Source organism: Neomonachus schauinslandi, chromosome 10, assembly GCF_002201575.2.
Source record: "Neomonachus schauinslandi chromosome 10, ASM220157v2, whole genome shotgun sequence".
In the NCBI taxonomy this organism is placed as follows: Eukaryota; Metazoa; Chordata; class Mammalia; order Carnivora; family Phocidae; genus Neomonachus; species Neomonachus schauinslandi.
In genome coordinates, this window is record NC_058412.1 from 6883058 (window position 1) to 6950679 (window position 67622).

Below are 67622 nucleotides of genomic sequence, written 5' to 3' on the forward strand. Positions count from 1 at the left end.
GAGAGAGCACATGAGCAGGAGGAGGGGCAGAGGGAAAGGGAGAGAGAATCTCCAGCAGACTTTCCGCTGAGCACGGAGCCTGACATGGGATGGGCCCAATCTCATGACCCTAAGATCATGACCTGAGCCAAAATCAAGTGCCAGACACTCAGCTGACTGAGCCACCCAGGCGCCCCCAAACTTTCAGTTTTAAAATGAGTAAGTTCTGGGGATCTAATGTACAGTATGGTGACTATAGTTAATAATACTGTATTCTATACTTGAAATTTGCTGAGAGTACATGTTCTCACTACACACACACACAAATACTAACTATGTGAGGTAGCAAATGTGTTAATTAACTTGATTGTGGAAATCATCTCACAATGTATAGGTATTTCAAATCATCATGTGGTACATCTTAAATATACACAATTTTTATTTGTCAATTATACCTCAGTAAAGCTGGGGGGAAAATGATACCAAAGAGACCCACATCTTACATTTCCCTCAAAGGACTTATATTTCAGAAGATGAAAGGTACATAGAAACAAAAACACACACAATGTGATATCGGGCTAAAAAACACTGGACGCATGCATTTTTTTCATATTTTTTAAAATAGAATTTTCATTTTGGAATAATTTTAGACTTACAGAAAAGTTGCAAAGTTCATACACAGTTCCCACACACTCTTCACCCAGCTTCCCCTAATGTTCAATCTAACATAATCATGGTATTTGTCAAAACTAAAAAGTTAACGTCAGATTTCACAAATTTTAAGATAATGTGTCTTTTTATGGCCTTTCAAAATAGTGATAAAAACACCTAACATAAAATTTACCATTAGTGACATTCAGTACATTCACAGTGTTTGTACAACCATCACTACTATCTGGTTCCAGAACATTTTAATCAGCCCAAAGAGAAATTCCATACCCAGGTCACTCTCCATTACCCACTCCCCGGCCCTAGCAAGTCTAATTGGATCACACAGTTTGGCCACTAATATTCTTTTTCTGTTCCCCAGTCCAATTCAGGATACCACACTGCATTTAGCTACATTAACTTTTTTTTTTTTTTTTTTTAAATAATCTTGAACTCAAGAGTTGCATGCTCTTCTGACTGAGCCAGCCAGGTGCCCCAGGTGCCCTAGTTACATTAACTTTTTTACTCTTTAGGTTTCATAAACTGTTTCTAAATATTTCATTCTGTAGAGAAGCACTAATTTGCTTAATTGGTGTTCAAGGGAATTGTCCAGTGTGATTCCTCACTACCTCCCCTCTGCACTGGTCTAATAGCTTCTGAAGTGACTTTCTTGCCTCTGCTTGCTCTCTACCAATACCTCTATTTATCTAGCTAGGGCTGGCTAAATGTCTTCCCCTCATGACATGTTTCTTGCTTCTTTCATCATCCATTTGTTTTTTCTTTTTTTTTTAAGTAGGTTCCATGTCCAGCAATTGCCCAACATGGGGCTTGAACTCACGACCTTGAGATCAAAACCTGAGCTGACATCAAGAGTTGGAGGTTCAACCAACTGAGCCACCCAGGTGTCCTTATCGTGTTTGTTTTAACCGCCTTGTTGTCTACTGACGGTATCTTACTTTTCTCCACCAGAGCAAAAGTTCCAAAGGCAAGGACCCTGCTGCCTTCCACAGCAAATAATGGTGCTGTGCATAAGGAAGTCAACAGTATTTATTAAATAAATATGAGTAAGTTATCTGACATACAGCCAGATGTCTCACAATTTCCCCATTTTAATCAAACAAATTAGATAATTTAATGCTTGTAGTGGGTAGAACTGTGTCCTCCCAAAAAGATATGTGCAAGTCCTAACCCCCAGTATTTACAAATGTGACCTTATTTGAAAATAACAGCTTTGCAGATGTAATCAAGTTGAGATGAGATCATGCTGATTAGGGTGGGCCCTAAATCCAATGACTAGTGTTCACGTGAAAGAGAAGCTACTCATGCGCGCGCGCACACACACACACACACACACACACACACACACACACACACACACCATGTAATGAGACAAAAATTGGAGTAGGGGCACCTGGCTGGCTCAGCCAGTGAGCATGTGGCTCTTGATCTTAGGGTCATGAGTTTGAGCCCCGTGTTGGGCACAGAGCTCACTTAAAAAAAAAAGAGTTGGAGTAATGCAGCCACAAGCCAAGAACATCAAGAGTTGCCCACAACTCCCAGAAGCCAGGAAGAGGCAGGGAAGGATTCTCTTCTAGAGATTTCAGGGGGAAAATGGCTCTGCCAACACCTTGATTTTGGACTTCGGGCCTACAGGACTGTGAAAGAATAAATTTCTGTTGTTTTGAGCCACCCAGTTTGTGATAATTTGTTACACAGACCTCAGAGAGTAACACATGGAACACCGGGGGGGGGGGGGGGTCTCCTCCCCTTTTGCCTTTTCTTCTGATATTCCTCTTGCCCAGAACATATTTCTAGCCATCAAAAACCTAACCACCCTTCAGTGGCCTACTTAAGACACTGTTGTAGATTCTAGGTCTCCTTGACCATTTTTCAGTACTTTTCACTTTTTGAAGATTCCATGGTAACTGAAAAAGAGTAGGGAGAGAACAGTTAACCAGGGGAGTTTCGGAGACTTTTTATTGGACACAAAGCATCTACCAAGCCATGAGAATTAGTCAGACCCCTAATCCAAACCCAACTAAGTGAAGCTTTCATGTGGATTTAATAAATTTCAACATTATTCAATATTTCCCCGGGGTTCTTCTAAATACTATGTCATTTCCAACCATGGCAGCCGTCTTAGCAAAGGGGGGCAGAAGGACCAATGTTCTGGGGTCCAGGAGCTACGTCTCATCCTTTGTTATACCATAATTTATACTTTACCTCGAAGTTTCTGCTCTGTTCTTTGAAGATTTCATTATGGTTCAGAAAGGAGGGTACGGACTTTGCAGCCACACAGCCTGGGCTTGAACACTTGGCAATTACTTTGACAAGTCACCTCGTGTTTAAAACAGGGAGTTAAGGGGCACCTGGGTGGCTCAGTCGTTAAGCGTCTGCCTTTGGCTCAGGTCACGATCCCAGGGTCCTGGGACCGAACCCTACGTGAGGCTCCCTGCTTAGCGGGGAGTCTGCTTCTCTCTCTCTCTCCCTCACATGTGCACATGTACTCTCTCTCTCAAATAAATAAAAACCTAAAAAAATTAAAAAAATAAAACAGGGAGTTAAGAGAACCAGCCTCCATAGGGTTTAAATGAGAGGCTGGTGTTGTCTGGTAGAGATATGGGAAAATAACTGTAGCATTTGAAAGCAATTTGTGGTGCAGCTGCATGATCAAAGGGAAAACAAAAAAGCCATACATTATGCAAATATGTGGTCTTTCAAAGACATTCTGACAGAGGATGATGATGATGATGACAGGTAGCCACAGAGAAGAGAATAAATTTACATTTTCTTCTACTCCTGTCTTCTTCTAAATTTTATTTTTTTTTTAAAGATTTTATTTATTTATTTATTAGAGAGCGAGAGAGAGAGAAACAGCATGACAAGGGAGAGGGTCAGAGGGAGAAGCAGGCTGCCCGCTGAGCCAGGAGCCCGATGCAGGACTCGATCCCAGATCTCCGGGATCATGACCTGAGCTGAAGGCAGTTGCTTAACCAACTGAGCCACCCAGGCGTCCCTTCTTCTAAATTTTAATATGAGAGCTCTTGTGATTTAATGATTCCATTCTCTCTAAGAAGCCTTGAGCCCAGGTCACCTGGGAGATATGGACCCAACCTCTCTGCTTCTATTCCCAGTTCGGGGAAAGCTGTCCTTGTCCTTGTCCATACACTGTTCAGAGAAAACATGTTTATTGGGCATGGGGACTGACTCCATTTAAGGAAACTTATTTCATGAACCTGTTCCCAGAAAATAAAATAACTGGCTAACAGTCTTGAATGATTTGTTCTTTGCTTTTCGGCAAATTCCAGTTTATTCTTGCTTGAGGATGAACAATAAAATTCACAAGACATTCCCACATTTTTGACCTAGCCCAGCAATTTAACCTCCTCACCCACTGGCCAAAGCTCCTAACGAGTAGCTGTGTGCCTGGCCTCCTGACCCTTCCCTCCCCCTGGCTGGCCTGCTTGCAGAGAGCATCTCCAGTTGTAAGATAACCAAGACATCAGGCAGCGGGAGACTGAGAGGAAGGCAGCAAAGCTGGAGGTAAGTAGGCCCCGAACAAAAAGTGTCAGGATCTTAGGGGAGTACTTTTTACACCTTTAAAATAGCTCACTGATTTTCCATAAACATGTCGGCTGAGCGTCAGAGGAGTGGAGCCCGAGCCAGTCGGGGCTCAATAAAAGTTTATTGAAGAGGGGCGCCTGGGTGGCTCAGCCATTAAGCGTCTGCCTTCGGCTCAGGTCATGGTCCCGGCGTCCTGGGATCGAGCCCCACATCGGGCTCCCTGCTCAGCAGGAGGCCTGCTTCTCCCTCTCCCTCTCCCCCTGCTTGTGTTCCTTCTTTCGCTGTCTCTCTCTCTGTCAAATAAATAAATAAATAATTTTTTTTAAAAAAGTTTATTAAAGAAACAAATACATTTAGGTTTGGAGAGTCCTGGCTTATTAGGAATGAGTCTGTGCTTTTTATACAAAAGCAGATCTTTTACCCATAATGTGGTTTAGGAGAAAGGTCACAGAGCTGGGGGGTCTGTGCTGTTGACTCCTTGCTCTAAGGCGGTAGCTCTCCATGTTATGGCCGATGTGAATGGCATAATGAGTTGGGCAGTGGGCAGTGCACACAGCTGACCATGGCATCGCTGCAGGGAGCCAAGAGGTCAGGGTCTAGGATCTTGATCAGTGAGCTCTGCTTATAAAACGATCATAGAATCTAGACAACAGAAAGAAGCACTCTTGCTTCCATGCTGTTCAGCTTATACATGAAAACCAGTGAGAACTGTTGGTCTAGTGGTGCCTCTCTCCATTGTGGGAATTCCTTAATTTTGATCTACACACAGTCCTGTGCTTTGCTTCCAAGGGACGGATCACACTGAAGAGCCAGAACATAACAGACTTGCGGGGTGGGGTGGGGAACATTACCATTTATTTATTGGCTTACTCTGAAGCAGTGTAGACCAGGTAAGTAAACTGATGCTGTATTACAATACTGGCTTATTTTCAGGATCATGTATAGCCCTTCTAGTTATGTATTGACTTATTTACATTTTGCCTTGTTCTCAAAATAATTTCAAAGCAGACATCCATTAAAAATTCTAGGTAGGGGTGCCTGGGTGGCTCAGTCAGTCGAGTCTGACTCTTGATTTTGGCTCAGGTCATGGTCTTGGGGTCTTGGGATCCAGCCCCTTTTCGGGCTCCACGCTCAGAGTTTGCTTCAGGATTCTCTCTCTCCCTCTGCCCCGCCCTCTGCTCTCTTTCTCTCTCTCAAATAAATAAATCTTAAAAAAAAAAAAAAAAAAAATTTCCAGGTAGTGGGGCACCTGGCTGGCTCAGTTGGTATTGATTTCTTGGTCTCGGGGTTGTGAGTTCCAGCCCTATGTTGAGTGTGGAGATTACTTAAAAAAACAAGCAAACCAACCAACCCTCCAGTTAGTGACATAGATGTGATTTTTTTTTTTTTTTTTTAGATTTTATTTATTTATTTGAGAGAGAGAGAGAGAGAAACAGCATGAGAGGGGAGAGGGTCAGAGGGAGAAGCAGGCTCCTCGCTGAGCCGGGAGCCCAATGTGGGACTCAATCCCAGCACTCCAGGATCATGACCTCAAAGGCAGTCACTTAACGAACTGAACCACCCAGGCGCCCGTGCCCATAATTTTTAAATATACAAAAGGACTGTGGTTGTCATCTAGTCCAGTGATGTTTTCAAGCCCCCCTCCTTTTTTGGATTGTTGTTACTTTTAGCTATAGCACTCTATCCCCAAAAGGAATCTTTTGCAAAAACAATGCAACAATCTATTTTATATAGACCAAAGCAGAGCCTTTGGGTCTGAAATACTCCAGAACTATCTTCATAGAATCCCTAAGCCTTCCTGAAGTTTCCAGAAAGAGGTTCAGTGATTTTCTCCAAGTCCCCAGAAAGTTAATACCGGACCTTGAGAGCTTGTTTGGAGGTTCTAGCAGGGGAGCGCAGCTACTCGTATACCCTTGACCGAAGAACGGTCCTCCTCTATCGGGGAAGGTCGTCCTCTTCGACCGAGCGCGCAGCTTCGGGAGGGACGCACATGGAGCGGTGAGGGAGGAAGGGGACACCCGCCTAGCCAGCCAGATCAGCCGAATCAACCCTGGCGATCAATGGGGTGACAGATGTCGCAGCCAGATCGCCCTCACATCCCAGAAAGTTAATACCGGGAATGACAGCCCAGGCCTCTGATCTCCAGTCTAGGGCTCTGTCGCCTAAACAGTGCTTAACTCTTTAGACAACTCTTAAAACAGGGCCCCTGCTGAGACAGGCTAGTTTTTGATTGCCAACTGATGCATGACTGTGCAGTCCAACAGCTGGTAGTAACAGGAACATCCACACAGCAAAATATATGCAAAAAAGAATAGCTGGAAGACCAATTATTCACCAATTGTCACCTCTGATGCCTTAGTAACAGGGCAAAGTTGAGTGCTTAATGCAAAATTCAAATGAGTTTTGGGAGATGTGAGAGGGTACAATGTTCTCTTTACACCTGGAGAGGTAGGGAGATATTTGCCCTTGAGATTCTTCTTAAAAAGAGAAAGATAGGGAGGGCAGCATAATTTGGGTTTGTAATCTCTCTTAACTCTGGTTTAACCTATAAAGAATTGAGAAAGTGATTAGTATCCCATTTCTACCTAAGAAGTAACATCTCCCCAGAACCATCAGGAACCTTCTTCACTTTGAGTAAGTTAGCAATGGGTTTTCTCTAGCTTTACTTCAACAAAACAAGGTTTTGAAGGATGAATAGAAGTTTGCTAGGCAGAAAGGGAAAGGAAGGACATTCTAGACATGGGGAACAGTACTGATAAAGATCCACAAGCATGTGGCATCTCTTGATGTGCCACATTGAAGCACACAGTACAGCTGAAGATTCTTGCCAGAAAAGCTGAACTTGAATCTAATAAAAGCCTCTTGAGCTAACTTCCACTTATAGAAGATATGGATGGGGGATAAAGGAACTAGCTAAAGAAAACCACAAGGAAGCAAGAGACCAATCTAAAATGGGAGGCATTCTAAAGGAACCTACCCTGTTTCTGCAACAAGGCAATGCCCATACCCAAAAAAAGAGGCATCCTCTAGATTGAGATGAGAACACTGTAAACAAATGCAACATGTGGTCCAGATTCCAGCAAACCACTAGAAATGTATTTTTGAGACAACTGAGGAAGCATGACTACGGACTGACTAGATGATGCCAAAGAATGGATGTGATTTTATTAGGTGTGAAATGGCTGTTATAATGAAAGAAAATGCCATATTTCTTAAGAGATGTACACTGAATTATGTAGTAAAAATACAGAATGCCTGTTATTTGCTTTAAAACACTTCAGCAAAGAATAATAAATTATTTTATATAAAAAATTAACACAAAATGATATAGTGGCATGAAGCACCGTATGTTAGGGAGACATCTACCGGATTCCTACTATTGCCTGAACCAGGCCCTTGTTGTTTTATTCATCTGGCACATTTGTCTGGCATATCATAATCAAATATTTATTGCATGTAAGATACATAAATTACTGCATCTAATTCTCTAGCAACCCTTGGAAGCATTATCCCTATTTTACATATGAGGTGACTTGCCCAAGGTCACAAGATTCAAATCCAGAGCCACTTGACTTCACCTTCATAACAAACACCTGTAGAATTTGGCATAAGTTCAGGAACTGTATTAGCAGGTGGTAAAACAAATTCTAGCTAGCATCCTATAATATGGAGATCAGCCTCCTTTTCCACACTTCTGCAGGCTGCAACTCATGTCCCATGTCCAAACTCAAGCCGTTTCTGCTAGCATACTGCACACATTTCATTCACGGAGGAGATCTATTGAGTCACCACGTGGGACAGGCATTGTGTTTTGGGGTGTTTGCTGTCCCAGGTGTTCATTATGCACGTCCCCTCAGACCATACACTTGAGAGGTGAAGCCAGCCCTTCTAGATAGTCAAATCCTATTGCCAAAACAGCATGAATGGAAACATACTACTAGGTGAGCAACAGAGGCTTGAACATCACGTCTCTATCCTTCTCATTATTTGATCTATTAGAAACTTAAGCAAAACTTGCAGAGTTCACTCTGGGATATCTGTCCCCCCTACAGGAAACACTTGTGGTCCAGCCTGATATAGCTTTCTGATCTTTTTTTTTTTTTTTTTTAAGATTTTGTTTATTTGACAGGGAGAGACACAGCGAGAGAGGGAACACAAGCAGGGGGGTGGGAGAGGGAGAAGCAGGGTCCCCGCAGAGCAGGGAGCCCGATGCGGGGCCCGATCCCAGGACCCTGGGACCATGAACTGAGCCGAAGGCAGACACTTAACGACTGAGCCACCCAGGCGCCACCACTTTCTGATCCTTTTACTATAGCCCTGCACCTTAAAAGCAAATGAAATATGTGAACACAACACTAAATGCCTATTAGTTCTTCTATTAGAGCTTTTAAAAAGAGAGCAGCAGGAGGGATCGGTGAATAAAAATTAGAGGAACTCAAGTTCCTTCTAACAGGAATACTGGGCACCAGGGTGACCCTGATGACCCATAGAACCATTAAGTCAGCTCACACGATGCCCTAACAAGTTCCTAGGCCTCCTGCTCATTGCTGAGACACATCCCTGCTTCCTGCCTCAAGCTTGGGGCCAATCTCCCATCAACACCGATCTCCCACTAATACCAAACGCAGACCTCTGGCCTCATACCCGGCACCCAGATCCCTGGCTTCCTTAACTACAATCTTAAGGTTGAAATCTACTTACTTATTCCTCTCAGCATCTTGTCAAATCATGAAATCTTCTTGGTCAGGATAAGAGTAAAGCTGTATTTTATTTTTGCTTTTAATACAAAACTGTTGACATGGGCAGTGACTGAGGGCCAAGGCAGAGTTATCCAGAGTCTCCAGTGCTCTTCTGCATATACAACCCAATCAATTTCCGTTGCTGAAAGGAAGACCCTCTCATTCATTAGCTTCAGGGGAGCACAAATCTCAACAGTGTCCTGCTCCAGCCAGAATCTTTTAACTTTTTACTTCCCTGCTGTGAAACTCAGCCGGAGTTAAATAATTGTTCATGCTTCCTTGAAGCAGTGGTTCAGAATTACCAAGTCCTGACCAGTATCGGCACCACTTTGGAATTTGTTACAAATGCACATTATTTACGGGCGCTACGCCACACCTACTGAATCAAAAACTGTTTCGGCAGACCCTCCCGGTACTCCTGATGCTGGCTGAAGTTGATAATTACGGCCCGGAGGCACCATCAATCACTTATCAGTTAACTCTTAAGAAAGGAAGGCATTTCTTCTTGGCACTTATTCTCTGGGTCTCGATTTTTCTTATTTTAACATGATGACCTTTCCCCATTTTATTCCACCAGAGAATGCTAATTAGAAGCAAAGCTACTGCTTTATTTTTTTTTAAACTTTGCATTCCCAAGTTTACAGTCATTTTCTTTTTGTGTCTATGTCCTTGAAAACCTAGGGCAACAGGTCTGTTCAAAGAGTAGTTGATTTTCTGATCCACAAGACTGTTTTCACTTTATTAGATCTTTCCAGTTCTGAAATTAGGCTTCTTTCCCACGTAAGTGTTCCACATACATATATTCCACATTCCTTTACACTTGGAAATACACACATAGGCTCGGGCAGAACAGGTGTCTACCTTTCATAGGTAAGAAAACTGAAGCTAAGCGAGATTAAGCCTACAACCAGAGAGTGGCAGAGCTCCAAGCTCTAGTACCCAGTACAGTCCTTGGCTCATAGCAGGCACTCAATAGTGAATGAGTGAATGAATGAATGAATGAACGAACGAACATGTAAGTTAGACCTTTTTGACTTCCAGGCTGCTACTCTTTCCATTTAAGTCACACCGTCTCTCAAGAGATCTTTGCAGTGAATCCTCCAAGGTTCTTACCGAGTTCCAGGATAGCTGAAAGAACATCCATGTGTCAAGGACAATGGCTGAAATGCAGGGCCTTCTCTGAAGACCCTCAGGTCTAGGATGGAGAAAGAGAGCTAAATACTAAGTCCAGATGGGTAAAAAAAACAGGTGATGTTGGCTGAAAATGAGAAACAGGAGGTCTAGTCTCTGCCAGGCGCCTGAGTTCTTCGAGTCCGAAAGTATGGAATGAATGGCAGGTATTTTTATAATAAACGCCAACTTCCAGGATACACATCCACACATTCTCAGAAATGAGTTTAACCTGAGCCTCATTAAATGGGTTTAATTCCTCTACATCTGCGTCAAGGAAAGAAAATCAGGCTGCCCTCTAAGTTAAATTTCAGTTGGCTTCAAACAAACCTCTTCAGGTTTTCACCAATGACATCTAGGAAACAACGGCAGATTGTCACACAAAGAAAATTGATTTTTGTATATATAGTCAAGTATCTATTAATAACAACAGGGCAGGGTGCCTGAGTGGCTCAGTCAGTTAAGCGACTGCCTTCGGCTCAGGTCATGATCCTGGAGTCCCGGGATCGAGTCCCGCGTCGCTTCTCCCTCTGACCCTCTCCGCTCTCATGCTGTTTCTCGCTCTCTCTCAAATAAATAAATAAATAAATAAATAAATAAAATCTTAAAAAAAAAAAACAGGGCATTTCTGAATAGCCTAGGTGACAGTACGGCTATCCTCAAGTCAGTGGAACAGTATCACAAGCAAGAGCAAAGCAAATGCCCCAGCAGAGAACCAAGCCAGCCTCCCACAGCCCCGCATCTCAAACAAATGAGCCTATAGCATGTAATTTTATGTCTGAATTAACAAGGAAATTACTAAATCTTTAGTTCAAATGATAGTACTTAACCCTTTTGATAAGCATTTGAGTAAGAACCCCAGATATTCCTGAAACAGCTGTATTCCAGCTCACACAAAAGAATTTAAGGGCCTAGAGTTGTAAGGCCTATTGTAACTTTTTTTTTTTTTTACTCAGGGCTCAACCCTGAGTTTTGAACGGATTGTATTTAGTAATTCGTATCGCATGAAAGCCCTCAATAAGCCTCTTTGCTCGCTGAGTAAATCCTAACTCTGCCCTGCTTCCAGGATTTAAGTACTTCCTGGGCAGTCTTATGCCAAGGTCATGATATGTTGCAGAAATAGTGTCTGAGGACAAAGGAATGATAAAAGAATTAATCTGTACAGAATCCTTCAAGCAATGTGGAATAAAAGCATCACTTTCAAAACAGGGGGTCTCCCCTTTTTTCTAAAGGGCAGTAAGGGACTCACTGCTTGGCAGTGACCAAGTTCCCAAGATCCACTACATGGATATAACCTAAAACTTGAGAAGTAGCAATCTAGTATCATTGCTTTAATCTCCAAAAAAGGGGCAATGTAGTGCAGGAGCTGGGTACCAACTTGAAAGTAGGCTACTCAGTTTCAAATCCTGACACCCACTACCTGTCCTAGCTTCTGTGCTTGTTTTCTCCTCCATAAATCAGGAGAAAAATCTAACCCCCAAATTTCATGAAATGGAGTTGTATTTGTGAAAATGCTTTAGAAACAGAAGCTGTTGAGGTTGAGATGGGAAAGTCGGGCCTCAACATGCTGGTCCGAGACCACATGTAGCAGTGTGAGTGGAAGCCTGGGCTGTAACTGTGGCCCTCCTACTATAAGAAAGCACTGAGCATAATGAATACGGATTATTCAATGGCCTTCAGCGGAAAGCATACACAACAAACAACATATTTGAATCATAAATTTGACAAATAATGCTTGGCAATGAATGTTATTTCCTTACTTTCTGAAGATTGTCAAAGGGCTCACACCTTAAAAAAAAAAATCAGAGAAACATACATTAAAGCTTTCATTTTCTAAATCTGTGACCAGAAGAGAATAATTTTCATTGAAAATCCTCTTCAATTTAGCCAGTATAGAATTACTGAAAATTTGGTTATTTGCATCTAGTTCTTCTGTCTAGTTTCAGGCCAAGCATTAGCTAGTTGCTGGGCCCTCAGGTAAGTCAGTTGGTCTTTCTGGACTTGTTTCCATACCATGAGTTAGGTCCAACATATCCTACAATTTCTCGAGCTGCTTTTGAGGTTTTACTCAACAGGCAAAACTGACAGAATAAGGAGATTGGGGGGAGTTGAGGAAGAGGTAAAACAAAAACAAAAACCCCCCAAGCTTCCAAATAGAACAGAAAATAAATTACTAATTGTATTTATTCACTCTAGTAAGCAAACTGAAGCACCTACAGCAGGAACAGTGGCATAGAAATGAACTTGGTATGGCACTGGAGTTCACACTCTAGGTCTGCCACTTAATAAGACACATAACTTTGGACAAATAATTTCATTTTTTTCCTGATCAGATGTCCCATCAGTCAAGGGGAAATGTACTTGGCAGGGCAGCTGAGAGGATTAAATATGAACGTGCATAGCACTTGACCAGGCACCAGAATCTACTCAATCAATACTGGTTCCCTTAAGTAAAGCAAAAGGGCTGGAACATTTATGGACATGCTTAAGGTGTTATAATTTTAAACTGAAGATGAGGAATCCTCCAGCTTTTTTTCTCTGGGTATTTAGTACTTATTCCCTTTAAAACATCAGTTCTGAAGGCATATAGTCATTGGCAAGTAAAATGTGGATAAGCAGTAAATGGCAAGACTGCTTCAAACTGGATTTCATGATGATGATGATCTCCGTATCTTCAGGTACTATAGGTTCCCTAAGCTCTCGCTGAATGGATCAAAAAAAGTTCACTGTGGTTTATATTGGAACTTAATTGCAATGTCCTCAAAATTCAATAGTACTACACATGGTATACATACAGGGTAAGTGTCCTCTTGCAAAGCTCATTAAATACAAATTAGAGAAGGGAAGACAACAGATGTATATCAGAAGAAAACATACAGCGTAACTGCCTTCACCAGTTTAAAGCGAAAATCCTCCTAAACCATTTAAAGAATGATGAGGTTAAATGTTAGTTTTAATATATTCAGATGGCAATCACCTATAATCAGTCCAAGTAAATCAGGCTCACAATGTGACAGAAACAATCACATGTCCATGCCTGTCATAGGCCTCAAATGTTTTTCAATGTTTGGCTCAACTCCATAAAAATCAGTGCATTTAAAAATAAGTGACTACAATTCTGATTTTCTCCAATTATTTTACTCTTATACTAGAATCTTTATACCTTTCTAGTTGTTTTTCATGATTTTAAAAATACCAAAGTAACAGTCTCTACTGATAAATATTTAAAGTTATATACCTGACTGAGTATATTTTACCAATTCTGCCCCCCCCAACCAAAAAGTAGTTTTTCTTTTCCAATCTAAAATCAACAAATCAGGGGCGCCTGGGTTCGGCTCAGGTCATGATCTCAGGGTCCTGGGATCAAGCCCCGCATCGGGCTCCCTGCTCTGCAGGAGGCCTGCTTCTCCCTCTCCCTCTCCCACTCCCCCTGCTTGTGTTCCCCCTCTCACTGTGTCTCTCTCTGTCAAATAAATACATAAAATCTTTAAAAAATAAATAAAAAAAATAAAATCAACAAATCATAGCTCATTGTACTCTATGCTGGAACAGAAATCCCCAATGCTTCTATTTTGGATAGTCAATGTTAGAATGCAATACCCCCCCAAATTATTTTGTTATTAAAACCAAAAGGATATTAAAAAAAAAAAAACCACCCTGCCAATTAAGCTCGAACTACAAAATAGGTAGTTAACATTTAACACTTCTGATGTCTGAAAGTAATTTAAAAAGTTAAATACAAACACGTCTTTGAACTTTCCCTCCACCAGAAACTTTATTCACACATTCCTTTCCCCTGAGAAAAGGCGTTTTCTCTTCTACTACTAAGTTCTCAGCAGTGTTCTACAAATATCCTCTATATCTGTTGCAGGAAAGTCCCAGAATCAGAGGGTCAAAGGAGATACCACAAGGCTGGACTCCTTTTAAAGATGCCACTTTCTCCTAAAGCAAGGAGAGATTTACATGAAACTAAATGCTGAGAATAATCTGCTTTTTAAGAAGGAAGGCTACTTTGGGGGCGCCTGGGTGGCTCAGTTGGTTAAGGTCTGCCTTCAGCTCAGGTCACAATCCCAGGGTCCTGGGATGGAGTCCTGTGTCGGGCTCCCTGTTAAGTGGGGCGTCAGCTTCTCCCTCTTCCTCTGCCCCCCACTCCCTCTGCTCATGCTTGCTCTCTCTCCCTCTCAAATAAATAAATAAAATCTTAAAACAAAACAAAACAAAAAAAAAAGGAAGGAAGGCTACTTTGGTAACTCAGTGATTACACAGTACTTACCAGTACTTGTTAAGATGTGATAATTCTTTCTCCTAATTCACAATGTTCTTCCTATATTCACTGAAATTTTTATTTAAAAAGCAGTGTCATACTGATTTAGATTTTTGGGGACCAAAGTCCATATTTAAATGGATATTCTCCCAAGTCCCATTCAATTCTCTTTTCATCGTCACATTTTAGGAGATAAAGGCTAATCCTACACAGCTGAATTTTTCAGATTATCTTCTCACTTTAAAATAAATTCTCAGGTCAATACTTAAGACAGGTTAGTATAACAGCCCATGTGATATTATGAAACCAAAATTATTTGAAACTCACTAATGGTACAACTGAATGTTTACAAAAACTGAATTATTTGAAAACTAAGTAATATACTCTCAAACTTTGACATTCTGCTTAAATATCCACTGAAACATACTTCTAACACCAGCCAAAGCACTCATACTCACATAATTAACTTTTCTAATTTCAAAATGTCCACTTTATTCCATATAACACTTAACTAGGGATCATTTACATCTGAGGAAGAGGTGGCCCACACAACTGATCTATGGTTAAACACTAACTCTTAAACATATAGTCCAATTTTATACATTTCCAGGCATCCCTAGACAAGTGAATCACAATGCAGGCACAAATTATTACTACATTTTTCATAAGATAAAAGGGAAGTATCAATAAACTTCAGAAAGTAGTAAATTCATCTGTCCCTTAAAATGAGTGTGCAACTGTTACAAAGCCATAGTAAATGGTTTATAAAATGTAGTTTTATTTTATGTTACTCTGCTGTTACATAGGGCATAACATTTCCACAAGGCTTTTCGGGGACTACAGTCAATGATTAGCAACACACAATAGTGGTCCAACTCTCTACATGACAATCACTAGACAAACTGGACACCCTCTCATATGTGCACAAATCTGCATGGAAAAGTACTAACGTTTTAGACTTGGACTTGTGTACTTTATTTTCCCTTTCTAGTGTAGTAAGAAATGACATGCACCTTAATTTGCCAAAAGCAATGCTTGTGTTCTGGCAGCAACATGCTACTTCTATTTCATATTAAAGCGAATACCAGAACTACAAAGGCAGGAGGTGTAAGTGAAGTTTTATTGGGAAGGGAAGTTGTCAACTTAAACAGCAGCAATGAAGAATGAATAAGGAAACTTCCTGTTGTCACAGATATACAAGACCTCCATCACATATGATACAGGAGGCATTTCAATTTGTGACCCCCAGCGCAGAAATGCCAAATGCTTTTCCATTCAATCGAATACTTCTGGATTCCTACCAAAAAGGAATACATCAAGAGTAAGGAAAAGTTGCTTACTGAAAGGAAACCCCTGAAGAAGAGTAAGGGAAGGAAATGTAGAAATTAAGAAGTTATGTAGAACACTTTGTAAATTGTAATGACTACATTTTCATATCTTCATAGTAATACAAAACACAGTCACTTGCAGAACTGGTTCAGATTACTTCAACACCAGATACATTTTTAGTCCTCTACATAAGTGTTTGGAAGTTACTTATGTTTATATGAAATGAAGCTATTAATACTTTTCTACAGCAGTAACTGCACACCAGGAAGGCCAAGACAAACACAAATCAAGGAATGGAGTTTTCCCAAAGCTGCAGTGTGAAAAGACTATAAACAGTTGATTCCATACACAAGAATGGGTTTCTTTGCTATAGGAAATCCAAATAGAATAAGGAATGGAGATGAGTAAAAAGGTTTCTTGAGGGGAAGAAGGATGACCACCCTGTATGCATTTAGTTTTCTGCCCCTTCTGCCGCATCACATTCTTCTCCTGCACTGTCTGATGTCCATAACTAGGAAAAAAAAATCATAATAAGTTATCCAGACAATAGAGACTGTGACTAAGAATGGAAGATTTCTCAAAATCCCAAACACCACCAACTCCTCCTCCAAAGTGTATCTTTGTAAACCTTTCACTATGCATTTACAAATGACACACAAACATACGCTATTTGAATACATTTTTAAAGCTTTCTCTCTTTTTTAATAGTATAATTAAAAAACAAAACAAAACAAGGCAATATCCTCTTAGAATTTAACAGTATCTCCATTCACAGCAGCCCAATGCTCTTCTTGAAAGCCCTACTGAAATATAATTTATAAGCTGAATAAGGCAAAAAAAATTTTAAGGGGGGAAGCGAACCACAGTCATAATAACGGTTTCCAAATATTTGAGAGGCCTTTTCCATTATATGGAAAAAGGGGCAGACCCACTGTGCGTGTGGCCGAGGGTTAAATGGGAGCGGGTGATGGAAGTTAGAAGGAAGTAGCAGTGCGTGTGAAGGTACACGGAAAGCATTCCTGAATTAGCTAAGATGTTAAAACAGAACTGATCGCCAAGAACTCTCCAATTTCAGGATGGAACAATGAAGTGCAGAAGGGAATCATCAATAGTTACTGACTACAATCAACAGTTCAAAAAAATGAATTACTATTAGATCAACACCAAGAGACTAGTGGCATTTCTAGCATTCTAGAAAAGCTAGAATCTTATATAATCTTTAAGTTATTGTTAAAATACTAAAATAAGTAAAAACACAAAACATGTATCTTTAAAAAGCTGTCTCTGTAAGAGAAAAAATAAAACAAAACCAGTTAAAAAATACAGCAGCTCCATAGTATTCCTAAGAGGTGTATTGGCTCAGTTTGCTTTTCTTCTATGGAAGTGTTTTATGCCCATCATTCTACTGTTACCCCACAAGTACAGGGAATTCTAATGGCTTGGAATGAAGTGTCACAATTTCCTTGTTCAGCAAAGGTGAACAGATATGGTACTAACATAAAAAATAAATAAATAAATAAAAAACCCTTTCTAGCAAAAGATAAAGCTCCAAACTGAAGGCCTGGAGAACTACATTTATACTAAAAGGTATAGTCTCTTCTGCCACGTTTTGTCTAAAATTGTTGACATATCAAATTTACTGGAACCTATAAAAGCAGCTAAGTAAAGTTCAAATTTTATTTTTTTCTCCGTTACTTTTCCCTTCATTATCTGCCTATCCAAGAAGTAGGGAGAAAAACAAAAGAAAAACAAAGATAATTAAGTGGAACAGGTTTTGGCCTAGAGGCATAGGTGGAATAAATGGAAGTTAAGGTTTATTCCCCATCAAATGCCTGTAAGACATGTAGATTTCACAAAGTAAATTTTTATTAAAACAGGGCACTTCAACGTGATTTTAGGAAAGCTTATAGTCCCTAACTTGCTGTAGCTAATTTACCCAAAGGAAGAAAATAATGCAACCACGACAACTTTCTATATTAACATATTTTATCAACATCTTCATTCCAATGAAATAGTGATGTTAATATTAAGAGTTCCTACAATCTTAGTATCTTCTCAGGAAGGTCTAGGTCTGATAAAATGCCTATTCAACTTGAAAATCTGCCCACAAAAGAACAGTTGGCCAATACAAAATACTAAAACAAGCACTTAATAATTTTACTTACATATTTCTATATTCATTTTCTAAGAGAAAGTGTAGCTCTTACATTTAACGGCCCCAAAAGATAGGGAGACTGAAGTAAAACGGAAGTACCTTTCTTCTTAAAAAGAAAATAAAATTAAAAAGAATGAACAACTCACTGTTAGGTTGTCTCTAAGCAACTGCATGATGAGGGTGCTGTCTTTGTATGAATCTTCATTCAGTGTATCAAGTTCTGCAATGGCCTCATCAAAAGCCTGGTAAATATTAATAGCCATGGTAAATAATATTTGCATGAACACAAACTGATTACAATTACAAACCATTTTTATAAAATAGGTGAACATCCATTTTATGTTCTACTATCAATTAAAAATAAAACTCAGTGAGTCACTTCCACAGATTTCCAGTTTATGACAATGACCTTATCGGTAGGAGTAAGAACTTATGAGAATGATCTGAAACTTACTGTTTTGGCCAGTGTGCAGGCAAGCTCGGGGTTATTAAGGATCTCATAGTAAAATACAGAAAAGTTAAGAGCCAGTCCCAGGCGGATTGGGTGTGTGGGCTGCATCTCCTTCTTGCTTATATCAAAAGCTTCTTGGTAAGCTCCTTGGGAATTATCTATCGTTTCTGTGAAGGGGAAAAAAAAAAGGCACAATACTTTAACATATGCTACTACCTCATTTGGAGCTGGATTTTTCTCTGTGGCCTTCCTTTAAAACCATGGCAGCAAACCAAAAACATTACCTCGTACTGGGTTACTGAGAAACTAGTTTATAATGTTGCTTGCTTCAGCTTTAAAAAAAACCCCAACAACATGAGATAGTGCAATCAGACTTTTCTAAATCTGTGACTAAAACAATTTTCTTTTTCCATATCTTTTAATTTTACTAATTAGAAATGCAGTAATTTATTTATTTATTTTTATTCTTATGTTAATCCCCATACATTACATCATTAGTTTTAGATGAAGTGTTCCATGATTCATTGTTTCTGCATAACACTCAGTGCTCCATGCAGAATGTGCCCTCCTCAATACCCACCACCAGGCTAACCCATCCTCCCACCCCCCTCCCCTCTAGAACCCTCAGTTTGTTTTTCAGAGTCCATCATCTCTCATGGTTCGTCTACCCTCTGATTTCCCCCCCTTCATTCTTCCCCTCCTGCTACCTTTTTTTTTTTTCTTAACATATATTGCATTATTTGTTTCAGAGGTACAGATCTGAGATTCAACAGTCTTGCACAATTCACAGCGCTTACCAGAGCACCTACCCTCCCCAGTGTCTATCACCCAGTCACCCCACCCCCCACTTCAGCAACCCTCAGTTTGTTTCCTGAGATTAAGAATTCCTCATATCAGTGAGATCATATGATACATGTCTTTCTCTGTTTGACTTATTTCACTCAACATAATACCCTCCAGTTCCATCCACGTCGTTGCAAATGGCAAGATCTCATTCCTTTTGATGGCTGCATAATATTCCAGAAATGCAGAAATTTAAAAATAATTTGACTGATATATGTCAATAATATCTCAATAAAGCTAGAAAAAATTTTGTCTGTAATACCTCTTCTCAAAATAATGAAAACACTTTACAAAGATCATCACCACCAAAATCTCTATTTTTGTGATTTGTAAAGACAATACTGATCCTTGGTCTCAAGATATATTATGTGAAAGGCAATATGAAAGTGTCAATATACAGAACAAAATCTGCTCTGACCAGAGGCTAATTACTGGCCTAGTAAAAATGTCACCTTCCTGAAAAAACTGTTCAGTAATTATTACCAATACTACCCTGATTGTATCTATGCTTTCAAAAGGTTAAGTAGGTTTTCTCAATGAGACCACTGGCCCATTACAGCTTTAGAAATACCGACCGGAACAGAAATGTAAAGTTAGCCTTTTATGGCCTGAATATGTGCATTTTCCTCCCTCTGAAATGGCATATTTATTGATCTAAATATGGCTGGTACAGCCCTCACATAGTAAGGAGTTCTTGCTGCTTGGCATATAAGGAAATACTACAATGAGTATTAGTAAGGTGTCTCAGCTCCTAGGCTGTAAATACAGACTATCTACGAGTCCCAGACTTTTGGAGTATTCCATGGATAGGAACAGAAATGCCAATGAGCCAGAGAGGGCTAAATCAGATTAATGCTGGGGCTATGTCCCAGTCTTCCGAAGACATCCTTGTGACTTGCAAATATCTGTCGCTTTCAGCTTTACTATCTTTATGACAACAGAAATTATACATTAATAGTAAGTTTAGTATACAAATTTTATTACAGCGGGATACAACAGTTTTCTCTTTGTATCTTCAATTACACTGATATTTGGGATGGTAAACTGCTCCACTTTCAGTTAATACCTCTGTGAGGCTAGGAAGCCACAGTAACTACTTGAGGGTGCACACTCTTTTTGGATGGGGCAAAATTAAAAAACAAAGTAATGAGCCTACTGGAAATACGGAATTAGGTGCAACTTCTACCTAGAACTTGATAAATACAGTAGCAGGCACATACACAAAATTTAATAGGACCTCAGCTACTAATACTCCCAGAGACTGAGTCCACTGCTAATAAATCACTTTGATCTTTTTACAATTAAGTCCAGCAATTCAGTTATTCTCTTTCCCATATCTATATTTTCTATGACAAATTATATACCAGCAACACTCTCATCTCACCTCTCTTCCTCAGAAATTTGGTTATATATACTTAGCAGTCAATGGAATGATCCTTCAAAATAGGAAGGTAGTAGTTGTTAATCAGTACGTCAAACAGAAAAAGTACAACATCCTGTTTCTGTATTCTGTATGTGACTTCCAGTTACGTTTCAAGGTACAATGACACAAAAGGCCACGCGACAACACAATCTCTCAAAGCATACGCAAATGACAAGGAGGCTAAAAATGTGCTTAACCAAATTCTAAAGTGTAAAAAATTAAGACTCTTTTTTTTTTATTATTATTACTTTTTAAGTAGGCTCCACCCCAGAATCCGCAGGGCCTGAATTCAGGACCGTGTGACCCCGACCTGAGCTGAGATCAAGAGTAGGACGCTTAACCGACTGAGCCACCCAGGCGCCCAAGATTAAGCCTCTTTTAAATACTACCTTAGCAGATTATAATCAAAGAGTTTATGAGTTTTCCAAAAACAGTACATAATGTAAATTCATGATTGTTTTCATTTTTGAGAACATTAAGGTAACATTAATCTTCTTTTATGTAGATTCCAAGATTTTTTTAGAGATTATTGTCGCGGTATCCCACTTATCCTCCCTTCCTGTTTTAGTTTTAATTTTACCCATAAACCAAACAAACTTACGTTTTCGATCATCACCACATGCAACTTCAGCAAGGTACCGGAAGTAATCTCCCTTCATTTTCAGATAGAACACCTTACTCTCTGGATTAGTTGCATTGGCTATTAAATACTTATCCAACAATTCCTGAAAGAAGGAAGATAAAATATGAGTACCAATAAAAAGCTATTTTATTACAGACAAGAACAATGATATGCATTTGAATCATTAACTACCACAGTAACTACATCCATACGGCCTTGGACTTGAAGCACAGGCTGAGAGCAGGGGTCACGTGGTTGTCATTAGTTGAATGCTTTGGCTCATAGCAAGTCGTAGTTTCTAATAGTAGAGCTAGGTTACATCAAACACTAACTAGAAAAAGCCTGTCTTTTCACCCATCCATTCATTCAAGCAAGCATTTCTTGGTGCTGGCTGGGTGCCGGGTGCTGTATTTGGCCAGAGGGGATATAAAGAAAACACAAAGTTCTTGCCCTCGAGGAGCTCACAGTTTACTAAGAAAAGCAGTAAGTACACCAATACCATATGCCAGGCATTAAGAGATATGTGAATAAGGGACAATGGCAGCACAGAGAGAGCATCTGGCTGTGCTGGAGGTGGCCGTTGGCTAGACAGGCCTTCCCTGAAGGGATATTTGACTTGTTAAGAAGGAACAGTAGGAATGTAGCAGTTTGAAAGTGGGGATGTGCAATCATCTTTTTTTTATGTGTGTGTGTGTGTGTGTGTGTGTGCTTAAAAACTCTAGGCCTAATGTGGGGCTTGAACTCATAACCCCAAAATCAAGGGTCACATGCTCTACTGCCTGAGCCAGCCAGGCACCCCTGTACAATTATTTTAGAGAGGGGAAACATTTAAGACATCAACTATGAAGAACAGTACAATCACAGAACAAGTCAGCCAGCATGGCCCAGAGCAGAGCAGTGCTCATCCAAAATAAGGGTAAGTACAGGGATCAAGAGAAAGCAGTCTAGAAATACATACAGCAATTTGACAGTCACGTCTACTGAATAGAATTATTTGAAAAAATTGGGTTAGCAATTAAGTATGTCTTCATATCCTGTTTTATTCAAAGAAATATACACTTGATCCAATGAGCTAGTGCCTCTCCAACTGAGGGATTTGTACAAGGTGTCCCAGAAGAATAAAAAGTTGCAAAAGAGGGGTGCCTGGCTGGCTCAGTCAGTGGGGCATGCAATCTTGATCTCCGAGTTTTGAGTTCGAGCCCTGCAGTGAGACTGCCACAAAATGTTCACTTGTTTTAAAAATCTCAAACTGACTCAAAGTCATCCCCCTTTTTTAAGATTTTATTTATTTATTTGAGAGACAGAGTTGAGTGAGAGAGCAAAGGAGCAGAGGCAGAGGAAGAGGGAGGCTCCCCACTAAGCAGGGAGCCCGACTCAGGGCTCGATCCCAGAACCCTGGGACCATGACCTGAGCCCAAGGCAGAGACTTAACCAACTGAGCCACCCAGGCACCCAGTCATCCCTATCTTAAAAGAAAAATTAAACAAGAGTGGATTCTGAGAAGTTGTATTAAATAATGCAAACACAGTATTTATTCTGTGGGAATCACCACCTCTGCCTGTACCCAAACTGAGGAACTATAATGTAAAACAAAGTGCCTCTCACTTTTGTTTTTCTTCCAATTGAGTCGGTCTGTTAAGACAAGATCTCAGAGGATCTCCAAAAAGGTGCCAACTCTGGTGAAGACATTTAGTCACCAAAAAAAAAGCTACTCGGTACCTTTAAGACGTAACACTTTGTGATTAAAGGTGGTACAAGTGTGGTAACACTTGTGAGAAAAGAAAATGATTCTAGCACTAATCTGCCCTCAGTCCCACAGCCAGATGTGGGTGTGCTCCTGAAGACGGCTTACTGGCCTTCCAAAGATTTTTGGAAAGCCGCTCAACAGCTACTGCACTAGTAACTACACAGTCGCTTAGGAGCTAAACTCTTCCTTTCTCAAATTACTAACTTCGATTACTAGAGCTTGCATACAGCCATTATATACGATTGACAACACTGGTTTTTATAAAGTGACTTGTACATTACTTCTCTCCTGGAGTTTCAGCCAGGTAACATGGTTCTTCATCAGATACCACTAGCTCGTTGCGAAGGAAACAACAGTTACAGAATAGTTCTGTCTTTCCACATGCTATCAGTAGTACAGATGTGTATTTTAGCCCAAAAGACAGTGGACTCTACTTCATGTCTTACCAAAATGACCATGGCTATTATCAGGTAGTATCAAACCACTATTAATTATTAATGCCAGATAGAATAAAGCTATAAATACTTAAGGTATACAGCCTAAGTGTACAATTTTTATTTTAAAAAAATCATTAAAGGGGCGCCTGGGTGGCTCAGTTGGTTGGTTAAGCGTCTGCCTTTGGCTCAGGTCATGATCCCAGGGTGCTGGGATCGAATCCTGCATCGGGCTCCCTGCTCCGCGGGAAGCCGGCTTCTCCCTCTCCCACTCCCCCTGCTTGTGTTCCCTCTCGCTGTCTCTCTCTTTCTGTCAAAGTAAATAAAATCTAAAAAAAAAATAATTTAAAAAACTCAGTATGGATCAGAAATGACAAGTGGTTCCCTGAATAAGAATTTGTTCCACCTAAGGTCATTGGTAAGAAGTCAGGAGAGAGAAAGGGAATCAGTTAACTATACCTATGTATTTTTTTTTTTAAGATTTTATTTATTTATTTGACAGAGAGAGAGAGAAAGCACAAGTAGGCAGAGAGGCAGGCAGAGGGAGAGGGAGAAGCAGGCTCTCCACTGAGCAGGGAGCCCAGTGTGGGGCTCGATCCCAGGACTCTGGGATCACGACCCGAACCGAAGGCAGCCGCTCAACCGACTGAGCCACCCAGGCGCCCCTATACCTATGTAGTTAAAAGCTCCCCCGCTAATTTCTCCTGTGCATTATTCTTTTCGATTAAGCATGAGATCCCCTTTGTAAATCTTCAACCCACAGATTTTATGATCCTGAAAGCCTTGGAGAGCTAAGACTGGGGTTCCCTCCAGCACTGACAGTGCTACCTGACTTGGATAGAAGGCAAGTGATACATTCCTTTTAGAAAATTTAAGAGATTTTTTGAAGATTTATTTATTTATTTATTTATTTGAGAGAGAGCAAGAATCTCAAGGTGACTCTCCACTGAGCATGGAGCCCGACACAGGGCTCAATCCCATGACCCCTGAGATCATGACCTGAGATGAAATCAAGAGTCAGACAAAACTGACTGAGCCACCCAGGTGCCCCGAAATCTGAGAGATTTGTAAAGAAGTCAGTGTACTCATTACCGAAAATTACAAGATGGAGTAGTAATTGAGTTCTAGACCAAGTAACTCAAACCGGAGCAACGTCAGAGGAAAAAAATATAGGTTATTATACAGGTCACTTTAAGAGATGCTGAAGGACCTTAGAATAAACTTAATCTCATACAAATAGGATGGCAATAAAAATAAAGAATTGTATCAGAAAAACTGTGAAGAACTATATAAGAAAATGAAATTGTCAAGTAATAATATTGATGTAAACTTAGTATAGTAACCATTCCTCTTCAATCCCATGTCTTCAAGAAAAGGCTAGGAAGAAAACAAAACTTCAGTGCTAATACTCTCTCTAGGAGTGAATTATTTTGGCATATAATAATCCTACCATCACATCAAGTTTTTCTAAACAATTCATCTGGCTTCAATGGTAATATTCCATGGCATTCAACAAACTAAACAGTATCTTTACCTTAAACTCATTTAGGTGGTTTCTGTTTTACAGACAAAATGAACTGCTTCTGTCCCTCATTACATAGCTTACTCTTTACATAAGAAACTGATTTACTGAAAAGAGTAGGTAACTGATGAAGAGCCTTAAAATACAAACAAAATTAACAAAAGGAAACAAAAAATGTTCTAAGGGTTTTCTCTTTCCTATTAGTAACTTACTGAAATTCATTAATATATTAAACATATTCAATCTCTGACTTTAGGGCATAAATACTAATCATTATCCATGTATTTTTATCCACGTATTTTTATCAGTTTAATCAGCACATATTACCATAAAAACTCACTATATTCATTCACTCAGCAAATATTCGAGTGTCCTACATGTGCCAAGTCCCATTCTAAGCACTTTATGTATCATTTACATATAAACAAACCACTGATAATAAAATCACACTGGAGTCCAGAAACGTGTCCATTAATTAAATGGAGCCAGAATTTGAAACTAGAACCAGCATTTCTAATCACTACCCTATAAATTAAGGGTTAATATAGCTAAAAATATCTAAGAGCATTTGGCCTTATGTTAGATATATAATTAGTAAAACAAATGAAAAAATTAATATGGTGCACAGGGCAATATGGTTATTTAACAATCGGAACATTTATTGAATGGTAAGAGCTAAATTCTTCTAACATTCTAACTTCAAGTATTATATATAGTACAAAGAACCACTGACATGGTATGTATGAAGAATAGCCTCTAGATAGTAACTGTCTCTTACTTAGGTTGATTAATCCAAGAAACTGAAATCAAAGTAAAACTCAAGACTCAATAAGGAAGTCATATTTCATCCAGAATAAAATTATACAAACATAACCACCCTGATTTTGGAAAGGGGGGTGCTGACGGAACCCTTCAGAAGCTGCACGTGACAGGTTGTAATTACAGGGAGGGTCCAAGGAAGAGGAAGATAAAGGACAAGAGTAACTTTGGGTTATTTTAGAATGTATGATTTTAGAAATTAGATGATCATTTGTGAAAGTGACTTCTGTCATTAGCTCTGTGATCTTGTGGCAAATCACAGCTTCTCAAAACTCTGTTTCTTTAACTATATATAATGAGTTTTAAGATCCAAAGGCCTTCCATTCTCAGAAATTACCATTCTAAGTACAGCAGCTAGGGTTGAATTTCATAAAGGATTTGTTGCCTTAACCAAGGAGGCAATGAATCACCCAAAACACGATCAGTTGATCAGATATCACAGCATCAATTAATCTATGGAAATGTTTTCTATCCTTAATAAAATGAATGCCTTGAACAACTAACTGCCCTTGCACTACTTAAAAATTTTACTAATTTACAACTGTCACGTCTTGGAATCCAAGTCTTGAACTCCAACTCTGGTGCCCAACTAAAAAAAAACGAAAGAATGAAGTAAAGTTTTTCAGAAATAGAGGCCACTGACCAATGTGAGAGATCCCAAAGGCTGTGTGATTTAGTGGCCATCACATGGCAGTTGAGATCAGTTAGATATCAAGCTCAAGTTGCAAAACCTATTCCTTACTTTCTTAAGTCTGTATCAAATCCCAAACCTCTACAAACAAACAAACAAAAATTTTAATAATAATTATACCAGAGGAATAGAGTGACCCTATGTCCTGGTTTGTCCAGGACAGTCCCAGCTTAAGCCTGCTGTCCCAGTGTAATCATTAATGCTACCTCTTTCATTCTTAGTAAGTATCCCACTTGGGAAGATATATAATCATCCTCAAGATAAGGCATCAGTCATAATTCAGAGCATTATTTCAATACTAAAAGGTAAGGAATTAAATTTCTTGCCACACCATTTAACATTCACATAGAAGGTGCTAAAATTTTTAGGCATGTGCTGAGAACGGAAGGCGAAGTCATGTTACTAATAGCAGTTCTTTCTCTGAACATTTTTTTATTTTTATTTTATTATTATTTTTTTAAAAGATTTATTTATTTTGAGGGGGGAGGCAGAGGGAGAGGGAGAAAGAGAACCTCAAGTAGACTCCCAGCTGAGTGCGGAGTTTGACTTGGGCCTCAACCTCACAACACTGAGATCATGACCTGAGCTGAATGAAATCAAGAATCAGACACTTAATAAACTGACTGAGCCACCTAGGCACCCCTGAACGGCTTTTACTTTTATTTTTTAAAGATTTACTTACTTTGCGAGAGAGTGTGAGCGCGCGTGCGTGCAAGGGGGGAGGGAGGGAGGAGCAGGGGGAGAGAATCTTGTACAGACTGTGGAAGTCTGTGTTTGAAGGTTCTTGCATTCATGGTGATTCTTAGGGGCAAACATCTGGCTGTTATGCTTTATACTTTAGACATGTGAACACTTACATACGGAAATACATACTGTTTTACTACAAATTACTTTTATTTCTCCCATTAGTCTTAATGTATATTAATGTAGATTTAAAAATTCTGTGTAGATATATTACCTACTAATTTCATTTTTATTTAAGGAGACAGAAAACACTAGTTATAGATGGGGTTATCTGAAAGAATAACTGAATAGGGGAGCCCTGCATTGGGCTCTGCGCTCAGCCCCCCACCCCCCGCCATGTGCGCACACTCTCTCAAATAAATAAAATCTTTAGATTTAGGGGAAGGATTCTTCCTCTCTTATCTGTACCTTCTCTTGACACACAATAAGACTCTGGTTTCCATTAAAATAATGCATAATACATGGACATCACAAAAAATTCGGAAGTGACAGTTTCTCTCCTTTCCCTGGGTTAAGTCATCTAGTTCTTCCTCTCCCTCAAGGCAACCATCATCACTAGTTTCTTGTACATTTTTCCATATATTTTATATATTTAAAATCCATGTTCCCCCTCCCTCATGTCACCATATTATACATTGTTCTATACCTTGCTTTTTCCATAATAACCCCTCTGAGATCATTCCATATCCATATATTTATAACTGCCTCTTTGTATATAGAAGACTGCACAGGAGTCCACCAAACGGGCATACTATAACTGTTTAGTCTCCACTGATGAACATTTAATTTGCTTCAAATCTTTTGGTATTTCCAACAATGTACCAAACAAATGTACATTTTACCCTTAAGATAAAATGTTAAACTGTCCTCCCTGGAGGCCATTTTCAATTTACAATCCCACTAGCAATATTATGAATGTTCCTATTTCTCAACATCCGCTGAACTCAGAGAATTATCAAATATTCTCTTTTCTCTTTTTCAGTCTAGTAAGGGAAAAATATATATTAGAGTTTTGTTTGTAGTTTTATTATAAATGAAGTCAAACAGTTATATGTCTTTTTCTATTAACACTACATTTATATCCTTTGCCATTTTCCTAAACTGATTTGTAGGACCTCTTTATAAGTTAATGATATGAGTTCATTTCCCAGATGTATCTTATATAAATTTCATGTATTTAAAGACTGCCTGGAAATTAAATGGCATTTATTAATATTTTCTATTATATTAAGTCATATATAATATTACCAACATTTCTGACGAATATGAGAAGCACAAGTTGAGGGGACTATTCAATTTTAGCACAAATAAAATACACAAACAGAAGACTTCTAATTGAAATACCAGTCTGAATGCATGTTTAATGTACTGTTTACCTGACCATACCAAACAGTATCATATTTGTGAGACTGAGCAGAATTTCCCTTCTAAAAATAATCAAAATGCCAAATAGAAGCAAATAAAATAGGAAAACTGTAAAGGGGACCAAAAGAAAAAAGGGAGATCTTGAGGTGCTGGATAGGAAGATGAAACAAAGAGTGAAAAGTGCCAGTTTATAACACAATGACAATGGTGTGTGCAGGGAGTAGGGGCCCTAGAAAAACTTTGTCTATCATTGCTGAGAAGTAGCAAGAAAGCTATTTCCTGGGCTTTTGTGGTGGGTGGGTATAGTCTCCCATAAAAAACTGAAATCCGAACCCACGTTCTGTGCAGGTGCTATTCAGATTTTTATTTCATACATGACGTGTGAATGCACAAGCTGAAAATGAATGTAAAAACGGGCCAAAGCTTCGTGTGCCCAGCAGAAACGAATCACCAAAACCACTACAAAGACACTTCCACAATCCAAGGCATACACAAGTTCCACGGAAAGAGCTACATCCATATTATTAAAAATAACAAAACTACTCAAGAAACAAATCCACCATGAGGGATCAGTTCACAAACAAGCGATGATTAGTACCCAAGAACTTAAAAAAACAAAGTGTGTAATAAAACATAAAATAAGCATGTTAAAAATGATTAAAGATACACATTTTAATAGTTATGGATTAAACAGATGATGCTGGCCAGGACTAGCTTCAAAAGAGGGGTGGGTGGGGGAAGGAGTGTTTCTGGTGGGGATATAAACAAAACAGAACTCGTAACTGCTGAAGCTGGGTAATGAGTTATTAGAACATTCTCTTTGTTTTTGTAGAAGCTTGACACTTTTACTTGATTAAAATAACCAAAAAGATTAAAAAAGGGGGGGGACAGAGGCTGGGGGGAAGTACAGGATACAATAAATTAAGAAAAGGCAGCCTGGAAGTGAGGGGAGAGGGAGAAAGGTTTTTAGAATTAAAAAAGAGAAAATTAATAAAATGGAAGGCCCATTTTAAGAAACTAATCAGAACACAGAACAAATAACTAACAAGATGAAAAAATTACGGGTAAGTCTAAAGATGCAAATAGAGAGGTCTAAAATACGATGTTTAGGAGTGCCTGGGTGACTCAGTCACTTAAGCGTCATCAACTCTTGATTTTGGCCCAAGTCACCATCTCGGGGTCATGAGATCCAGCCCTGAGTCAGGCTCCGAGCTGGGCGTGGAATCTGCTTAGGATTCTCTCCCTCCCTCTTCCCCTTGCGCTCTCTGTCTCTCTCTCTCAAAAAAGAAAAGAAAAGAAAAGATGTTTAAGATAATATGTGATGGGAATTCCAGAGAGAAGACAAAGAATGAGGAGGAGATGCTATTCAAGAACTCAGGAATAAGGCTGAAACTCTCTCAGTAATAGGATAAAAGACATCTTCAGAGTAGAAAAGCACACTGAATCCCAAGCAAGAGAAAATAAAAATAAATTCATACCTAGACCATCATGGTAAAACTGAAGAATGCCAAAGATAAAGAAAATTCTTAAAAGCAACCAGAGAAATGACACGTTACCTATAAAGGAAGAAACAACAACATATGACTGACAGCTGATTTTTCATCAGAAAACAAGTATCTTCAAAGTGCTGAGAAAAACAACTGTCAGCTACAATTCCTTAACCAATAAAAGTACCATATAAGATCAGGTGCAAAATAAATTATCTATCCAGACAAAGACAGAAGTTCCCACTCAGACCTTTACTGAAAGAACCCTTTTAGAGTGGGAAGGAAGAAATAATGGAATAAAAGAGAAGCCACCAATTAGAATAATTACAGTAACTAAAATTTCAAGTAACTGAAAAATTCATGGTCTTAACCTGTGAAGTTTCCACTCTCCTAAAACTGTAACAACACAGATTATAAGATTCTGAATAACAATACATTTGTGATACATAATGTTTGTAGAGAACAGTATTTCAGATCACTTAGAAATACAGAAATTCTTTCATATATGTGCCAAGAAGTGAGCTGGCTATAAAAGGACATGTGTCTCCCAACCCTCTTTTAGAAGATTATCTACATTTTTAGGTATGGTAATTTTTTTCAACAAGTGTCTGCCTTTATGACTACACTTTCTAAAATCTGATGACTAGCCGAAAATTTGCTATCAGGAAGAAATGTTTCATCAGAATAATCTAGGATCTCAAATATTTCAATAGTTCACTATCCATTTGAAGGTAACCGACACGGAGTGGGTTAATTTCAGGTATTTACTGGCATGACTTTAACCAGTATCTACATGGTAATGACTCACAAATTTGCCCCTTGCCTATCTGGGCAATTTATTTTTACAGCTCTGTACCTCAGTTTATTCATCTATAAAACAGAGTTAATGCCAATCACTTACTTCACTGGGTTATCATGAAGATTAAGTGAATTAATTCAAACCGCTCAGAACACTGCTTGGTACATAAACCTCAATGAACATACACCACTAGACCACTACACACGCATGCACGTGTACACACACACAGAACCCCCTGCATGGGCCATGGGGACTTTAAACTTTACTCATTTAAAATAAAATAAAATGCCTTGCAAACACAGTCTGTTGATCCTCCTCCCCTACTCATTTTTTCTTAGGAAAAGCACTCAAATGCCCCAGGTTAGAAACCTGGGTATCATCCTGATGTTTCCTCTGGCCTTACTCCCCTAGCCCTCTGATACTTAGTGACCCAAACCCATGGATGTAATTTTATCCAAGTCAAGATTTCATTTGGAAACCTCAGACAAATAAGCACGGTATACTTTGGGAACATCTATCCCCCTCTCCGTAACTATAAATCACTGAAGGAAAAGACTTTGTCTAGTTTTGATATACAAAATTTGTATAGCAAATTAATAAAAATGCAAAACTTGACTATAATCTGACATAATGGAAAATGAATATACTTTAAAAATAAGGATGAATCAATCAGAAAGAACAGAAAGAGACATGGAAACAGAAAAGGTTGAAGAAAACAATCCAATACATAGCCAAAGGAGTGTGAATCATAGTCAATCAACCCACTGGCAAATCCATGCCCTGCTGTGGAGACGAGAGCCATTATATAGTTGAACAATCACAGAATTCCTCATTATGAGGCCACATTTACCAAACAACTTCCTGATGATGACTTGATTTCTATGTGAGTCTATCTGCCTACTGAAAGAGAACATATTGGTCATGCCAACACAAGTATTGCAAGCTTTGTGATTATTCCTCACTGTAAACGAATAATGTTCTTGGTCTTATATACCAGTCACATGAGCTTGATTGTTGGGATCTATCCCTGAACCCCCCCGCCCACAGTGTGTTTGAGACCACAAGGCTAAAGGCCATACTCTAAAGTGCGCTAAACTCACGGAGGTAATACAACCCTTCCAGCAGCCCATTCACACTTCTCTGTAGTGTTACATGGTTGAGTATCCTCATATATTTATAAATGATTTTCTACCAGATCTCAATATGCCTTCAATAGAAATAAGTTTATTTCCAAACCTGTTTCTATACTTACATTCCTTATTTCTACTAATTATTCCACCATCCTCTTCCCTCTCTTAGCTACCCAAAGCCATGAACACTGCCTTTGACTTTCACTCTCCTTTTCCCAACCTACCACCAGATGTCAAGCCCTACTGATTCTGCCTCTATAATAGTATGTTGATCTATCTTCTCAGTCTCATTCTTATTTCTATCATTTCACCTCAACTAATCCAATCACCTAACTGATCTACCAGGCTGCAGGGTTCTTTCTCTAATCCATTTTATACCCTACTGCCAGATTAACCTTAAATTCCATTCTGGGTATGTTAATAATCTCCTGCTCAAAAATCTCAATGGCCGGTTAAAGAAAGAATAAATTTATAGCCTAGCACTCACCATCCTCCAGAATCAGAATATTCCAACTAATATAAATGGTAAAAAGATATTGATCCCCTCTGCCTTCACCAGCAGGGTGAAGCTGGGGGAAAAATCCACCTTCCCCAGTGTATCATATATACTGGGAAATATAAATATGGTTCTTCTGTGTATCATAATACAAAATATTTGGGTACCACTGTCCTGACTGACTGATGCCCACCCTTATTTCTATTATTACCATTCTTTCAACAGCAGGAAGAGCACGGAGCAACAATGAGGTGCCTCCCAAATACCTGAAGCAAAACATACTGTCAATCATTATGTTAGAAGCCGGCAGTACAGCAGCTACTGGGGAGAAAGTGAAAAGGCAAACACCGAGTCATCTCTAGCACTATTATGAGGAGAGGTACTTAGGTCCATGAACACAGTCTTCCAACAGCAAACCACCTATACAGAGGCTGGATGCAGCAGGTGTCAGAGTAACTAGTCATTAAGATCATCCAATCACTGCCTTTTGTTGGATTTCTGTGCTCACCAAACAATTTCCAAATGCTAAATCTGGTTCCTCCTGTAAATCTGTCCATAGGCAATTAACATGACTAGAACATTATGCTCTGATCAATTTATAATTTTTGCAGTTCCACTCTCAATATACCAATAATTAGATGTGGAGCCCAAAACGCCAAGGGGACAAACCCTGGACCATAAATGTACACTGCTATTGTTTTAGTGATCTGTCACCCCCACCAAACAAGCAAACAAATTCTTCCTTATCCTGATTTTAGTGGCAGTGGAGGAATCCCTGAAAAAGTGTTACTAGGCCATCATAGCAATAGTTGCTATTTATTAAAATTCATACAACTCTGGGGTACTCATGAATGTGCATGTGCATTCTTGGGAGAAAGAACTGATATTAGTGTTAGACTAAAACCACCATATGTTCAAACTTTTGAAACATAATTCTGAAAGTAACAAAGACCTAAACTCAACACTGGCTGGAATATTTGTCAAATTAACAAATCAACATTAGTATGATTACCGTGTCATGCTAAACTGTCATCATGGTTAGAGAATTAATATGGATTCTTCAGACCCAAAGGGGTATGTGCTACTGTAGTTATAATGAAAATAAAAAAGTAAGCCCGATTAGTCCATACAATCAAGTGGTTAATTATTTTTGTGGGCAAAAGAAAGTAAAGAGCTAAAAAACACAGGAAACAAGCAGAGGGAGAGGGCAGGAAAAAAATCCAGGGCTCTCAACAAAAGAGAAAAAGCTTTATTTATCTCTCTGTCCCCCCATTTTTGGGGGTGGGCAGCAAAGCAAGGTTTTGAAGCCAAAATGGCCTGTGAACATAGTGCACCCCCTCCGCTCCCCTCAACAATTAGTACTTTAGAAAACCCAAAACCAATAAAATACTCTTCTGTAAGAATGTTCATCCTATTTTCCAACTCAGCTACAGAGCTGTTAATGACTACAGTGCTGAAGACACGTAACAGAAAGAGTTTAAGCCTCTAACAAACATTGGGGTGTCTATGAACTGCCATGTGCCAATATCAAAGAAAATCACCGTCTTTGTATCCTCACTTCACACAAAGCAGCTGAGCCAATTCCAGATATTATTAGAAACAAATGTAATGCCCAGTCCTTTATCTCTGATCTCTGCTATATATCCTCACATTTTAGCAGGTGGATACTGAGTGGCCAAAACAGCAAGACAGGAATGTTATACCTTCTGTTCAAAGATTCTCAACTCTGCGGGCAAGATATACAGGTTTGGAATGACAGTAATACTAACACTACTTTCCAAATGTCAATCTGCATTAAAAACAATTACACATACACAACCACAAGATACCAAAAGAACCAAGGCTAACACCAGTGTCTCTACTTCCTTCCCCTCAGAGAACTTGCAATTTACTGGGATCCAGAAATGATTCTAGCCAGTGATTTGCAAAGTAAAACAAAAATGACAGTGAGAAAACAAGTTTTCCTTAAAAAGAAAAAAAAACCAGGAAGTCAAATTTTAAGTTTGGTACTGACAGACATCCTGATACCTAATAGAAAGCATGTTCTCGTAATTAAAAACAGGTCAAAACTGCCTTGCAGCTGGAAGTTGGGTCAAGTTTTGAGATATCCTAGGAAAACTACTAAGAAAAGGTAATAGCTTATACTAGCACATACACCAGTGTACTTTCCTATGAACTTTATCTTTTGTAAGTCTATGACAAACTGGATTAAGCCATTTCTACATTACAGCAATTATATAATTATTTGCAGACTAATTTTTCCATCTATGGCTAACCTATGCCACATACATTTATCTCTGTGGACACACAAACACACACACACACACACACACACACAGTGCTCTAGTCTACCATTTGGAACTAAATTTATATGGTTTACTGATTATATTCAAATGAACTACGGCATACAGCACAAAAAAATAACCTTGAAAAATAAAGTAATGCTTATAGTATAGAGAGGAAAAAATAAAGATGAAGTCCTTATTCTTACATACCCTTAAAGCTTACCAATATTGATCTGAATTGGTTACAATTTATTTTGGGGGCAGCCACAAGAGGAACTCAGGACACAGGTAAACTCCAGACAATAGAATTGGGCCTCACAACTAGGCTTGGTGAGAAAGAAAATGTTACATTAATATAACAACACATTCTTACACCAGGGAGAGTATTAGAGCAAAGGTAAGAAAGTTCACAAGCACAGAGGGAAGGAAGAGTAGAAAGGAGGCTGAAAAGAAAGGCTGGAAGGTCTCCTAAGTCCCAAGTGGGAACCTGGACTCCTTCTAATATGGTAATAGTTGCAAAATTTTAACAATCAGTAATTATTTCCTCCCCCCAAATCTTTTAAAGCAATATAAGTATATATCAAAAGAGATAAAAGAGAGCTGCTCTAGTTGAAGACCATGATTGTATAAAGCCCCAATTCTCCCCTATTTCTACACAAAAGAGAATCCAGAGAGGAGAGAGGATTTCAGAAGAATGGGGTCTATAAAGGAAGGCTTTACAACGAAAGGCAGTGGAAACGGAAAAAGCACTTCTCTAGAAAAGTTGATTTTGAGTTCACAGCTAATTGGCTATGTAAGTATGTAAATCAATATGCCTGTTTTCATACAAGTAAACACATCTCATTTATCCATAACTGCACACAGAATAGTGCAAGGAAACAGATGTGAAAGTATTAATAAGCTGTAATTTATAAATGACTATGGAATGAGTGCAGGGGTACCTAAATTATCTTGCAGGATAGGTGTGATTTCAACATACAGAAATGGTAGACAGAAGGCTTTACAAGTGAGAATAGCAGTAAGAAGAGGGACGGAAACAAACTACGGAGTGCTTTGGGCAAACAACTTGGCTGGAGCATAAGGATGGAGTGGTCACAAGTTTCCTTAAGTGCATTTTTATGCCAAACCATTTCTGATTATTTTTTCCATAAGTTGAGAATTTCAGATCAAGGATATATTAACTAACATTTCAACAAATAGTGCAAGGCAACTGAATAGCCACATGGAAAGAATTAAGGCTGGACCCCTACCTTCCCACCATATATAAAAATTGACTCAAAATGGACCAAAAACCTAAATGTAAAACCTAAGATGTAAGAACTCTTAGATGAAAACCTAAGTGTAAATCTTCGTGACTTTGGATTAGGCAATGGTTCCTTACATATTACACCAAGAGCACAAGCAACTGAAGAAAACAAGTTGGGACTTCATCAAAATTAACAACTTTTGTGTTTCAAAGGACACTATCAAGCAAGTGAAAGACGACCTACAGTATGGGAGAATATATCTGTAAATCATATAACTGATAAAGGTATAGGATCCAGAATATATAAAGTACTATTACAACTCAACAAAGACAACCCAATTAAAAACTGAGCAAGGATTTGAATTGACAATTCTCCAAAGACAGACAAATGGCCCGTGAGCATATGAAAATATGCACAACATCCATTAATCATCTAGAAAATGCAAATCAAAAGCACTTCATACCCACTATGACTGTTGGTGAAGATGCAGAGGTACTGGAACTCTAGTGGAAATTTAAAATGGTACGACCACTCTGGCATTACAGCGGTTTCTCGAGTGGTTAAACTGTTATCATATGACCCAGGGATATAACCAAGAGAAATGAAAACACGTCCACGCAAAAACGTGTACATGGGGAGCCCCTGGCTGACTCAGTTGGTGGAGCATATGAGTCCTGATCTCAGGGTTGTGAGTTCAAGTCCCATGTTGTGTATAGAGATTACTTAAAAATAAAATCTCAGGGGCACCTAGGTGGCTCAGTCAGTTAAGCCTTGGTTTTGGCTCAGGTCATGATCTCATGGGTCATGGGATCGAGCCCCACGTCACACACTGTGCTCGACGGTGAACCTGCTGGAGACTGTCTCTCTCTACTTCTCTCTCTGCCCTTCCCCCCACTCATGCGCTCACTCTCTTAAAATAAATAAAATCTTTAAAAAAAAAATCTCAAAAAAAAAGTAAGTGTACATGAATGCTCACAGTAGTGTTATTTCAAATAGTCAAAAGATGGAAGCAAGCCATATGTCCAAAGACAGATGACTGGATAAAAAATGTGGTAAATCCATACAATGGAATATTATTCAGGCATAAAAAGGCATGGATGAACCTTTAAGACATTACGCTAAGTCAAAGAAAACAGATGCAAAAGGTCATAGAGCGTATGATTCCATTTATATGATGAAATGTCCAGAATAGGCAAATCTATAGAGACAGAAAGTAAATTAGTAGTTGTCAGGGGCTGGGGGAAGTGGAGATAGGGAATAACTGCTAATGGGCATAGGATTTTTGTGATGATGAAAATGTTCTGGAATTAGATAGTCGTGGCGCTGCACAATTTTATGAATATGCTAAAAACCACTGAATCATATACTTTAAATAGGTGAATTTTATAGTATTTGAGTTATATTTAAAAGATACATATGGGGGCACCTTGCTAGCTCAGTCAGTAGAGTATGAGACTCTTGATCTCTGGGTTGTGAGTTTGAGCCCCATGCTGAGCATGCAGTTTAATTAAAAAAAAAAAAAAAAAAAAAAAAAAATTATTTTGTATAGCACTCATTACTATGACTTTAAAATATATGTAAAATATCACTAAAATTTTGAGTGCATTAGCTTTGTCTTATTTTAAAAACAGAATAAACAATAATAGCACACAAGATCAGATGATCAGAGAACACTTGTTAAATGAAAACCATTCAGAGTTTTAGAGATTAATTTTTAACCTCCATCCATCCCTTTAATCCTATTTTCCCCATAAACTCTCTAACCATAAATTCTACCACAGGAAAGACAGTATTATATCCTATGGAAAAAGATGTCTTATTTTATTTATTTATTTTTTAAAAAGATTGTATTTATTTTTGTGAAAGAGCACACACGAGCGCTGGGGGGGTAGTGGGGGGAGGCGGCAGAGGGAGCAGACTCCCTGCTCAGCAGGGAGCCGGGGCTCCATCTCAGGACCATGGGATAATGACCTGAGCCATCAACTGCCTGAGCCACCCAGGTGCCCTTATTTTATTTTTTTTAAGTAGGCTCTATGCCCAACGTGGGGCTTGATCAGCATGACCCCGGAGATCAAGAGTTGCATGTTCTACCAACTAAGCCAGCCAGGCACCTCCTACGGAAAAGTATTTGAGAACCTATACTAACAATTCTTAGTAGGTCCTCTAAAGACTCAACAGATTTGGGGGTTGGACATGCTGCTTTGATATCTTGAAAGGAAACTATTTCTATCAATAGGTGAAATAAGCTTTATAAACATTTGCCAGGCCATTCAGATTAAAAGCAGAAATTCTCAGAAGTCTGTGTCAGACAAAAACGAATCGCGAAGTGTTTTTTTTTTGTGACATCCGCATAAAAAGGATCACCTTTTTCTTCCCCAAAATGTACAGCTGGTTATAAATAAAACAGAGGTAGAGCCTTCACTTCCACCTGCTGAGTTATTCAAACTGCACCAGGTTACTCTGTACTATATATTAATTTATTTTTTAGAAGATTTTATACGTAATCTCTACATCCAACATGGGGCTCGAACTCAACCCCCAGAGATCAAGGGTTGCACGCTCCCAACTAAGCCAACCAGAAGCCTCGTTCTGCATTATTTAAACACAGCAATAATTAAAGATAAAAAAACCATAACAAGAAATAATAGAAAAATAAATGTCATTTTCTTGACATAGCCTCATCTCTGTGCAAAATAAACGAAATGCAAACTTGGATAAACAAAAGAAATTTGCCAAACAAATAAATACTGCTATTTAAATATGTTCTTTACTCTTAAACTTAGCCATTGAACACAGCCAATGCACACTCCTCTACCTCTTTCCCCCATCTACTGAAGTTGTTATTTTCCTGATCATTTCTCTAATTAAATCGTTCCCAAGTTTTCTTCTACCTCAAATATTTTGGCAGGTATGGGGGAAGGAGGAGGAAATAAAAATTTCCCGGGGACCATCAAGTAGTTTGATAAAGGCTCCCGTCTTAATTTGAGGTCACTTCAACATAGCACCATTTCCCATTTCAAATGTGAGTCCCTGGATGTTTAAATATTGTGTTTAAAAAGTTAAACATAGTAAAAACTAAATTACATTAACAATAACTTTCATACAGCATGATTATATTAACTGGATAGTCAATCCTGCCAAACTCTTAAGTTTTTGACATCACCAAGAACCAAATACCTGGTCTCTGTAATCAGCCTCCAAATAATCTAAAGTATTTTCTGATTAAAGGATGCATAAACCCTTAACTGTAACCTTTCTAACCTCTTTATTAGTCCATCAGAATTATGAGAGGGGAACACATGCATGGAAGATCTAAAAAATATATTGCTAGGGGTGCCTGGCTGGCTCAGCCGGTGGAGTGTGCGACTCTTGATCTTGGGGTTGTGGGTTCAAGCCCCATACTGGGTGTAGAGAGTATTTAAAAAATAAATAAATAAATATTGTTAAATACTTGGAAATAGTACCAAGCTGAAAGATCAGAACACCATATATACATACATACATATATGTATGTATATATATATAGCTAACAGCAGGTGTCTAATACTGTAATTCTTAAAAGAACAAAACTGTTCTGAGCTGTGTTCAAATAATGGCTGTTTGGTGAATAAGCAAAACAAGAGGGAAAGTGGGAGTATTAATACTAGATGAGAAACACCAGCAAGAGCAACTTGGCCACTAAAAAGTCTAATCTGAAAATCAGTATCATTAGTTTTAAAGCATTTTCACGTACTTCCCCACTTATTTCCCATGGTTTCCCTAACATTTATAAACAGCAATCTAAGACTGTCCTTTAAGAAACAAGCATTTACATTAAATTTATATTAGCCCTTATAGTCAGGGATGCCTGGATGGCTCAGTAAGTGTCTGCTTTCGGCTCAGGTCATGATCCCAGGGTCCCACATCAGGCTCTTTGCTCAGCGGGGAGCCTGCTTCTTACCTCTGCCTGCTGCTCCCCCAGCTTGTGCTCTCTCTCCTCTCTCTCTCTCTCGCTGACAAATAAATAAAATCTTAAAAAAAAAAAAATCCTGGGGCGCCTGGGTGGCTCAGTTGGTTAAGCGACTGCCTTCGGCTCAGGTCATGATCCTGGAGTCCCGGGATCGAGTCCCACATCGGGCTCCCTGCTCGGCAGGGAGTCTGCTTCTCCCTCTGACCCTCCCCCCTCTCATGTGCTCTCTCTCTCTCATTCTCTCTCTCAAATAAATAAAAAAAAATCTTTAAAAAAAAAAAATCCTTATAGTCATGTTCTTACCACCTGCACCACTGTTTCCCCATTTCTCCAAGTAAAGCCTACATAAACATACAGAAGAGAGAACGTTCACAGTTAAAGTTAGTAAACTAAGGATAATAAGATACTTATTTAGTACCAAATCCAACTGGAGTAAAAGGTTCAGAGGATGAAAAGATCATGGAATACAGCTCATGTGAATAGAAAAACTGAAATGTATAGTGAAGATCTGTGTGAAAGAAAAGTTTCATTGAGATGCTTCAACCATGCTAACAGCTGACCCATCTCCAAAAGCTTTGTAACTTTCAAACCTAAATGAAACCAACTGCAAAAGACCATTATCTACATATTTCATTCATGTCAACTCTGCTTTGGGGTTGGGAATTCAGGAGTAAAAAGAGAGATCATCTTAACCTTACATTACCATTCTCAATATAAGGAAGAAGTCATTCCAACATACCAGTTCTTTCATTTTTTCAGGAATAGGGACTCTTTAATACTCAGTATCTAAAACCAACTTTTCCTTTTTCTTTGTTACCAAATCTGTGGCTTTTCCTGGTCCCCAAGCCTATATTCTTAAAATAGTTTAAGGGATGAAGGGATGGGGCAATGAGAAGGAGAAGGTTTTACAAATTTCATTATCACCACATAATGAGTGACAACTACTCAGAAAATTGCTCAATCACCCCCTGATGATCACAGTGATGATTAGCAAGTTTCAAAGCAGAATCCCCACAGAGTAGCAGCAATTTTCAAAGTGTGGTCTGGGGACCTTTAAGAGTCTCTCTCACACTCTTTGGGGAAGGGGAAACAAAATCAAACCATTTTCACAATACTAAGATGCTTTTTGGTTTTTCATGGTCACCGTTAGATGAGTGGAGTTTTCCAGAAGCTACAAGAGATGGGATACTGCAACAGACATAATGTAAAGCAATGCCACTATTTACTTTTTTTTCTCTTTAAAAGTTATTATTCTACTTATATGAGGTATCTAGAGTAGTCAAATTTAGAGATGGAAAGTAGAACGGTGGCTGCCCGAAGGAGAGAATAAGGAGTTCAGTTGGAGAAGATGAAAAAGTTCTGGAGATGGGTGGTGGTGATGGTTGCACAAAGTAAATGTACTTCATGCCCTAGAACTGTACACTTAAAATAGTAAATTTTATGTTATGTGTATTTCACCACAATTTTTAAGACCACACATTATGTTAATTTCTAGTGAGTTTATTATTCCAAATGCATTCTAAATGGATTACAAAATTCTCACTTTTAATTTCTAATAATGTAAACATCTACAGGTATAAAACAAAAGCTTTTGGGTTCTACAATGTGTTTAGGTTTGTCTTGAATCCAAGAACTTTGAAAACCACTGCTCTCTAAGTAGGGTTGGCTGGCTCAGTTGGTAGAGCATGAGACTCTTGATCTTGGGGTGGTGAGTTTGAGCACCACCTTGGGCACAGAGTTTACTAAAAACAAAAGACAAAAAAAAAAAACAACAACACTGCTTTAGAGTATTGGTCACTTATGTAAGTCTTCCACCATAACCCATAACTCCATCAATCTAACATTCATCACCAAATAAAAACAAAAGCTAAGGTGACAAGTCTATCACCCCTTTCTCTGAGGTGGATATCGAAACCTTTCCATACATGCTTTTATCTTGACATCAGTAAGACCTAGGTTTCACTGTATCTTGCTATAGGTTTTAAAGGCATTCAATCACAGCAGTGTAAAATATCATACCCCTAATTCATGGCAACCACCAACTACAGTGAACACTCCTATACCCACCACCCAGATTTTACTATTAACCTTTTGGCGTACTTGCTTTATCACATACTCATCCATTTCTATTAGTTTTCACATAAACTGAAGACACCAGTATATGCATCACTAGTTCTTTTCCTTTTGAAGCAAAATTTATATAAAATGAAATGCATAAACATTAGGTGTACATTTGGTGAGTTTTCACAAATGCATGTACTGGTGGAACTCAAACCCATATCAACATAAAGAACATTACAATCACCAAAGAAAGTTCCCTCCAGTCAAGTCAATCTCTGCCTCCATCTGCACAGAGGCCACCATCCTTCTGACTTTTCACCCATAGACTACTTTTGCTTGTTCTAGAATTTCACATAAATGAAATTACACGATGTATTTTTTAAAAGAAATTTTATTTATTTATTTGAGAGAGAGTGTGTGAGCGCAGGAGCGGGGGGGAGGGGTGGGGGTGGAGCGGCAGAGCGAGAGGGAGAAGCAGACAAGCAAGACTGCCTGTTGAGCAGGGACCCTGATGGGGGGCTTGATCCCAGAACCCTGAGATCATGACCTGAGCCGAAGGCAGGCGCTTAACTGACTGAGATGCCCAGGTGCCCACACGAGGACTTTTTTGCACAGCTTCTTTTATTTAGCATGTTTCTGAAATTCACCTATATTGTAGTGTATAGCAATAGTCCATTCCTTTTTATTGCTGAGTAGTATTCCATTGTGTGAATATACCACAGTTTACCCGCTTTACTATTAATGGACTGTCGCCAGTCTTTTGCTCTCAGAATAAAGCTGTTATTAACATTCTTGTCCAGGTCTTTTTCTGGACCTACATCTTCATCCCTCTTATGTAAATACCCAGGAGTGGAATTTCTAGGAGGGAAAAACCTTTTTAATTACGGAAAATTTCAAACACACACAAGAGAGAGAATAGTATAATGGATTCCCATTAAAACCAGCTGCACCTATATTGATTCATAAACCCTCATTTCATTTATGCCCCCACCCATTATTTGGAAGTTCTAGATACATCATCATTTTGTCTTGAAATATTTCAACATGCAAACAATGTTTTCAAGTCTGGTCAGATTATTTATCATGAAATATTCAAGAAAACTTCATCATTGGGGCGCCTGGGTGGCTCAGTTGTTAAGCCCCTGCCTTCGGCTCAGGTCATGGTCCCAGGGTCCTGGGATCAAGCCCCGCATCAAGCTCCCTGCTCAGCAGAAAGCCTGCTTCTCCCTCTCCCTCTGCTTGTGTTCCCTCTCTCACTGTCTGTCTCTCTGTCAAATAAATAAATAAAATATTAAAAAAAAAAAAAAAAAAAGAAAGAGGGCGCCTGGGTGGCTCAGTTGGTTAAGCAACTGCCTTCGGCTCAGGTCATGATCCCAGAGTTCCGGGATCGAGTCCTGCGTCGGGCTCCCTGCTCAGCAGGGAGTCTGCTTCTCCCTCTAACCCTACCCCCTCTTGCGCGCTCTCGCTCTCTCTCAAATAAATAAATAAATAAATAAAATAAAAATAAAATAAAAGAAATAAAAGAAAGAAAACTTCATCATTGATTTACCTACAGATTAAGAGTATAAAGTATCAATGAATGAACTATAATTTTTCTTCTCTTGATGTATCTTAAATGATGCCTTCTCCACCATTCCTCCGTAATACCTAGACAGTCAATGGTACAAATATATATTCTGTTCTTACTCTGAAACAACTAGAGCTAAACACAAAACCTGGTATTGAGAAATATCACATAAGAACACCAATATGATCAAGCTGATCTCCGAACTGTTAAGCACCTTGAATTAACTAATCCCATGCTATGGTACCATTTTATAAGTGAAACTGTATATGAGACTTAAAAAAAAGTCTGGTAACTAGGCCTTTCTGAGAACAAAGATAGTCCTCATTACCTCCAATACTGAACAAGGAGGTAAAATTTGAACCCTTCCAGTCACTAGATTTTTGTTAGCCTCAAAAATCTATCTGTGCTGGAGAGGATAAGGGGAAATGGCCATTCTCAACAACTGCTGATGACAGTGCAAATGCACACAATCTTTTCAGAGGGCTATGTGGAAAAAAGAAAAGCCCATCTTTTGATTTGGAAATTTCACTTCCAAGAACCTAACCTAAGTAAATCCTAGCATAAAGCATGCAGCAAGGATGTTCTTCCCAGTGTTGTTTATAATGGAGAAAAATTGTTTACAACCTAAATGTTCAAAAGAGCATTAGTATAATTATGCAACATCCAAATAAACACACACCAAGGGTTTAAAAGCCTGGAACCACATACGCATATGCACATTATACATATAAAAATAGCATATATGGCAGTTATGAATGAGAGGGGAATATTTGCTGTTCATCAATTTAATCACCTCTTCCTAATAAATGTCATTATAATTTCAGTTGCATCTTTTTAATCTGTGCCAAGTTTTTCAAAGAGCAAAGCTTAGAGCTTTGGAAGCAACCATGATACACATCCTTGAAAATCCAACACTCAATTTAAGTTCCAGAAAAGTGAACTCTATAGAGTTAAAATAGCACACACACAATAGTAACAAGAAAAAAAAAATGACTGAAGTCTAGACAAAGGGTTCATCTAGACAGATGCCAACATGTTAGTAAGAACCCAAAGGGAGGGGTGCCTGGGTGGCTCAGTCGGTTAAGGGTCTGCCTTTGGCGCAGGGAGCCTGCTTCTCCCTCTTCTTCCTGTTCCTGCTTTCTCTCGCTGTCTCTCTCGCAAATAAATAAAATCTTAAAAAAAAAAAAGAACCCAAAGGAAGGCATTATACAATCTAGTACAACTTAATACTGCTCACTTTATTCATGATCCAGCCCAGAGTTTCTCAACCTTGGCATTACTGACACTTTGGGCTGGGTAATTCTTTGTTGTTGTGGATTTTCCTGTGCATTATATGATGCTTAGCAGTATTCAGGCCTCTAACTCACCATATGTTAGTAGCACCCTTCCTTCCCACTCTTGACAAGCAAAAACTGTCTCCAGAACTTGCTAAATGTCCCCCAAGGGGTAAATTCACCCTGGTTGAGAACCACTGATCTAACTTCATACTTGCATGTCTGTACGCACAACATTCCATTCCATCTCACTCTTAAAAAAACAACTCTTGGCTTCAAGGAGCTAACAATATAAAGGCAAGATGCTAGAGTCAAGAAGTTTTAGAATTTTATGCGATATCCTGTATATAAGGAGGGCTTCAAAATTATAGACTCTGGGAGTTTTGTCCACCAGAGAGACCTACCTTCCCTCCTTCACAACTTACAGACATAATGGCCTATATTAAACTGTACAAATTCCTCAAAACAGAGATTCATACTGTAATCTTCAGTCAGCTACCCTGTATTTAGGGCAAAATGGGTTTCACTTAATTTCATCTGGAGTCAGACCACTTGGGTTCAAATCCCTGCTCTACCATTTACTAGCTTCGTGATGTTGACCAACTTATTTAACTTCCTCATGCCTCGGTTCTCTTAAGGTTAAAACAGAAATAATACTAACAACTTACCTTATGGGAACAAAATGAATATAAATTGCTTAAAATAGTGCTTAATGTATAGTAAATGCCCAATAAATGTCAGTTACTTGATATGATTTTAACTACAAACCTATTAAGGCAGGCACCATCATCATCAATTTATAGATGAAGAAACAGGCCAAGAGATTAAGAAACTTGCCCGTGGTCACAAAACTGTAAGGCTGTGGTGCAATGATTCAAAAACAGTCCGTACGATTCTAGGGCCCGTAATTTTTCCATTATGTCAATAAAACTACATTAAGATTCATTAACTATCAAGATCAGTCTTACTTCAAAATAATAACCAACACAAGACACATTTTCATTAAAAGATTAATTTAGAACCCTTAACTAAATTCAAGCGTATTACTGAATTAAGGTCACATTGCTTTTACACACAGACACAACTTTCACAGTTTTGTTATCCCATTTTAAATTATTCTTATTTACATACATCTTAGTTTCATACATTATTTATATGTTATACCAAACCAGCTTATTAAAATTAGTCTACTAAAAGACCATCAACACCCAAGGATAACATGGGGTTGTCTGAGACAGACGTTATCTTGTATACGTTCTCTAAGTGTCTTGTTCTTACTCCAAGGTCACTGACTTTGTAGATGACAAATTTTGTTACCAAGTCCCAGAAGGCTCTGGTGAACCTTCTGATTTCTTTGATTTGCCCTTACCTCACACCTAAGTTCTTGATGACTCCCAAACACCGCACATCTGCTATTTACCCTGCGTGGTTGTCATACAACTTACTAATCTTTCTTGCTTAAACTTTGCTACTCCCAATAAACCAACAACTCATGCATCACCTCCTCCTCCTGAAACCATTTTGCTATAGTTGTTAGTTTTCCAACATTTCATACACTGTCAATGACATGTTCTTCAACCTGGACTTTAAAAATTACTCATTTTAGAGTTGGGAGAAAGTCAGAACAGAAGTCGAATGGCTAGGATCTGTAGAACTTTCTAGTCCCCCAAAATGAGAATGAAAAGAGACCCAGAAACTTAGCCCAACCCTCTGGTTTCACAAACAACCCTGAGAGACCGGTAACTGGGTGAAATCTCTAACCTCTCTAAAATACTACGAAGAGTTTGGTCTTGGCCATTTGGGCCCTCTTTAATCTCCTTTGCTCTTTCGATTACTCATTTGGACTTTAGCATTTTTTCCTGCCTCTACAGTTCAGTATCCTCTCTCAATACAGTGATTATCAAGAGTTGGAAGTTGTCCTCCATGGTTATTTTGAGTAAATAGTCCAAATAATTCCACCCCCAACCTACTGCTCTATAAAAGAGAAAGGCTAAGAATCTCTGCTATTTAGGATCAAAATTTTGCCCATCCTTCAGGTTACTTTTTTACTAGTCTTCTATAACAAGTCAGTTTCACTTACTTTCTCCACACCAAATGCACCTTCCTGTTCACCAAAGGAAAAAAGAGAAAGTCTCATTTTAGCACCCATGTTCAGAAATCTCATGTTTCACTCTTCTTTCCTCATTATTTTGGTAGAATCTGCATTAAATTACTAACTTATCAATCATCAGGCTTTGCTCACTAGTCTATCACTTCCTCCTTGTCTGTCAGTTAAGGTTACAAGCCGGTAATCAGCATTCAAACCATGAATTCTAGATGCTGCGACATGTACGCCATTCAAAAACCATTCAAAAAAAAAAAAAAAAACCATTCAAAAATCTTCAATGCCTCCCTCACTGTCAACCAAATGAAGAAATCTCACTCTGACATTCTCTTATATGGTTCCAACCTCCCTTTCCCGACTCTCCTCTATCAAAGCTCACTCCAAAACCACGCTTTGTGAAGCCTTTCCTGAGGTTTCAGTTTCCTTTGAACTACGTAGCATTTTGTTCATAAGCATCTTATGGGAATTATGTACTTGGGAATTTCTCACATGCACTCTGTATTATCAATTATTAGAGGACAAAAATCTACGGTTCTTCGTTTTTTTCTTCCCCATACTGCTTAGCAAAGTGCCTTGCACATACGAAGCTCTCAAAAACAGTTGCCAACTTGAAGATGGGCTTTCCCAAGATTTCTTTATAGGCTGCACATCAAGTCACAATTAGTTTCTGAAGCCATTTTGTTAATAAAAATATTTTACTTACACCTTGGGGTGTCTCCAACGAATCAAACTAAACTCTATTTCACTTCGTATAAAAAAAAATTGTCCTCATTTCAGGGGTTCTCTCCTACTGAAATGTTCTCTAGAAAAGTCTAATATACCTGGTCTTTCAAGTCACTTGTCAACTAAGCAAAACTCTACTCACGCCATCATAAAAACTAAATTTATAAGATCCACCAAATAAAACAGATATTCCTTTGGCCCAGAGTTCACTTGCTAGAGAACAGGAAAAGCTCTGTGGTAATTCTGAATTGCTGCAAGGTAAGTAACAAAACACGAAGTAATAACTGAACAGAAAGAGACTGAAACATGCTGTGAGAGCACCCAAGTCCTATATACATAGAAAAGCCTCTCCTTAACACATGGAATTTGTAGGAGTCTTCCCTTGCTCACAGAGTCAATGTTGTCAATAACCATTACCATATGCTACTGAAGTCTGCCATCTCTTTCAAGTTGGCAAATTTCTTGAAGTAAAGCAGCAGCAATTCAGTTTGAAAAGCTTTTAAAGTGCCTCCTCCATGCCAGGGAGGGAGTGGAAGCTAAGGAGACCTATAAATATAACATAAAGTACACTCTCTGCATCGCCCCTTTACCTGCTATCTCCATTAGCCAGGACTTTGACCAGATCACCCATTATTTGTATTAGAAAACTAGGTTAAAGAAGTAAAAAAAAAAAAAAATCCCTGCCATTTGTTATCTGATGGGGCAAGAATGAGAGGGTTGGGAAGGAAAGAGGCATTTTCTCTTCTATTGCCTCCTGAATAATCACCAATCTAGCACACTTGCCTTTCAAAGCCCACCTAAAATGCCCAAAATCAGTAGGCCTTTTGTAAAAGTTGTACTTAAAAAAACACTCCAGGATATAATGCTGGCATTTAAAATTTAAAACCTTATGTTACTGATCAAAAGCTCCAATGCCATGACAAAGCTAAAAATGTTCTCTCTCACTAATAAGAGTGAATCAGAGCAGTCACCTACTCCACCCAATGCTAAGACTGGACAGTTCACAACCTGGACAGCCTTCCTTGCCTGCTCCACACCAGAAATGAATTTGATTCGATTTATTAGTGTTTAAACGTAACTAAATAATAGCGAGAAAATGTTATCAAATACTGAAATTTATCAGGACATTTTGTCCTTTGGATTTATCTGTACCTTCTTCACAGTTACCCAACTTTCCCCACCCCCTCCACTCCTTTTAGCACGGAAAAGCTCAACAGACACTGTTACTTGAAAAATGAAATATCTGTTCAGATTTTTGAAGTAAATTTCCATTACTAGGTTTGGGAGGAAAACCTACTACACACACATTGTCTCTATCGAAAAGGTGCCTGCACCTTCTTTCCAACAGGCTGGAGCCTGTGAGTTGATTCCATTCATTTAAAGGGTTCCCAGATCTCCTCAGTACTCTTAGGAAAATGATTTTCAGTCTTGCAAAAACCTACTTGGATGTTTCAAAGTTACACAGTTTGGTAGCAACCCAGCATCTGGGCAAAGATCTGCTCACCTCTGGAAAAGCAGCTTTTTGAGTCTCAAGAACTGAAACAACACATTCAGGAGGCCAAGGCTAATCTTCTAAAATCCTCCACACGTCGGCAGACAATTAGGCAAGCCCCGGCCCACGTTTCTTTCCCATTCCCATGAAATTCTCAATGAAAGGCTTCACACACAAAAGGGCCTTGGCGCCCCAGTCGCACAATTCCCCGGCTCCCGCAACCCCTTCTCTCCCCAGCCCGGACAAGTGCAGACTCACCAGCACCGTGGTGCAGATGGACCTCAGCTCAGACTCCACTTTCTCCCGATAGTCCTTAATCAGCTGCAACTTCTTGTCCGAGGTGTCGGTTTTCTGCTCGATGCTCGAGATGACCCTCCAGGCGGACCTGCGGCCCCCGACCACGTTTTTGTAGGCCACCGAGAGCAGGTTGCGCTCCTCGTTGGACAGCTCGGCGCCCTGCTCGGTCACGGCCTTCATGCAGGTGGCCATGTCGTCGTAGCGCTCGGCCTGTTCGGCCAGCTTCGCCTTCTGGATCAGCTCCGTCTTCTCCATGGGGACGCGGAGAGGAGAGCGAGGGCGAGCACCGACCCGGATCGGGAGGAGGCGTGCGGACGGCCTGCGGGCGGGCGGCGGCGGCGCGGACAGAAAGGCGGGGGCGGCGCCGTCAGACAATGCGCCCGCCACCCGGGGCCGCCCGCCGCCCGCCAGCCGCCCCTATTGTCCGTCCCCGCACGCGCCACCCAGTTGAATTTCCCTCCCCCGCCCACGCTCCCCGCCAGCGCCCGGGAGGCCGAGGGGCGCCCCGCGGAGGCGGCCCGCGGTAAGGGGAGGAGGAAGGGCCGCTCCCGCGCCCGCCCGGCCCAAGATGGAAGCGGCCGTTGGCCCGCACCTTGCCGCCAGAGCCGTCCCTGAGAGCGGCGTCGAGGCCGGCCGCTCCCGAGGGTCGGCCTCCCGCCCTGCCCTCAGGCCCGGCCAGGCCCAGGAGGGCCAGGGGCGACCGTGGCGCTCACCTTCACGTCTCCGCGGCCGCGGCGCGAGTCCCACCACTTTGATCGGCTTTTGGCTTTAGCCGAGGACCCTCCCGTCTCAGCCTACCCCGGAGCCGAGGGACGGGCCGCCGCGCCGCTGCCCTTGCTCCTGCCGCCCAATGACGCGCCGAGATGCTCCCGAGAGTCCCGCCTCCAGATCCGCGGCTGGCCAATGAAGACTGAGCGCGCGGAAGGGGGCAAAGAGGGCGGGGCGGGAGGGGGAGCGGAGGCTAGGAGGGTGGGTCGGCTTGGGCAAGTTCGGTTGGCCGGCAGGCTGCGGCTTCGGCCACGGGGTTTCCTCCAATTAGATCCAGGGTAAAAGGACGTCACTGTTGCCATGGCGATGCTGTTACCAACTCCCCTCATCCTCCCCGCCACCCGCAGCACTTGTGGGTGCGGCACGGGAGCGGGAGTCTCGCCCCACCTCTCCCGCGGTGGCCGTGTCTCCTGCTGCAGCCCCGCCGCAGATGGTGCATTGCATCTTGAGGGCTAATGCAGCCGCGGCTCCCCTCGGCTCTGGTGAGGAGGGCCCGGGATGGTGACATAAGCGGCTGTTTGGTTGCACAAGCTCCTTTCTTTCCTCCACCTTCCCCATTCGTGACAAAGGTTTGGAGCTCCATGCACTGAACCCAGCCTTTAATGACGTTGCGATTGGAGCTGCGAATTAGAAATAATCCCGTCCCCATTAAAGAGGAATTCGTTCCTGGAGAAAGTCGCTTAAGAATGACTTTTCATGACCAACTCAAGTTTTCAGACGGGCCCCTAAAGCCAAAAATTCCCTTGTAAAATTCCCGAGAAAGTCCAGGCAGGTCTCTCCGGCAAAGGCCAGATGTTCTAATTTTATCCTGCCAATCAGGATAATTTGGAGAAAAACACACATTATGCACCCCTCCCCGCCCAAAGCAGCTGTTCTTATATCTCTGGCTAGTCTTTCCAGGTTATGCATCTAAATACATAATTTTTTTACACATCGTTTTATGTGTATATGGGTTTCATTTTCTGGTGTTATTTTTGAGAGGACACTTGGAAACCTAAAATTCTCTCCTAGATGTTCACTTTTGACTTTCTCCTAGACTTTCTCCTGCTCACACTCTTCTGAAGTGAGAAAGTTTGCCCCAGATGCCTTTTATTCAGGGTCACCACTAGCACTTTCTTTTCTCTTTAAACTAGGCACACCCCTCCAGCCACGCCCTTCGCTCTTGGCAGGTCGCCAATGCCTGACAACTCAGGTGGCCTTCCTGGGTGTCTGGGAAGAGATCTCTGTGCCATCTTAAGATGAAAATTGCCATCTGGGCTCACACTGCTGTGATTCTGGTTCCAACACGTGCAAGGGAGTGGGTCTTTGAAAGCCGAAGAATGCCACAGCTGAGAAAGAATTTCAAATCTAACTGGGGGCTGGAGCAGATCTGGAGAATCTCTAGAATGGAAGATCTGAGAGTTCGCACAGATGGCAGGAGAAGGTACAGACTCTCCAGAAATCTAAACTCCCTCCTACGGGCCCCTCCCTGTCCTGACTTGTAAAGGTTGCTTTGTGCTTTGACGGACAGGAGAGGCCTGGGTTGGAAAAGGCCTGTGTCAATGCAAAAATGCCTCACTATGTCCTAGCGTTCTAATGTAGGGCCCTGCTGTTATTTCTGGAATCCCTGGGGCCAAGCTGCAGACACACAAGTGTTTATGGCCATGCGGGCTGGGGTGGAGCCGGACACCAAGAAATCCCAACGGAAAGAATTTGCATGTGGAAGGTCAGATAAAATGCTTTCTGTATGACCAGTGAATTTCAAGCTTAGAAATTAGAGACAGCCCAAGCAAGGGGACATACCGGTGGAGGTGGATGGGACACAGAGACCCTTGAAGGCAATTATCAGGGGACTGAACCTCTGTGGTAGGCAGGGAGGGAAGGGGCAAGCACACTAATTCTTTTTCGGAAAGTCTGGGCTGTGCTGCCATCTCCCTGGGTGACCTTGGGCAAGTTTTCGCTGCTCTCTGTAACTCAGTCTTTAAAATTTCTGCTTTTCATTCAGTCATCAAGTATTCATTGAGCACCAACTCATATAGTTACAATCATCTGCAATCATGGGTGAAAACTGCTTCGAAATAATGGCCCACGATGAAATTACAAAGTATTTTATGGGGGTCTAAAGGGACAAGTGCATATCTGAACACCTCTGCACCTGACAGAACTCGGGGAGAGAAAATTAAAGCCCTGGGAACTTCAGGTTCCCCGACACATAAAAAGCTAACCTTTACTGATTGAATACATGTGTCAAACACTATTTTACGTCTTTTGTATTAACTCATTTAATCTGCTTAATGCCACTGTGAAGTCAGACTACTATGATCACCACCTCTGTCTCACAGATAAGGAATCCAAAGCACAGAGAGGTTAAGTATGTGCAAAACTCCTCGCTAGTGAATGGCAGAACCTGGATTTGGACCCTTGCACGCGATCTGGGCAGCCAAGCCCATCTCTGTTTCCACTCTGCCAGATCTTTGCTCAGTGCTCTAGGGACTCTAGGAAAGATCAGACTAATCTCTGTCCTCTAGGAGTTTCATCCTGTAAAGATAAAATGTGTTAAACATCCACATCCAACGTGCTGGCAAGCACTCAAGGGAACACAGCTCACAAAGAAAGTACTCACAAGTCATTACTTATTTGTTTGATGTTCTTGTTTTCTTTACTAAATTCCTTGGTGAGAAGAAGCTGCTGGAGCAAGAGGGAGCACATTGAATCTGAAGCCTGAAGATCCTAAATTCCAGCCCTGCTATTTATTTCCAGTTTGACCTTGGATGCCGTGATCCTGTCTGAACTTCAGTTCCCTAACCTGCGAAAATCATCCTGCATCACAAGATTGTTGTAGAGCTATCACATAGGAAGATGTTGGGCGTATTGCAAATGTTCAGTAAATGCTAGGTTTCTTCCTCCCTTCCCTCTGTTTGGAGGGAGGGAGATGCCTGTCTGCCCAGCAAGGAGCCTTATCTCTTCAATCACTGTCATAATTAGTGGAGTTAATGGCCTGCAGAATGGCCACAGTCGGTGTATACATTTCAGAATGTATGAGTTCTCCCAGTTGAGTTTACTCATAAGTTGTTTCGGTGGTTTATTTGGTTTATTTGCACAGTGGGTTCGTTTCAGAGGAACTTCTTCCTGTCCTGCCATATGGCAGATATTTTACTGACAAACATTTGAGTGGGACTCTTCACCCACATCCCTGTGTAATCATTATCAATACTTCTGTTTAGTGGATAGTTGAAGGGTTGTCCCCATTGTTCACTCTACCTGGAGGCACTAAGTGAGATTCACATAGAGCCCAGACGGGTAGGGAAATCAAGGGAGCTTGGTCAGGGAAGTCTTCCAGACATTCCCTGGCATAAGGCCAGGTCAGGCCTAGAGAACTCCGTTTCCCGTCAGGCCTGCAGTGGGAGAAGTTTATTCTTGCCATCTCTAGGCATCCCTCTGTGCCCATGGTTACCCCATTTCTGGCATCTCCTGGACACCCCTTGGCTACATAACTATATTCTAAAAAAAATCACTGTGTGCTTTAAGGAAAAAAAAAACAAATCAAGTCATTCTTTCATTAAAAACCACATAAGTCTAGGGGCACCTGGGTGGCTCAGTCGGTTAAGCATCTGACTCTTGCTCTCAGCTCAGGTCTTGGTCTCGGGGTCTTGAGTTCGAGTCCTGTGGTGAGTCCAATGTGAAGCCTACTTAAAAACAAACAAACAAACAAACATGTAAGTCTTCAAGTGATATTTCTTCTGCCACGACTTGTATTTTGAGGAAAGAAAGCTCTTCCATTTGAAGAACAAAACTTCACTGGTAGAATGTCAGGTATCCTGAAGCAGCTTTTGGTCAGCTGGCCTCTTGGGGAAGGGTTCCAGCATTCTGCCATTTCCCCAGCATTTCCTATGTGCTAGGCAATAGAGTATTTTTTAAAACGCTTGATCACTTTTGTAATGATGATTGTGATGATGATAATGTTAACTGAAAATGTAATAGCATTCATTCTACCAAAAAAGGAAACAATACATAAATGTTCAAGGGAGATTAAAAAGATCTTGAGAGGCTGATTCTGAGAGGTGACCACTGTTAGCATTTTGGTGATCTCCTTCTAGCTATCTCTCTTTTTGTTTGGATATATGTATGTGGTTTTACATTTATGAGATTGCATTCTTCACTTTGTTCAATGTGATGGCTAATTTAATGTGTCAACTTGGCTGAGCCGTGGGGTGCCCAGGTATTTGATCAAACATTATTCTGTGAGGGTGTTTTGGGGAGAGATTTATATTTAAATTGGTGGACTTTGAGTAAGCAGATTGTGCTCTGTCCTGTGGGTGGGCCACATCCAATCAGTTGAAGGCCTGAAAACAACAAAAGAGTAGTTTCCCTTGAGCAAGAGAGACTTCTCCAGCAGATGGTCTTTGGACTTCATCTGAAATATCAGCTCTTCTTCAGTCTCCAGCAGACAGCCTTCAGACTCAAACAGAAACATTGGTTCTCCTGGGTCTCCAGCCTATAGGCCCACCTTGCAGATTTTGGATTTGCTGATTCCTTGCAATAAATCTTTTTTTATTTTTATTTTTTTTAAAGATTTTATTTATTTATTTGACAGAAAGAGACATAGCGAGAGAGGGAACACAAGCAAGGGGAGTGGGAGAAGGAGAAGCAGGCTTCCCGCTGAGCAGGGAGCCTGATGCGGGGCTTGGATCCCAGTACCCTGGGATCATGACCTGAGCCGAAGGCAGACACTTAACGACTGAGCCACCCAGGTGCCCCTAAATATCTTTTTTTAAAAAAAGATTTTATTTATTTATTTCTCAAAATGAGAGAGAGCACAAGCAGGGGGAGTGGCAGGCAGAGGGAGAAGCAGGCTTCCCGCGGAGCAAGGAGCCTGATGCGGGGTTCGATCCCAGGACCCTGGGATCATGACCTGAGCCAAAGGCAGATGCTTAACCAAATGAGCCATCCAGGCATCCCAATAAATATCTTTCTGTATATGTACACATCCTATTGGGTTTTTTTTCCCTGGAGAATCTCGACTAATACAACCAGTAACTTTCTTTTTTCACTCAACAAATGATATGATATTTTTAAATACCTTTAAGCATATGTCTATGACATATAAATCTCTCTCAGTCAGACTGTGAGCTTCCTGAGAGTAAGAGTTTTCTTTTCTTCCTTTTTTTTTTTTTTTAAGATTTATTTATTTATTTGAGAGAGAGCACAAACAGAGGAGGGCTAGAGGAAGAGGGAGGGAGAGAATCCTTAAGCAGACTCCCCACTGAGAGCAGAGCCCAACATGGGGCTTGATCCCAGAACCCTGAGATCATGACCTGAGGCAAAATCCAGAGTCGGACGCTCAACTGACTAAGCCATTTAGGCGCCCCACTTTTTTCTTAATGTAAGCTCTACGCCCAATATAGGGCTTGAACTCACAACCCCAAGATCAAAATTCGTACACTCTACCAACTGAGCCGGCCAGCCAGGCCCCCACAAGAGTTTTCTTTTTTGATCTTGTGTCTCTAGTGCCCTCTCAACAAAAGGTAGGTATTATAATCCCCACTGTGTGGTTGAATAAACTGATGCTCAGGGAGGCTACGTTACCAGTCCAAATTGGTAAGCAATGGAGTTATGATTCAAAAACAGGCCTGTCTGATTTCCATCTTCTTCCGCCGCAATAAACAAGACTCTGAGCCACCTGCGAGGGAAGACAGAAGCTCCGATGTTTGCAGCCCAGGAATAATGTTTGGTTATTTGAGGCTGGTGGGTAGCTGAGTATATATCTGCCAGTGAGTCAGTGGCTGATTTTATTTTCATATGAAAATCTCTGTTTTTACACTCAACACATCTGCAGGGAGAGGGCACCTTCTCATTCCTTGTCTGTTTCCTTTAATTAATTACATGTCCATCTCTCCCATTAGCTTGTAACCTTCCAGTGGGCAGAAATTCCTCTGCCTTCCGTGTCCCTGGTGTCTCTGACTGACCCATAGAAGGGATTTAGCGAAGTTTTGTTTTGTTAGTGAATGGAGGCCATCAAGGGGGGCATTTCCAATAATAGCAATTGTTTGCACCCAATCGTATATGTAATCACTAGAACGGTAGTAAATTCACAAATGCCATAAACACGGGATTGCATCTGCTATGAGGAGCACACGAAGAGACTTGAAATTAGCATGGAAGGTCCCTGAGCAGTCAGAAATCCTTCCTAAGCTTCCTGCACGAATGTTTACACACACTACACTCCGAGGAGCGCTCCCAACCCTAACTCAGGACCAATTTCTTGCTAAGTCGTTCAACAAAGTATTGAAGGGTCTACCATGTGCCAGACTCTGTCCTAGGGGCTGGGATTCCAAAAATGATTAAGACACAGCCCGTGCCTACGAGGACCTTGGCGGAGAGCCCAGAGGTGGGGTGCAAAACCCGGGGCTCAGGGAGGAACTGGGCAACTCTCCCTCTCTTTTCGGTTCTCACGTGCTCACCTACCTGGTTTCCAAGCCTGCGGGGTCTAGAGGTGGCTGTTTAGAAGGCAGGAGTAGAACTACACCTGGGAGTCCCTCTGAATCCACTTTCCCTTCTCACCTGATGATGCAGAGCTGAGTAAGAGCTGAGGCTTTCAAAGGCCTGTCCCCAGGGGCCAACCGGGCATCTCCTCTATGCAAGGCAATCAGTTGTCAGCGTGGAGACCTCAAACCCACAAAAAGCACATAAAAAAGCTCAAGAGGTTGGCGCCAATTAGTCGAAGGGCACACGGCAAATGTATCTCAGACAGGGCCGAGGTGTATAGCAAAGAGCCTTCATCATCACCCAAAAATGTTCAAGATGTTCTCATTTTGTTGTTGCTGAAGAAGTCAGTTATACACTATATACATATATCTATATATATCTATATATACACTATATACATATATCTATATATTCAGATATATTCATATCTATATATTCAGATATGTATTTTGGTACATAAAGCAGCAAATCTTCAACATCTCCCAAATTATGACTCATCTGCAGACAATTCAGGACAGTTGAACGGTTGAAGGAACACAGAACTGTTGGAGAACAATGCACACAGGACTCGATTGTATGACTCTCACAGCAAGTGCTCTGCAAAGAGCTCTGGACAGCATGTTGGAATGCGGACCACCCAGGGAGAGTTTGGTATCCAGACACGGAATCTCTTCTGCTTCTTCACCTCCTTCTGCCGTAACCAGCTCAGCCACATAGGCAGCTTAACAAGTGCAGGCCGCACTGGGGAGACTGGTTATGGTAACCTCCTGGCCCCTGCACAGGGAGGATCTGGTAAAAAAAAATGCGAGTCTGACCCTTGCATTACTTTCCTGCTTAAAATCCTTCAGCAGCATTTAGCTGCAGCTCCTGGTTGGACTAGAAGCCAGACGGCCTGGGTTTGAATCCTGGCTCCACTCCTCACTAGATATGTGATCTTGGGCAGGTTACCAAACTATTCTGTGCCTTGGTTTCCCCATCTGTGAAAAGGGGATGATGATAACAATAATACCTCTTCAAAGGGTCAACATGAGGATTTGATGAGTTAAAGTTGATAAAGCGCTTTGAACAGTGCTGTTTATGTGCTCCTGAGATAAACAGGATCAACTCAGAATCCTTCCGGGGACTCATGAGCCCCCAGCGATCTCCCTGAAGCCCCTCTCCTTATCTCTTGGCTTTCCCCTCTTTCTCTTGGGCCTCTGCCCCTTCTAAGCTTTGCTCCTGCTCTCCCCTCTTTCCTCACCTTCTCATCTTCCTTACCTTCTCATTTCCAGAATCTCAGCAGCAATGACCCTCCTATCCCCTCCCAGCTGGGTGAGCTCCCTGAGCATGAAGCACACTTCTCCTGGTCTGATTCCCTGACAGGCTGAGGCACCGGGAAGGTGGGATGATGCCTCTGTGATTTGCTTGCGTAGCCCTGGTGCCCCACAGAGTGCTTGGCAGAGTGCGTGCCGAGAAATGGATGGCCAAGTGGACAAATGAACAAAGGACGGATGGAGGGAGGAGTCATGGGCAGGCACACAGTGGCTTCAGGACAGGGTGAGCTGAGGCTGCTTGCTCAGGAAGGCTTCGGGCTGGCCTGGGTCCGGCCCCCGGCTGGAGGCACCCATGACTTCAGCTGCGAGGGGCCGGAAGCCCCAGGCAGCCCCCTAGGGCCTTCCTTCCCCGCGGTCCCATCCAGCTCTGTGAACAAGCTCCCACCTGCCGCGGGTCTGGTGATGAAGAGAGCCCAGGCAGGCGACCTTTTGCAGAGGGAGGGATTCTTTTGAATGTAGTAACTCCCTGATTAATTTGCACAATTTCTCTTCTGGATTTCCTGAAAGCCAGGATAAGCCCAGGTAAGAAATTTGGGGGCATCATACATCGAAACAAAACACAGAAAGCTTGTTCCATCAAAAGCCTCCCCTGGAAGGAAGGAGTCCACGTCACCCTGCTCCGCTCTGAGCTCCTGGAGACGGCGATTGCGCTAATCGAGGCCCGTGAAGGAAGGATCCCCCGCCCCTCTCCCTGCCCCTGGTCCTGAAGCCCGGAGACTGGCCAGCCAGCCCCAGTGTGTTCACACAGAATACAGCCGTCCCACAGCTTCCGGAAATAAAGGGGGAAAGGCAGCCACTTGTCGTGTCTTGAGCCAATGGATTTAGACCACGAGACCAAATAAGAGAGATGTAAAAAACCCACAACCTCCAGGAAGTCGGTGAAATGAGACTTCGCTCACCAGCGGCAGGCAGAAGGCAGTCTCAGGACTCTGACAGAAGGTTGTGGCTGCCTGTGTGGGGATTGGGAGGCCGCCTGCTGAGGCTCGGGCCCGGCCCAGATGAGAGCATCACAGGGCCCCCAGGACCCTTAGAACCTCAATGAGAAAAGCACATGTAGCCACGTTAGCTAGGAGGTGCTCAGGAAATGCAGGTTTCCCTCACCCTTCCTGAAGACCCCGGGACCCAGCTTGGACAAGGTTAATTACGACATCAGGGTCCTTAGCTGCAAGTGACGGAAACTGACTCTTGTGGACTTACATATGAGACCATTACTTCTTACTGATCATGAGGAAGGCTGGCAAACCAGGCCTCTAAAATGGGTGGGCGCTAGGGAGGTATGTAGCCAGAACCACAGCCCAAATCGCACTGCAGACCTTACTCAGAGAGATCCCTGTTGTTTCAGCCACTGGATCCCATCCACCCATCCCTACCGCACTCCATGGGTGCAAGACACTGGGCCCTAGACCCTGCGTTGGCTCCAACCTCAATGAAATCCGAGGCAGCCTTGCTGATGCCCCCCGAAGGGATTCTCCACCATCCCCATTTCTTTTTTTTTTTTAAGATTTATTTATTTATTTATTTATTTGACAGACAGAGACACAGCGAGAGAGGGAACATAAGCAGGGGGAGTGGGAGAGGGAGAAGCAGGCTCCCGCTGAGCGGGCAGCCCGATGGGGGGCTCGATGCCAGGACCCTGGGACCATGACCTGAGCCGCAGTTATACTTGGCAAAAGCCAGGGGGGCACATGAAAGTTGGAGTCTGGGAAAAGCCTTAGGGTGGATCTCATCTTTCTCCAGAAGAAAGAAAGGGGGGCTTTGCTGTCATTGACGCCTCTACCTGGAAGGCTTGTCCCCACTCAAACTTGACCTCCTCCCAGATCCACAAAGATCTCTCTCTCTCTCATGGAAGACGCTATTCCACCTCTAGATTGCATCATACTTTTAAGAAATGAATCACTTCATTTATGTATGTCTTGCAAAGCTCCCCCAGGATGGAGACAAAAATCTTATTCATTAAACAGTTAACAAACATTTATTGAGTGTCTGCTAGGCCTTGGGGAGACTGAGGGGACAAAGGCAGGGCCTGTGCCTTAAAGAAGAAGGTCAAATCTGTGCCAGGTGTGTCAAGGTGGGAAGGCTTCCCAGAGGAGGTGACCTGGTTTAAATGAGTCTTAAAGATTAAGATGATCTTGACTATTGGGGGGCAGGGGGAGAAGTACACTCTAGAGAGATGGAACAGTATAGACAGAGGCAAGGAGTCATGAGAAAAATGGTGTGTCTGGGTAACAGAATGGGTGGGACATGGTGTAAGGGTGTGGTCCCCGCAAGGAAGTGGGAGATAGGGCTGCTAATGAAGAGTGGGGCCACATTCTGAGGAGCCTTGCATGTCTTTCTGAGGAATGGGTGTTGCATCCTGAGACTACTAGGAATCACCAGATTCTCTTTATTTATTTATTTACTTATTTATTTTTTAAGTAAGCTCTGTGCCCAACGTGGGGCTTGAACTCACGACCCCAAGATCAGGAGTCATGAGCTCTACTGACTAAACCAGCCAGGCATCCATATTTTTATTTATTTATTTTTATTGTGGTAAGATTGACCATTTTAATCATTTTTAAGTGTGTCTTTCGGTGGCGTCAAGTGCCTTCACATCATGGCGCACCGGTCACCACCATCTGTCTCCAGAACTGTTTGATCTTCCCAAACTGGAACTCTGTGCCCATTAAACAACATCTCTGCCTCCCCCCACCTTTTCCACCCAGCTCTGGCAACCACCACCTGCTTTCTGCCTCTGTCATCAGATCCCTTTAAGCAAGAGAATGACCTGACGGGATTTTCTAGGATTCCTCTGGCTACGATGAGAAGGATGGGTTAACAACCTTGAGGCAGGAAGTCATTGCAGCGAACTCTGGAATTGCTGAGGAGAGGGATCAAGGCAATGTCCAGGGTGGTGGATGGGAGTGGAAGGGATGAGAGACCTTTCAGAGATGAGTAGATGTAGGAGTGGAGAGCCATCCAAGACCACCCCAAGGTGTCTTCTTCTACTTTATTTTCTTATATTGACCTCCACATGCTTTCTTGTGTGAGGAAGGGAGATTTGTGATCCTATAAAATTGATTTTTGAATAATCCTCTGACCATATTGGCTCACAAATATTCCAAATTACAGCCTATGTAGATGGCAAAGTACGACCCACATCATTATTGCAGGATATACAAGATGACTTTGGGACAGATAGGTCACTGCCTGCTTTGGTCAATTTTATAAAAGAGAAATAATTTACAAGAGTAGTTTGTGGTCATTAAATGTGCAATGGCAACTCAGAACAGTTTCTGTGCTAGGAGAAATTATCTGAGGCTTATGTTCGAAAGACAGTTGACTGTAAGGTCTCAGAAAACCTGGATTCCAGCCCAGTTCTGCCCATTCATCAGCTGTGTGGCCTTGGGCAAGTTACTTAACCTCTCTGCATTTCCGTATCCTCCTTAGTAAAATTGTTGATTACATGAGCTGATTAGTAAAAAGCACGAGAAGAGTAGCTGACCCACAGTAAGGGCTCTGTTTGGGCTGGCTATTGCTGTTGTGGAGGTGATGATGATGATGATGATGATGATGATGATGATGATGATGGTCACCATCAACACCTCCAAGGGCTCCTTCAGCGCTGAAGCCCCGAGCTTTGTGGTTGTTCCTGAGAGGGAGATGCAGTTGCCCATTCCTTGTTGTTCTGAGGAAGAAAGGAGTCATCCTCTCCCTGAAAACTCAGCTTTAGCTTTCTGCAGAAAGAAAGTGTTGTACATGATGGTTCTGCCAGCCTCGTTCTTCTCCCTTCTCATTGCTTTTCCCAACTTGCTCTGGTCCCAAACCACCCTGTCTTCCTTGGCACCTGAGACCTTTCCTTTCCTTTCCTGCCCCCGTGATGTCCGCATCTCCTGCTGGTTCTGGGAGCCCAGGAGGTGGAGGATGAGCCCCTCCTCTCTTTCCCCTCTCTCAGATCACAGCCGGCTCCCCCTCCAACTCCCCTGCACACTCTCCCTCAGAGCCTGCATACCCACCTCTCTCTCTGCCTTCCTCACCGCTGGGAGCTCCCCTTTGGGTGCCCTTCTGAGAAGTGTGTTCTGAGTACAGGATTTCATCTAAACACTTAAACCATGGGGCTTTCCCTGCGTGACACCCCGAGCTCCAAGTGGGCTGGTGGTGTGTGAGTAGGTGCAGAGAAGCATCTGGAATATGGTGTGGCCTGGTGTGCACTCTGCTGATTGAGAAGAGACTGGCAGATGCTGGGGATGGGACACCGGTTGGAGGCATCTCGGAAACTCACGCAAATAGGAAATGGTGCAAGCCTTGTCTGTTCCCACAGGACTAGGCTCTGTGCCTGAGGGAGAATGCGTGCATTCTGCTTCTTCGTGGTGTATCGTTTTAAATCATAGGCTTCGTAGGCAAAATCTACAGGGCTGGGCAAGAACCTCATTGACTGCTAGATTAGAGAGTCCAATATTTGTTGATGGAAAAAGCTTTAAGTTTCTTTTATAAACATGCTCATTGAGGTCAAACATCATAGATTCTGAAGGTAATTTGAGTGTGGGGCTTGAAGTTCTGTATCACTCTACGGAGTTTACTTTTCATGCCCGAACATCTTTCGGTGTTTTTGAAAAGCAATTTATTGTTCACTAAGTGCCACAGTATTTCCCCAGCTTGAGGGCGGGGACTGTGTTTGTCTCTCTCCCAGCACATAGTAGGTACTCGATAAATATTAATGTCAGGAATCTTTTATAGCAAAAATTATTCATTTTCAGACAATTAAACTCAGAAACTCCTTCAACTTAATCATGGACACATCTGATCTCTTGATTCAGGCAAGTGAGACACGGTTCGGGGCTGCCTGAGAATAAACATGTATGTGTGCAAGGGTGTCCTCCTTGATTGCCATGTGACCAACTGGTGATTGTGAGTGTGTGCGCAGCAGGAACAACACTTTACCAGAAACATGATGTGTCTCTTTTCACACACACCCTTCACTTTGTGACCATTTTCCTGGTTTCTGATGATAGCAAGTGTTTGTCTGTATTTCCTGATGTAGGATTCTAGTCCCCTGACAGCTTTTATGGAGAAGTTCAGGGGCACCTGGTCGGCTCAGTCAGAAGAGTGTGCGACTCTTGATCTCGGGCCTGTGAGTTCGAGCCCCACATTGGGTGTAGAGATTACTAAAATGAATAAATAAACTTAAAAAAAGAAATTAACAAAATAAATACATATTTTAAAAAAAGAAGTTCAGGCAGGAAAATCATTATACCCTCCAGAGTTCTTTTAAGTGGAGTTTCATCATTAGCCAGAATTTTGAGTACAAAGAGCCATTGTATTGGTTAACAAGGATGAAGATTTCTGACAAACAAAAGTTCCTTCCAGTTTTGTCTGGGTCTAACTTGAACTCTGCTTCCCTCAGACTAGGGCCCGTACTGTCTATTGCTGGAAGGAGCTTTACTGAGCTGCTATTCCTTGGAACTGTGAGGTCACAAGCAGGTCACTTGGGGGCCAATGCCAGACTTGGGTGCGCCCCAGGACGATGGCATGCACCAATATTAATATATTGGAATAGTCTGCTCCCGTGAGTAGCAGTGGCTGCTTCCAAACCTCAGGAATGCCACCCTGTTGCTCCGGGTCCTTCCTGGGACCCCTTAGACTCTCCATACCCCTTTCTAGCAACAAAAGGGCCAGTGCCTGCCCCAGCCCTGGAGGTGGGGGTAAGGAGTCCCACTCTGCAGCCGTGTTGGGTGGTTAAATATTTTGGCTATCACTGCCGGGCAGTGGGCTTGGAGGCAATGCCCCAGGGAGCTGTGCCAATGAGCATTTCAGGAGAGGGACATTAGTTGCTACAGGGGACTAGTCCTTTGCGATGTGGCAGCAGGTGGTTGAGGACTCACATGCTGGCACTTACTTGGGTGGTGTCCATGAGAAGCAATGGCACTATCTGCAGAGAAATGATTAGAGAGCAAGAGCCGAGAAAGGACAGGATGATGCCACTCCCCGGTTTAAACCTCTCTGATGGCCCTCCGTCACCCGCAGGATACATCCAAACCTCTAGGTGAGGCACCCAGCCCCCACTCTTGGTTCTTGCCTCCCCCTGTCCCTCACACTGGCTATTCTCCTGCTCCTGGCCTCCCTTCACCCACCTCCCTCCTTGCACTCATCCCTTCCCTCCATTTCCAGCGTCCTGCTGCCTTTGTTACCAGTGAAGATCTACTCATCCTCTAAAGCCAATGTTCTCCTCTTTCAAACTTACCTGGACTCTTTTCCAAACTGCCCTGAGCCCAGGGCCACCATGCACCAGATGGCGTCTTTGCAAGGTTCAGGAAGACACACCCCGTGAAGAGACCCTGCCGAGGCAGCCCCAACACATTGACCCACCGAGCCATGGTGCAGGTTGTCTGTGAGCGCCGCCCCCTCCCCAGCCTCACCTGGCAGGACACAGTGGCCCTGTTGATCACGCCTCACGGCACGCTTTTGCCTTGGTAGCCCTGGGCTGTGCATTTCCCACTCCCTGTTGCAATCGTGGTTGCAATCTTGTGAACTCTCCAAAGCCAGGGCCTAGAGTGTCTGTCCCAAGTATCTATACCTCTTACGGACAGGGGCAGCTTCAGAGGGAGAAAAGAAGTAGTGGGCACAGCCGAGGACTGGAGAGTAATCTCAGGGTTTCCTGGCCTCTAGGAGGCTCCTCACCTGGCCTCCACCTGCCCAGCCACACAGCCTCAGCAGTGTTTGCGGGGGGAGAACATAACTAAGCGCAGGCTCACATCTCAGGGGGTATGTTTAGGGACAGGGGACCCTTTAGGGGACCTGTCTCAGAGTTTAAGGGACAAGGAAGGGACCTCCCCAGAGAGGGTGTCTGGCACATCCTCAGCACCCACTTTCCTGAGCCCAGTCCCAGCTGGGGCCACAGAGAAGAACAAGGACCCCCTGCCTCTGAGGAGCTCCCAGGTAAACCCTGTTACAGTACAATACAGGACGTACAGGAGGAAAAAGTTTGCCCCTAGATGCCGCAGTGGCCCCAAGAAAGAGGAAGAGATGAATGCCATCTGGGAAAGGAAACCCCTACATAATGTGGAGGGAGGGGAGTGGGGAGGACTTCCCGGAGGAAATGACATCTAACTTGAGTTTTAAAGAATGAATAAGTGTCAGCCCAGCCAGTGCAGGGTGGAAGAAAATCCCAGGCAGTGGGAACAGCATATGCAAAGTCACAGAATCTTATGTGGAAACAAGTGTGCTCGGGAAAGTACAAGCAGGTGGGAGCTTCAAGTACAGGGCAGGGAGATGAGGAGTAGGGCTGAAGACAGAAGTGGGAGTGAGAGCCAGACAGATCATAAACAGATTTAATATTTGCAGAGAGATCTGTGATTTACACACTGCACTCATTCAATTCACTATCAGTTATTGACCTCTTCCTGTACGCAAGCTGTTTGTCTTCTGACCTTCTCGTCTGTCCTCACTGACCTCTTTCACTAACTCCTGGGGACGTCTGAGACTCCACAGTCTAGACCCATTTTACAGATGAGGAAACTGAACTCCAACTAGTTAATGTGACATCTGAGAGCTCCCAATTGCTTAGCAGCAGAACCAAGACTAGTATCCAGATCTCCCAATTTCCTACCATGGGGTCCCAGTGCCTTGTAGTTGTGTGCAAAGCAAGCCCCTCAGAGCTGAAGCTGCTTCTTATTTATTTAGGAATTGAAATGGGCCATGAAATGATACTCAAGGCAAAGAAATCCAGACTCTCATCTGAAGTTCAGAAAATCACTGAAACCCATGACTTGTTGAACAGACGTCCGTTCCATAAGCATCATTCTGAGTTTGAAAAACCGTGTGCTCATAAGCACCGGGACCTCCTTCCAGACTCCCTTAGAAGCCCACTTCGGAGGCTGGCCCGTCGGTTGCTCAGTGGTGGTGCCGGTCTGCACGCGATCCACCTGCAGGGTGTTGGTCGTCTCCCGAGTCTCCCGCTGGCTTCATGACTGGCTCTTTCCCAAAGTCACCCTCAGATGCCACCCTTCCCGGCAGCATTCTTTGTGGGCAGTAGCCTCGTGGTTTGCAGAGACAGCAAATACTGGGGCACTCGAAGCGGTGTGCTCCTGGTTTTTCTGGAAGGTGCCGGGCCCTGCAACCAAGTTGAGTTTGCAGAGACAGAAGTAAGGGACAGGCAGGGGCTGGTGCTTGGGCAGAGGGCCTGCAGAGGCCTTGCCTGGGTAGTGGTCTCTGGCTGAGAGCTTCATTCCTTAGATTCTCCTGGGATGCTTTAACACAAGTCCTGCCTCTGGCCCAGGACTGTGACTGCAACTTCTGCCCCTGGGTCATCTCAGGGGCGGGCTCCTGACCTAGCAGGCAGCGGGAAGCACCTCTGCCCGGCCGATGTGGGATGCTTGGGACCGGTTGTGAGTATGCACCCTTAGGCGTCCTGGTTGGGTGGGGACAGTGGGCGACGCCCTGGCTTGGTGTCAGACAAACAAAATGCGTTATCTCAACTCTACTAGCTGTGTGACTTTGAAAGGTTACCTGTCTTTTCTGGGGCTTTATTTTTGAAATAGGTGTAGACCAGTGCTGTCTGATGTGGTAACCTCTAACCACATGTGGCTACTCAACCCTTGAGATGTGGCTAGTCCTGAGATGTGCTGTAAGTAAAATGCACACTGGATTTCCTCCCCTGCGGGCTCCAATAGGGACTAGAGACTCGGCTGGATGGGCTGGTCCCTCCTCCAGTGAGGCCCAGGCTGGAGGCCGGCACAGCACGAGGGGGGCCTTTGTGAAATGCCCTCCTCCTACTCCGTTACACTCAGGGGGACACCAGACATCTAGCAGGCCAGGCAGGTGCTGCAGATGGCAGTGTATGGTGCCGGGCCTCCCCCCGTACCTGGTGTGTCCGGGGCTCACGCAGAGAGAGCGTGCCATCTTCCCACACCTGGCCCAGGCCCCAGGGCCCCATGCAGGGGGAGCACTGGGGTGTAGACTGCAGACCCAGCAGGATCTTCTAGCTTTTGCTCTGCCACCTACCGTGTGGGTGACTTGAGACAGCTACTCTTTCTCTCTAAACCTAAACTTCTTTATCTCTAAAATGGCCAGGCCTCCGGTGCTGAGTCATTCTCCAGGTGGTATTTGATTTTGGGGTTTTGTTTTGTTTGTTTTGCCACTAGATGCTCCTTGGCTTGTAGATGCATCATTTCACTCTCTGCCTCTGTCATGACAGGGCTGTCCTCTTTGGCATTCTCCTTCTTATGGGGACTCGAGTCATATTGGATTAAGGGCCTGTCCTACTCTAGTATGACCCCACGTTAGTTAATTACATCTGCAATGACTCTATTTCCAAAGAAGGTCACATTTTGAGGTACTGGGGTCAGGATTTCAATATATCCTTCTGGGGGGATATAATTCAACCTGTAATACCTCGAGAGGAGCTGAAGTCAAGGTCTCTTGCTTGCTCCCTGGTTTCGCTGCTTTCCTCTACTGGAAGCCACAGCTTCCTCTCCTGTGAGCTTTTTCTGGGTTCTGGTAGTTACTTTTTCCCTTTGCCCGGGAACTGCAACCATATCTTGTTGATTTCCCTAAACCCTTGTCCACCTCTTTGTAAATAGCTCTTGATTAAACTCCCCTCCGATTTCCCAATTTGTGCATCTGTTTCTTGACCCAGTGTCTGTCTATCCACCCACCATCCACCCACCATCCACCCACCATCC

General features: G+C 41.9%; 1 protein-coding gene and 1 non-coding gene across 3 annotated transcripts; both read right to left on the minus strand.

The window, feature by feature from the left end:
* Positions 1-15122: 15122 nt before the first annotated feature.
* Positions 15123-50263, minus strand: YWHAQ (tyrosine 3-monooxygenase/tryptophan 5-monooxygenase activation protein theta). 2 transcript variants are annotated; one of them, XM_021697743.1, is made up of 6 exons: positions 50134-50263; positions 49382-49739; positions 21167-21290; positions 18303-18466; positions 17995-18090; positions 15123-16204 (listed from the first exon to the last, which is right to left on the minus strand). In XM_021697743.1, exons 2-6 carry the CDS (start codon positions 49673-49675, stop codon positions 16145-16147), a joined length of 738 nt encoding a protein of 245 aa, XP_021553418.1. In that variant the 5' UTR covers positions 49676-49739; positions 50134-50263; the 3' UTR covers positions 15123-16144. The 2 variants fall into 2 exon arrangements, with proteins under 2 accessions (XP_021553418.1, XP_044774869.1); XM_044918934.1 differs by lacking the exon at positions 50134-50263 and having other exon boundaries at positions 49382-49895.
* A 10127-nt stretch (positions 50264-60390) lies between these two features.
* Positions 60391-60463, minus strand: TRNAR-CCU. The gene has a single exon. It is a non-coding gene; the product is annotated as a tRNA-Arg (tRNA).
* Between the last annotated feature and the right edge of the window lie 7159 nt (positions 60464-67622).

Coding starts and splice junctions, on each gene's coding strand:
- YWHAQ (XM_021697743.1), bottom strand. CDS start 49,675: ATGGAGAAGACGGAGCTGATCCAGAAGGCGAAGCTGGCCGAACAGGCC. Junction 21,291..49,381: donor CCATCTGCACCACGGTGCTG/GTGAGTCTGCAC, acceptor TCCTTCTTTCAG/GAATTGTTGGATAAGTATTT. Junction 18,091..18,302: donor CCTGCACACTGGCCAAAACA/GTAAGTTTCAGA, acceptor AATATTTACCAG/GCTTTTGATGAGGCCATTGC.